The sequence below is a fragment of the Coenobita brevimanus genome, chromosome 79 (assembly GCF_032717465.1).
Source record: "Coenobita brevimanus isolate Jiangsu-jjx chromosome 79, ASM3271746v2, whole genome shotgun sequence".
NCBI lineage: Eukaryota > Metazoa > Arthropoda > Malacostraca > Decapoda > Coenobitidae > Coenobita > Coenobita brevimanus.
In genome coordinates, this window is record NC_137032.1 from 31784372 (window position 1) to 31856460 (window position 72089).

A 72089-nucleotide genomic window follows, 5' to 3' on the forward strand; every position below is an offset into this window, starting at 1 on the left:
CGCTAGCACACATCGATCTGGGAACTGCGTGGTGTTATGAGACCTCGAGGTGTTGGTTGAACTCACAAATGTCTTTGGTCGAGCTGATTCATTGAATCACTTCAACGAGATTAGATAACCTCCGTGTTTGAACTACACTCTCATATGACTTTATTTTCACTAATACAGCCACAACAGCACATCAGTACGGTTAATTACCATATATTATCAGCGATAAACACCTCAAGGAGCGTTAAAAAAAACAACCTCTGTTCTGGATCTTGCTGCTGAAATTATGAAGCTAGAATTGGCAGTCTTTGGCATCCATGTTGGGCCAGGGAGACAAACGCAACACAGAAATTACAGGAGTGATATCTTTGCGATTTCTTTCATTTAAGAGATAATTTTGTCCTATTCCTTGTATACGCAAAGAGCCCAGTCTATACCATCTTTAGACGGAATACCAGCCTCTAGAATGACCTAATAATGATATAAGAGACAGCCATTAAACTTACATCAGCGAATTAGTTACTTGCAAGGGTTTCTCTTCTTAGTGTTACAACTTGACACTCTCACCAGCAGCACCCTAAAAATGACGTCAGAATTAAAATAATTTTACCTTAGCACCGTTGATCTATTTTATAATATTATTATCAACTTATGTGACTGAGAAACTTGCCAATTTGGGTGTAGTTATGTAGTGAAGTTAAGCCAGACATCAAGTGCACATTAGCACCACATTAAGTGACGTGACTAATTAAGTTCTAACAAAATATGACGTAATATTCATAAAATTTCTCGACCTTTACCTGTGTACAGGAGCCTTTTATTTTCACTCATTTATCCCCCAAACACTTCACCACCAACCTAGGATGAATATTTAGCTGGAAATACCTCCATACAAACCGATTTCTGATACCGATTTACTTCCGTAAAGGAAAATTTATCGTAAGAAATGGTTAAGATCATTTACGAATACGGTGCTACAGCCATCGCACCCTCTCAGCACCCCACACAGTTGCCAGATCACAGGGTGTCTCCGGAATTTGCATGTCATAAATTCAGTTAGCAGAGAGACACGAATATCTCACAGAATGGTTTTGAATTATGACCACTGAGACAGCAAGGACGAAATATGTAAGAGAAAATAGCAGTCTTTATAATATCCCTTTAATCTCGAACCGAAATCAGAGGCCAAGGATACTTTTACTGTTGGTAACATTGGTATGCACATCATTTTAGCTTTAAATACAATTATTCGACTATACAGGCGAGAACTAAGCTATGTCGGTATTGTAATATCGGTACACCCACCCGTCTGCACCAAGGAAACAGTCCTAAACGATAAAATAGTGGAAATATTGTCATTTTTATGTTGGCCACCGAGGCTAGAGGATGGGTTTGAAGTAGCTCCAGTGGACGGCGAAACAAATGGTCTCCATGACAACGGAGACGCTGGACTGTAGTATTGCTATACATTTCTATAGCGACTTGTTGTGCACATCACACTCCAGCATTTGCTTGTATGATGTCGATACAAAATTTTTCAGTATCAAAATTAAATGTTATTAATGTCATAGAAGAGGATACTGAGTTGCAATACGAGAAATATATTGCTAAGGAAGGCGCGCTAGGGAAGAGGGTGGGTGTTAGTGGGTGTAGGTGGGAGTGGATAGGTGTAGGGTTTTTTAAGACTGGATTACGTGTTGACCAAGTTTGGATTTTAGCTCGAGGATAAGAAGAAAATAAAGGAGATACACCATAGGAAATACAATTACTTCTAATGTTAACACCATACAAACCATTACTTTATTACAGACTAGATAGTAAAGCCGTTTTTATTTGTCTTAGAGTGTAACTGGGATGGTACGTTTCCTCCTTATATTGGCAATACTTAAAGAATATTATTTTTGGCTTAAATAACGTTGTTCAGGTACACAAGGCGATACATAAGTGATCCAGTGTTGTAAAAACCAAATACACAACCGCCTGTACATAAAACACACAGCTGGGAGGTGAATTTATAGAAATATCGCCATTTTTATGCTGGTCACCGCGGAGTGAGGATGAGCGACGTCGCTCGTGTGAGGGGGAAGATCAGTGGTATCCATGGCAACGCAGACTCACCCTCGTATTCTTAGTGATTCGTAATACGTCTTCCGTAGCGATTTAGTCTACACATTACACTTCAGTAGTATCCCTTATGTTATTGACGCGACCTATATCTACACAAAAATGACAAATAGGATGTACTACTATGTTTAGTTCTAATGTTTCGTAACGTTTTCTCGGTGGCGATTTACTCTGCTCATTTTGCCTCATTATCTTGTCATGTTAATACAAGCATTGATATCAAAAGAGATAAATTTACATAAAAAAGAAGGCTATGATGTAGTACTGGAATAAGTCGCTGTGAAAAATGTTACGAAACCTAAGGGAAGACCTGCCCCAGTAACAAGTAAAGTCGTTTGAAGTTAGCAAGAGTAAAATGAATGCTACGTTATAGTAATGCTTGGATTATTTATTTTTATTGATATAAGCTTAGAGCAGCCTGTGTTGGACTCCCGTGACACTGTATATTAGGTGGCCTCTATCTCCTCGCATGTCTCTTTTTGTCTTTATCTGTGTCTACATCTATCTGTGTCTAATTATCTATCTGTATCGCTACACGCTGGATTTCCGTCAGGGTTGGCCACAAACGCATTATCCTCTGCCGTCTTACTGACCTCTCTCCAGCTCACATATCCCCTTCTCGTCTGTATCCCATCCCTCCGTCTCATCCTCGGTCTCCCCTTCCCTGTCCCTCCCTTGTCACCTTACTTACTCCTAGTCAGTGTCTTTTTCTTCTCCATCCTCTCCACTTGACCAAAGCATCTCAAAATCTATCTTTTCATGTGCTTACCACCTCCACATCAAGACCCCTACGCTCCTTCACTTCTCAGTCGTCTCTCTCACGTAATGGTGCTCACCGATATTTTGTTATTGCTATTTCCCTGATTTATTTAGTTTAGGACAGACATTCGGTACTGAAGGAGTGGTATACAGTCTGCATCATCCCTTTTGCTAATCAAAGACTCCTTAAACTGTGTGCTGGTAGGACGAGTCAGGTAACAAAATACATGATGAGGTATAAACAGTATGCAATAGGATGATAAGGTGTGTGTTTGTGTGTGTGTGTGTGTGTGTGTGTGTGTGTGTGTGTGTGTGTGTGTGTGTGTGTGTGTAATTAATAGGTATTTAATTTACTATTGCCTCATTTCAGCACCCGCACTGCCACACCCACGCCCGCATCAGCAGACTGAACCGCCCTGGAACACAAGACACGTCTAGGTGAGTTGCCTCCTTCCTCCTCGGTGCCAACCTCCAAATCCTATTCCTACCCACTCTCAGTGCCAACCTCCTCCTCATCCTGATCCTACTAGTGTCAACCTCCTAATCCTTATCCTTCCTCCACTTAATGTCAACCTCCTCCTTATCCTACTCCCCTCAGTGCCAACCTCCTCCTAATCCTACCCCCCTCTCAGTGCCAACCTCCTCCTCCTAATCCTACCCCCCTCTCAGTGCCAACCTCCTCCTCCTCCTCCTAATCCTACCCACCCTGTCAGACCTTAGTGCCAGCCTCCCAATCCAACCCCCCTCTCAGTGCCACCCTCTTCCTCCTCCTCCTAATTTTACCTCCCCCTCAGTGCCAACCTCCTCCTCCTCCTAATCCTAATCCTACCCCCCCCACAGTGCCAACCTCCTCCTCCTAATCCTACCCCCCCTCAGTGCCAGCCTCCTCCTAATCCTACCCTCCTTTCGGTGCCAACCACCTTATCCTAATCCTGATCCTTCTCAGTGCCAGTTTCTTCCTCCTCCTCCTCCTCCTCCTCCTCCTTCTCCTGTCCCTTAGTTCCAGCCTCCACCCCCTCCTCTCCCACAGTGCCAACCTCCTCCTCTCCCTCAGTGCCAACCTCCTCCTCCTCCTCCTCCTTCTCCTCCTCTTCCTCAGTGTCAACCTTCCTCTTCCTCCTCCTCCTCCTCCTCCTCTCCCTCGGTGCCAACCTTCCTCCTCCTCCTCTCCCTCAGTGCCAACCTTCCTCCTCCTCCTCCTCCTCCTCTCCCTCAGTGCCAACCTCCTTTTCCTCCTCTCCCTCAGTGCCAACCTTCCTCCTCCTCCTCCTCCTCCTCCTCCTCCTCTCCCTCAGTGCCAACCTCCTTTTCCTCCTCTCCCTCAGTGCCAACCTTCCTCCTCCTCCTCCTCCTCCTCTCCCTCAGTGCCAACCTATTTCTCCTCCCTCAGTGCCAACCTCTTCCCTTCCTCCTCCTCCTCCTTCTCTCCCTTAGTGCCAGCCTCCTCCTCTCCCTCAGTGCCAACCTCCTCCTCCTCCTCTCCCTCAGTGCCAACCTCCTCCTCCTCTCTCTTAGTGCCACCCTCCTCCTCCTCTCTCTTAGTGCCACCCTCCTCCTCCTCTCCCTCAGTGCCAACCTCCTCCTCCTCTCTCTTAGTGCCACCCTCCTCCTCCTCTCCCTCAGTGCCACCCTCCTCCTCCTCTCTCTTAGTGCCACCCTCCTCCTCCTCTCCCTCAGTGCCACCCTCCTCCTCCTCTCCCTCAGTGCCACCCTCCTCCCCCTCTCCCTCAGTACCAACCTCCTCCTCCTCTCCCTCAGTGCCAACCTCCTCCTCCTCTCCCTCAGTGCCAACCTCCTCCTCCTCTCCCTCAGTGCCAACCTCCTCCTCCTCTCCCTCAGTGCCACCCTCCTCCTCCTCTCCCTCAGTGCCAACCTCCTCCTCCTCTCCCTCAGTGCCAACCTCCTCCCCCTCTCCCTCAGTGCCAACCTCCTCCCCCTCTCCCTCAGTGCCAACCTCCTGCTCCTCTCCCTCAGTGCCAACCTCCTCCTCCTCTCCCTCAGTGCCAACCTTCCTCTTCCTCCATCTCTGAGTGCCAACTTCCCCCCTTTTCCCCTCCTCGTCTTCCCCCCTCCCCATCTCCGCCTCCTCGTCCTCCTTCCCCCTTCTCCTCATCTCACCTTTTCCTCAGTGCCAGCCTCCTCCTCCTCCTCCACCAGTGCGAGCCTCCTCGTCGTCCCCTCCTCCTCCTCCTCCGCCTCCTCCTCCTCCTCCTCATCATCATCATCATCATCATCATCACCCTCTCCGTCTCTTCTTTCCCCTTCTTCCCTCTTATCCACCTTGTCATCATACTCCCCCCCCTCCTTCCCTCCCCCACCCCCCTCATCCTCCTCTTTCCCCACCCCCTCATCCTTCTCTTCCCCCACCCCCATCCTCCTCTTCCCCCACCCCCATCCTCCTCTTCCCCCAACCCCATCCTTCTCTTCCCCCACCCCCTCATCCTCCTCTTCCCCCACCCCCATCCTTCTCTTCCCCCACTCCCCTCATCCTCCTCTTCCCCCACCCCCCTCATCCTCCTCTTCCCCCACCCCCATCCTCCTCTTCCCCCACCCCCATCCTTCTCTTCCCCCACCCCCCTCATCCTCCTCTTCCCTCCCCTCATCATTCTCTTCCCCCACTCCCCTCATCCTCCTTTTCCCCCACTCCCCTCATCCTCCTCTTCCCCCACCCCCCTCATCCTCCTCTTCCCCCACTCCCTCATTCTCCTCTCCCCCACCCCCCTCATCCTCCTCTCCCCCACCCCCCTCATCCTCCTCTCCCCATCTCCCATATCTTCATCGTCTTCCCCACCCCCTCTTCCTTATCCTCCTCCTCTCCCGCACCCCCTTCATCCTCATCCTCTCCCCCACCCCTCTCATCCTCATCCTCTCCCCCACCCCCTCATCCTCATCCTCTCCCCCACCCCCCTCACTCTCATCCTCCTCTTCCCCCCACCCCCCCGCATCATCATCCTCTCCCCCACCCCCTTTCTCCTCATCATCCCCATCCCACCTCGTCCTCAACCTCTCCCCTACCCCCTCGTTCTTATCCTCCTCTTTCCTCCACCTCCTCATCCTCTCCCCCACCCCGTTCATCTTCCTCCTCTTCCCCCCACCCCCTCATCGTTACCATCCTCTTCCCCCACCCCCTCATTATCATCCTCTCCCCCACCCCCCTCTTCCTCATCCTCCACCTCTCCCCTCGTAATTATCCTCTCCCTCACCCCCCTCATCCTTATCTTCCCCCACCTCCCTCATCCTCTCGCCCACCCCCCTCATCCTCTCCCCCACCCCCTCATCCTCTCGCCCACCCCCCTCATCCTCTCCCCCACCCCCTCATCCTCTCGCCCACCCCCCTCATCCTCTCCCCCACCCCCTCATCCTCTCTCCCATCCTCCCTCATCCTCATCCTCTCCCCCGTCCCCTCATCCTCCTCCCCACTTCCCTCATCCTCCTCACCCCCACTACCCTCAACCTCTTCATCCTCCCCTTCTGCCCCTCGTCCCCCTTCCTCTTCCACCCCTAAAACCCCTCCCTTTCATCCTCTTCCCGTCTCCTCCCCCTCCTTCTCGTCCCTTCCTCCTCCCCCTCCTTCTCGTCCCTTCCTCCTCCTCCCCTCTCCTCCCCCTCCTCCTCATCCCCTCTCCGTCTCCTCCTCATCCCCTCTCCTCTTCCTCCTCATCTATCTGTCCCCTTTTCCTCCCCCTCATCCCCACTCCTTATCCCCCCTCCTCCTTCTCGTCCCTTCTCTTCCCCCTCACTGTCCGCTCATCCTCCTTCCCTTCGTCCCCCCTCATCCTCGTAACCCCTCCTAATCCTCGTCCCCCTCCTAATCCTTGCCCCTTCCTAATTCTCTTCCCCCTCCTAATCCCTGCCCCCTCCTAATCCTCGTCCCCCTCCTAATCCTCTTCCCCCTCCTAATCTTCGTCTTCCTAATCCTTGTCCCCCTCCTGTTCGTCCCACCTCTTCCTCGTCTCCTCCTCTTCCTCCTTGTCCACATCATCGGCCTGAAGAGCCGCTTTTCCATGCGGTTTTATTTATTTTTTTTTTTTTATGTAGTCTTTATTCAATAATATTTTCGCTTGTGCAAATAAAGTCGTCTTCTGTGTGTTTTAATTCCAAAATATGGGAGAGCGAAAAAAAAATTTGGTGAGCTCCGGGATTTAGCAATAGGGAATCATAAGGCCCGGGTGTTCAGCAGTGGTACAAGCGAAAAAAAAATTTGGTGAGCTCCGGGATTTAGCAATAGGGAATCATAAGGCCCGGGTGTTCAGCAGTGGTACAAGCTTCTAAATTTTCCCTCCAGATGGCAGCACCAGTCTTCTCAGGAACAGGAAAACATAAGACCCCTTCCCTGTGCAACCAATAATAGTTCAAAGAATGACCAGTAGATGGCAGCACTAACAATGTCTGGTGCTGCCATCTATTGGTCATCCTTTGAATTATTTTTGGTTCCACAGGGAAGGGGGCTTATGTTTTCCTGTTCCTGAGAAGACTGGTGCTGCCATCTGGTGGGAAAAATTGGAAGCTTGTACCGCTGCTGAACACCCGGGCCTTATGATTCCCTATTGATGGCCCCCCCCTGATTTTTAGCCTGGTAGATGGCGCCACCGTCGCCTATCGGATTCGACGGTGGCGCCATCTGTTGGCAAATATGTGAACTAATTTTACCAGTGCTGCCATCTGGTAGAAAATATGTGAACTAATTTTACCACTGCTGAACACCAAGGCCTCATTCCCCCCCTGTTCATCCACGGGCCTGGTAAGTACTGTCTTCTGCACTACTACAAAGGATACAGGAAACAGGGTAGGTAGTATTTCCACCACTTTATTTTGTACTCCAGTGTTCAACACGTCTGAGATTCAAGTTACATTGTATGTGAAGTTCATGGCTATGAAAAAGGATGCAAATAATGAAGGGAGAGAAATGGTAATGGAGAGAGAGTCACATGAGGGGGGGGGGGTTGTTTTCTCAATTCATGACTCAAAAAATCAAAGATACTTTCTGTAGACTCAACCACTCATTAAAAAGACACAATACTGAATGGTTTTAGTAGTAGTTGTAGTAGTTCTAGCCACAAGTTCATCTGATATGTGAACCCAGTGGGCCAAAGGCTGAAATTATTGTGTAACTGATTATTTTCCAAATCAATCTCGGTATTGATAAAGGGATGACATTATGGGTAGGAGAGTGAGGGAGGGGGTGGGAGGGCAAGATAATGACAGTATGACGGGGGTATGGGATATGGGGAGGAAGTCTGAGACAATTTAGTGATAAATTACTGGCGATTGGTGGGAAAATAATAATCAGCATTACACATTAATTCCAGCCTGCAGTCCACTGGGTTCACATTTCAGATGAACTACTACTACTACTACTACTACTACTACTACTACTACTGCTGCTGCTGCTGCTATTACTATACTACTACTACTAAACCTTCCAGTATTATATCTTTATATGGTGTGGGTGAATGCACGGAAAGCATTTTGTATTTTTTCTGGGCCATAAATTGAGGAAAGACTCCTCCCCCCTCACCTGTAACACACTCCCTCTCTCTCTCTCTGACATCCCATCTTCCCTTATCACACCTGTCTCCCCCTTAATACTCTCTCTCTCTCTCCCCCCCCTAATATGAACCCCCCTCCTCTCTCTTTCTCTACCCCCCCCTCACATTTATGTACCCTCTCTCTCTCACCTCATCTCCCCTTATAAGTACCCTCCCCTCTCTCTCTTTTTCACATCCCATCTCCCCTTATATGTACCCCCCCCCTCTCTCTCTCATATTCCTTTATCATACACCTCCCCCTTCACACAAACACACACACATACCATTTCCCCTTGTTATTTGTACCCTTCTCTCTCTCTCTCACACACACACATACCATTTCCCCTTGTTATTTGTACCCATCTGTCTCCTCTCTCTCTCTCTCACACACACACACACACACACACACAATCCCATCCAATTTACCCTGCCTCTCTCTTCTGCATAAGACATAAGAGGTAAACTTTTAACACAGGGTAAAGGTCCAACAGTGTGGGGTAGCTATATACTGTACAGTATCTACAGTTTGTAATACTAAAGCTCCCACTACAATATACTGGTAATTATTTGGACTCAAAATATATATACATTCTTAAGTATAAAATCGATAAGTTTTGACGTCTTTCAATATGCTGTCGTTACTATTATTTTGCCACCAGCTTGAGTAGTGGCAACTTCAGTGTTACATTATAAACTAATACGTGCATTATACAGTGATACAGAAGAATGGTATAACTGATTGACAATACCAGCATCACAAATGGCTGTACTCCAAACAGTACTTAGCACAAGAACAGAAGACCGAAAGAAATTTGGACCAAGTTAAGGTAAAAGAGGTATAGACAGGCAACTGAAACAAGATTTTTTAAAAGTACATATAGTTTATTTTTACAAAGTACCATTCATTTACTATACATATATGGTACATGGCTATACTCTCGTCACCTTAACTTGCCCCAATTATCATAATTTTGTAGCTTTATTTCTCGAAGTTCAATGCCAGAAACACATTATTTTCATAGCACCTCCTCATGATTAGCACAATATTCTAGGTAATCTCGTTACAACAACTGTACAGTGAAAATGGATGCGTTGCTACTTTTTGGCCAAGTTAAAGTAAAAATAGTTTAGTAATATTAGTTGTGCATTGAGACAAACTATTATTCTGACATTCTTTGAAGCCTTTATGAATCTGTTTTACACTAACTTATTCAGGCCATCACAAGAAACTAATGGGAAACTGGCTGGCTTTTGCAGTGCTGTCTCTGAATGCAAATATTTTACGTCCCACACTGAATGGCTTCGGTAAAAATTCAATGTGAGGTGCTTAAAAGCTACTTTAATTTTTTGCCTGCACATACCAATGTCTTAGTATGAATTAACCACTAGTAATAGCTTTAGAAAACTGTCTTCCTGATGCAAAAGTTAATAGAAATTGACATAATGGACCATTTAGAAAAAGATCCACAGCTATACTCACATCTGTCTAAGAAACATGCTGAGCATTAAGTACATTTGTTCTTTATTTATGTATTACAGCTCTAACCTAGGATTTATATAAAAAACAAAACAAAAAAAATGCAACATTGATAGTCTCCCCACACACAAAACCTTCAATGTAAAAATGTCCTGTACATAATTATTATTGTCCAGTTCAATTTATATACAACCATTTATATGTACAGAACACACCTACAGTACAGTAGATGCATGAACATCTTCTACCTATGGTCAGTAAATAAAACTTCGGCAAGTGATATGACGGATGATGGAAGCTGTGAGTTGCAGGGCTTGGACAACAGGAAGAGTGGATTGCTGCAGCCTGGTAGGGAGAGACTAGTGATAGTGGATTGCTGTATCCTGGTAGGGAGAGAGAAACTGTCACTAGGGAGAGTGGATTGCTGCATCCTGGTAGGGAGAGAGAAACTCACTTGGGAGACTGGATTGCTGCATCCTGGTAGGGAGAGAAAAACTGTTACTAGGGAGAGTAGATTGTTGCATCCTGGTAGAGAGAGAAAAGCTATGTTACTTGGGATAGTGGATTGCTGCAGCCTGGTAGGGGGAGAGAAACTGTTACTGAGTATTAAGCAGAATAACTGCTTAGGAAGATATACGGTACTAGGAAGTTTCCACAACTGATGACAATGTGGGCTGTAGTTTTTTGCCCCAATCCAATCCTACATCACACCCAACTATATACAGATAGATAGATAGATATATAGGTATATATAATAAGATATAGGTAGACATAGATACAGATAGATATCAGCACAATAAGAAATATCACAGTAGGTGGGAGTGCTCACCATCCACTCACTCGATGCAGTGCTGCTCTAGGGTGCCTGCCCATTTGTCTTTTCCTTCCTTCCTTGTCTGTCTTTCTTTCCTTTTCCTTCTGTTTATGGGTGACTCTGCACTGAGTGACAAGTCACATAGTTTCCTGTACGCCAGGAAACCATGTACTATGGTGGGTGGTAACCATATAACCAGATTATGGCACCTGGTGGTTTAATGGGTAATTAAGGTGCTCCAGCTGGATTTGAGCCTGTGCAGGTTTATATCCAAGAGATGGTTGGGGCTTATTGCCCATGTAATGCCACTCGGGGATGAGTGAGGCTGGTCACTCGCATCTTAAATATCAGGACCGACTTGCCTAGCCCTGGGCTCCTATGCTCCTCATGGGGCAACACTGGGTTAGATGATGATGACCACGATATTCATCATCTTTACTTATTTGTTTTTCCTCCTGTCGGAGTCCCAGGGTCCTCTGAAAGTGAACCTGTGAACTATAAGCTGTTATCCTGCTGTCAATCCTCCTCCTTTCAGGGGATAACAAGACTGGGTACATGGTTATATCAGTGCCACTGCATGAAGGCATCCCTCCATAGCATCTTGATACAACAAAATCCTACTTATATGCTTTCTCTTTCTGTTTCTGGATCCTACCTAACCCAATCTTTTAGTGGAGTTAGGGTAGTAAGGATGATTATTTAAAAAAACAATCCTCCATCCATCATCCAATCCTATGTTGCCCTGTGAGGAACATAGGAGCCCAGGGCTTGACAAGTTGGTCCTGACATTTAAGATGAGAGTGACCAGTCTCGCTCATCTCTGAGTAGCATTACAAGAACAATAAACCCCAACCACTCCTTGGATATAAACCTGCACAGGCTCAATCCAATTGGAGTGCCTTAATTACTCACTAAACCACCAGGCACCATTATTTGGCTATATGGTTACCACCCAGCATAGTAAATGGTTTCCTGGTGTACTGGAAACCATCTGGCTTGCTACTCAGTGTAGAGTCACCCATAGGCAGAAAGAAGTGGAAAGCATGAAGGAAAGAAAGACTTTGGATAAACGGTAGGATTGGTGGGGAGGGGGGTGACTAAGGACCACGTTCTCATCAGTTAAAGAAATTCCTTAGTGTCTTTCCTAAGTGATAATTCATACTGATAGTAACCGGCCCTATCCAAAAATAATTACGTAAGGAAAAGATGCTAGGCAGCTTCCTTAACTTTTGAGAATATGGACCCAAGAGTTATGATAATACAGCATCAAATGCTATTTTGTGTCCTATTACACAGGCAGCTGGAGCTACTCAGTGTCAACGAGGCAACGGTTACCAGCCTCACTTCCCCACCCCTCAGATGAACCATTACAGTCTCCATCCAGCTGGAGCACCTTAAATCCACTAAACCACCACCCAGCATAGCAAAAGACATGGCATATTGCAAACTATTTCACTTGTCACTCAGGGTCACTACATGAGAGACAGAGAGAGAGACTACATCAAGGAGTCAGGAGGGGATGGGGACAACAACAAGCAGAGAGAGGGGGGATGGGGACTACATAAAATAAAGAGGGGGGGGATGGGGGACTACATCAAGCAGAGAAGTGGGGGGAAGGATGGGGATTACATCAGGCAGAGAGAGGGGAGAGGAAGAATGGGGACTACATCAAAAGGGGGAGGGGGAACTACATCAAGCAGAGCAGAGATGAGACACTGAGTTAGAGAAAAGAGGGGGTCACTATCAAGTGGGAGAGGGGGGGGGGAAGGGAGTGGACAGAGAAAAAGGGGGAAGGGAGAGGATGACTGCACCCCCACCTTTCACTATTATTATAATTATTATTATGAGTGGGGGTGGGTGGAAGGGACTATGCTGAGTGAGGGAAGAGACAAAAGGGAGAGAGAATGACTGCTCCTCCTCCTTCCACCATTATTATAATAATAATCCATCCATCCATCATCCAATCCTATGTTGCCCCATGAGGAGCGTTGGAGCCTGGGGCTAGGCAAGTAGGTCCTGACATTTAAGATGAGAGTGACCAGCCTCATTCATCTCCGAGTGGCATTATGTGAGCAATAACCCTGACCACCCCTTGGATATAAACTTCATCGGCTCAATCCGATTGGAGCACCACAATTATCCACTAAACCACCAGGCACCATAATTTGGTTATATGGTTAACACCCAACATAGTAAATGGTTTCCTGGTGTACAGGAAACCATTCGGCTTGTCACTCAGTGTAGTCACCCATAGGCAGAAGGAACAGGAAAGAATGAAGGAAAAAAAGACAAAACAGGAAGTGTAAAGTCACCGGTAGACAGATGGACAAGGAAAGATTGAAGTAAAGAAAGACAGGAGAGGAAGGAAGGAAAGGAGGGATGAGAGGAAAGGGCAGACATCCGAGAGCAGCACTACAGCAAGTGAGTGGATGGTGAGCACCCCCACCTACGACATAATTATTATTACCTTGAGTAGGGATGGGCGGGGGTGGGGGGGACAACACTGAGTGGGGGAAGAGATCGGCAAAAGGGAGAGAGGGTGATTGCTCCCCTACCTTCCACTATTATATTACAATTATAAGTATTATTTTTATTATTATAAAAACAACCACCATTACTACGAATTTTGCAACTTTCACAAACAAGACAAATGATAAAGAAGGAATAAGATAGTTTTTAATCAAGTGGACATTAAATGTAGTTTACTTAAAATAAAAACAACTGTAAACTTTAATACATAAATTACCTTGGGTATTAATGGGTGTAGGAAGATCAAGAAGGGGGACTATGAAGGCACACGTAGGTGTCATCTGGCTGTCCGTCTCACCCTTAAGGTAGCTGATCACTTGCCCTCGCACCTATGTTGTGAATGGGATCAATAACTCTTGACTGGTAAGATAACTTTTGGAACAAAACTGGTTAAAAAAGGATAATAAAATTGTTAAAAATTGCTCTTCCATTCATTATACAAACCTTCAGAGCCCCATGAAGGGGCATAGGTGCCTGGGTCTACACTACTTAGTCCAGGCTGGATTATGAGGCAAGTGACCAGTTGCTCCTTCTTCAGTAAGGAAAATGTTGGCAGTGAGGGGATGAAGGGAGAAGGAAGAGGCCGGAACTGAGAGAGATGACGAGAACAAAGAGGAGATGGAGGAAGATGTTGGCACTATGAGAAAGGGGGGTTGGATGGGAAGTGTAATTGAGAGAGGAGAATGGAGGAGGAAGGGAATTGTAATGTGACAGAAGGAAATGAGGAGCAGTACAAAGCTGCCACACACACAGAATGGAGGAGAAAGAAGCTGGAACAACTGAGATGCAGAGGAGGAGAAAGAGAAAGAGGCTGACACTGAGATGGAAAGGAGAATGAATACGGAGCTGGCACAAAGGGAGAGAGAGAGAAGGGTAAGCACTGAGAAACGAGAGGAAGGAGGAGTAGTAGGCTACAAATGAGAAAGTGGGGGAGGAAGGAGTAAGAGAAGGGCACTGGGAAAGGAGGAGGAGAAGGCTGCAAATGAGAGAGAGTGTGTGTGGGGGGGGGGGGAGAAGGTTCTGTGATAAAGAGAGGGTGGTGGTGGTGGGGAGAAAGGGGCTGGCAACCTGGTACTGAGAGAAATGGGGAGGAGATGGATAATACTAACATTGCAGGAAGCGAGAAAGGAGGAGGATGAAGAGGCTGGCACTGAGAGAGGATGAGTAATGAAAACTGTGTTTCCTGGAAAGTTACCAGCAATGAAGTTTCAATCCTAAGATTGACTGGCAAAAATATTTCATTATGTGGGTTTTCTACCAATAAAATATTATACCTGACTGCTTCATTATGTGGGTAGCCTACCATTAAATATTATACATGACCAGTTCAATATGATGTCTTTAAAATATTTATTTTAATTATTCACACAATTTACATTTACCATATTTTACTTTGACAAGAGTATTAACAGCATCTTGGCTATAAGAAGTTTGTCTTAGTTTGATGAAATTGTCAGAAGAAATGTAACAAATAAATTCAAAAATACACCATTATCAACATACTCAAAGGTTTAGGTCCAAAACACAAAACATTATCCACTGACAATTTAAATTCACTGTATTTTTAAGAGTACAGTACTAGCATCTTGGCTGTAGGTGGTTTGTCAAAATTTGATAAAATTGTTAGAAGAGTGAATTTTAAAAATATAAATCATCATACTGGAAGGTTTAATGGGTCCAAAGCACTAAAGGTTAAACTTTAGTAGTTTCTTTAAATATACGCTCACTGCTGCAAGATTATTTACTTCAGCATTATATGAACCTCTGCTGATAAGGTGTCTTAAAGCTATATTTAAAAACATCTCGATATTTTGGCTGGAGGTAAAAAAGAAAAATAAATAAATAAATATAAACCAATCAGATAGGTAAATGTGATGCTACAGAATGTGGTGAATGTTTTTTGGCCTATCTGATGAAGCCAGCATTCTGTGGGCTTGAATGATGAGTGAATGGACGCGTGGCCCAATGAAGTGGGCAAACTTAGGCTGTCTGAACGTTGCTACTCCCCACCCTGCCCCACGGTGGGAAAGGAGGTCCGGATGATGATGATGATATCATATCCTTTCCTTTTCCTCATTAAATGACCCTTGTTAGATTTGTATGAAATGCTTGTTTGGCATAGTCTAGGAGGTCATTCTATCCAAAGTTCAGGTTTTCAGGGTTAGGTATAACAAAGGTTTACTATATCTACAGTGCCTGAGAGGGATTCATACAGTGGTATAAATATGACCAGGCTGCTCTGCTCTCTGCTTACATAAACATCCTTCAAATCCCTCTCTAACCCCTGAAAAAAGGATGATGAACTGCAGAATGAAGGTAACTTCAGCCTGTAATCCACTGGGTTCACATACACAAGAGACTAGAGTTGCAATTAAGTGCAACGACTACTACTACTACTACTATTACTACTACCACTACCACTACTACTACCACCATCACTACCACTACCATTACTACTACTACTACTACTACAGTTCTACTATGGTACTGTACCTGTGTTCACGATGGTGCCACTTGCAATGATGAGTCTGTAGGCTGATATTCAGTAGTCATCACCTCCCCAATTGGACTAGCTTGAGTAAAGAGCACTGGAATGTTCTCTAAGTTCGGGTTGGTGTTCTGCAGCAAACGGATCCACGATAACAGTGAGTCTCGGCTGGATGTCCCTAGGGAAGAACATCATCATCATCGTCAATGTCGTCATTGTCACCACCACCATCACCCAGAACACTGTACTTACACTCTTATAAATCTAACTCACTTTCCTGATGCCTAGATTATTGTACTGTTTGCAGACAGCTGGCTACGATCAACCAAGGATGACATTAAAATAACAGTTCAATGTACTGTAGTTAAACGTTTAGTAACCAGGCCTATTCTCTTTCCCCTATTAACTTGCCCTTAAAATTATCATCTCTCTTTCTTAAAAACTAAACTCCAAGAACAGTCAAACACTAGAAAATTATCTATCTATATCTATCTATTGCCAGACGCCTCCATCCCGTTTGGGGTGGCCACAAACAAATCACCTCCAAGTCGCCCTGTCCCCCGCCATTTCACTGCCCTGCTCCCAACTCACACCCCCCTCTCTCATATACCTCTCCACCCCATCCCTCCATCTCATCCTCGGCCTCCCCCTCCCTCTTCCCCCCTCCACCTCACTCACATACACTCTCTTCGTCAGTCTTTCACCCTCCATCCTCTCCACATGGCCAAACCACCTCAGTGTGTTCCTCATAACGCTTCCTATCACATCCACATCCACACCACAACGCTCCTTTATATCCTCATTCGTCAGCCTGTCTCTCCATGTGACTCCACAGGCTCCTCTTAAATAACTCATTTCCACTGCTCTCACTCTTGACTTGTGTCCTTCCAACAACGTCCAAACCTCACTTCCATACGTCAGAGTTGGTATCACAATACTGCCATGTAGTAACTTTTTTCACTTATTACACTTGTCATAAAGGAAAGCTATGGGAAGAATGCTGAACCACAGGAGACTTTTTTTCTGTTGCTAAGATATGTAAAATAGGTGGCAAAGAAGCCAACATCTGGGCCAAGTTAAAGTAAATAGAATAACAGCCACAAAAATCGTCACTTTTGCAGGAAATTGAGCAATAAATAACATTCAAAGTTTGCAATAAGACTCAACGGCCAAGTTCAAATCCTCTATATAACTATCTATCACCAGACACCTTAATCCCATTCGGGGTGGCCACAAACAAATCGCCTCCATGTCACCATGTCTCCCACCATTTCACTGCCCTCCCCCCTGATCACATACCCCCTCTCTCATATACCTCTGCACTCCGTCCCTTCATCTCATCCTTGGTCTCCCCCTCCCTCTCCCCCCCTCCACCTCACTCACACTCTTCACATTAGTCTTTCACTCTCCATCATCTCCACACTATATTACAATCCAATGAATTTTTTTCTTTTTCAACAGTTCCAGCAGTGGAGTCATTTGCCAACCTCATACGAGAATTTCTTTGACCTGTAAGTCCAACAACACAGCCCTCCATTTAATTCTAGGTGTCTACAGACAGTTCTGTCCAACACATGAGAGATTTTCTAAACTGGAAGATGTAGCCTTCATCTACACCTTCGTTAATAGAGGTCTTGAATAATAATATCTTTAAAAGTTATTCATTAACCCCACACTCATCTATTAGTCCCACACTCATCCACTCACCCCACAATCATCCACTCACAACATTCATTCACTCAAGACTCTCATTCATTCACCACACTCTCATTCCCTCACCAAACACACTCATTCATTCATTCATTCATCACACTTTCAATTCACTCACCTGTAGCACATATGGCCATAATGGTGCCATCATCCTGTTCATGAACACTCAATGGCTGTCCCACCCTGGTTTCCTCGTCTGGCTCAACCTCACCAGTGAACCAAAACTTCAGGGAACCAACATCTGAAGTATAAATAAATAAATAAGACCTTGAGGGGAGGCATGACATGGGCTCCATGGGCATGGTTTTTGGGCCGGAATGGGATGGGACCCATATCTATGCCAAAGGATACAGGGCACTGTGGTTCCCAGGCTGTTGTTTTCATTTAACTGAGAGGTCCTGAACCTGGGAGTAGCACTGCATGAAGCTGCCCTATCTATGAATGCATAATGGTGGCACAGTACAGTGCCAAAGCATCCTCAGAGGGTGTTCATGTAGCTGTCCTGGCAGGGTGCCCTCAGGCCACTGCCTCAGCCACTGGCCAAGGCTAGTGGGCTATGGGTCCCTAGTCCCCTACCTGGACTTGGGGCTTTGCATGTGGAGGGGTAACATTACTGATGTGCCTTCGAAACTAAGCACTAAAAAGTAAGGCATGGCAGCTCAGTGATAGAGTGTTGTCTTGGTCCGATATCAAACCATATGAAATAAACCACTAAACGGCAAAAATCTCAGTGGAGTCAGTGTATATTACAAAGAGTACACTGCTACTACTGTACTCACCATCCACTTGTTCCCTCTTAACTGGCTGGGGCTGTGGGGTGGCCTCAGCACGCAGGATGAAGTACCCAACGCATCTGTCTCGCAGGAAGATTCTGAATGGACCTTCCACCTGAAAACAATTTACAAATTTTAAAGCTATGCCAATCAGAAGTTATACGAAGTGCAGCTATAGATCATCATCATCATAATCATCAACATCCAGACCTCTTTTCCAACTTAACCCATTAACTGTGACATGCAGCCACTGCTGTTCCAAGGTGCACTGTGATGTAAAGCTCAAGCCATATTTTTACCTAATTCCCACCTTCAGAATAAAAAAAAATATTCAAGCTCTTTATGGTGATGATGATGGTGCTGGCAGCTGTTCAGAAATGGCTCTATTTGAGCATGTGCCACAAAGCACCCGCTCCAAAGCAAAGTGTAGTTCAGAACCTGCTCTCTTTTGGACAAATGCTTTGTGGCCCAGTTGGGCTGTGAGATGCCTGTACCACCTATAAGCTAGGGTCAGTCCAACAACTATCACTTCACTGGGAAAGAACAGAGTAGCCAAATCCTTGTCATACACTCCTCTATACATAATGCTTTCAACCAAACTGATCAACTATCAGTTTCTTTTTGCCTTATTATCCTCTTCACTTGGCCAAACCATCTCAAGCAACTTCTGCTAATGAATCCATCTTACCTTAAAAGGCTGGTCTGTGGGGTGCTCCTTAATCAGTCTCTGCTGGGTGGGACTCTGACCACTCACTACCCATGTGTCATCGATGGCATCTTCTACATCACTGGTCTGTCACAATATACAGAAAATTCATACATTAAGAACCACACAAAAATTTACATGTATACAAACATATATGGTATAAAAACAAATCCCTGCACAGGTTTGACCATGGTGCAGCTGTTTTTCTATGGACTGGGAATTAAACAAAGCATCAACACCAGTTGATTACTACCTAAACCCTGCCAAAAGTTGTGGGGAAGAAAGGAATCTAAATGTGAATGATTCATATTGGAATGTTACTCTACTTTCTGGCAAGTGTTCAAAACCTACCACCATCATCATCATCATCCAGACCTCCTTTTCTACCCTAAGGCAAGGTGATGAGAAGCAACGTCCAGACAGCCCAAGTTTGCTCAATTCAATGGGCCACGTTTTCATTCACTCATCATTCATGTTCTTGGAATCCTGGCTCTGATACGCCAAAAACATTCACCACATTTTGTAGCTTCACATAAACTTATCCAATAAAGTCAATCTGGACACTGTCACACTAAAAATGGGTGCCAAATCCCTAATCAAGCACTTCTTCTCACAACATTCATTCAGCCAGCTCGATCTTTTGTCCATCCCCAGGCCTCACCGACTTCCATACCCCTCTTCCTCACACTGTCATCCACTATATCTCTCCACCTTCTCCTTGGCCTAACTCACCTCATCCCTCCTTTAAATTCACTCAAATATACCTTCTTCACCACTCTATTGTTATCCATTCTCTCCACATGACCATACCATCTCAGTACACTCTTTTCGATTCTGGTGTCCACAGACTTCTTCGCTCCACATCTTTCATGAATCACATTATTTCATATCCTATCCATTCTCTGTACTCCACATACATTCCTCAGCAGTCCCATCACCACTGCTCTCACTCTTGACTTCATTTCATGCCACACCACAGTCTCACACCAGTAAATTAAAGCTGGCACTAAAACTCCTTCATGTAAGCCTTGTGCAGCTGCAACACTCAAACACTATTTCTTATCAAAGCCTTCATAGCACCAGCTACTTTTCTTCCTTGTGTCACTCTACTTTCCACTTCTTTTGCACATTTTCCTCTCTTTTCTATCACTGTACCCAGGCATTTGAACTCTCTCACCAATTCCAGTCTCTCTCCATTCACTGTAGCATCACACTGGGAGTCACCTCTCTCTCAATAACCATCACTTTACTCTTTCCTACATTTACTCTCAAGGCACGACATTCACAGACATCAGCAAAACTCAGCACTAGTCTACCAAGTTCTTGTTCAGTATTTGCAAGTAATGCTGCATCATCAGCATACAACAAATTTGAGATATTCCATCCATCACCATTCATTACCAATGCCATCCCTCTCTCCATTACTCGTGGTTTTACCTCTCTCATCACCCCATCCATATACATATTGAACAACTATGGGGACAGAACACAATCTTGTCACATGCCCACACCAATCATGAACCACTCACTTAGATGCTCATTTACCCTGACACATGCTTCATTACCATCGTAAAAACTCCTGACAGCACCCTGCAGCATACCATCCACACCGTACATGCGTAAAACCTTCCACAATTCTTCTCTGTCCACTTTGCCATCCGCTTTTTCCAGGTCCATGAATGCCATAAACACCTTATAGTCTTTTTCACCAGCCTTTTCCACTGTCTGTCTCACTGCAAACACTTGATCGACACATCCTTTGCCACTCCTAAAGCCACCCTGTTCTTCACTCACTAGGACTTCTGATATCTTGCTAACTTTCTCTATAATTATTCTTCTATATACCTTCCCTACCACACTCAATAAACTTATGCCATAATAATTCTTGCACTCACTTCACTCACCTTTATTTTTGCACAGGGGTACAATCACAGCCTTTTTCCACTCCAACAAGCAGTTCATTCCACTCTCTTCACTACACTTAATCATCTCTATAAATCACCTCATCGACCTACCATCAACCTACAATCTACCATTTAGAAATAAATAAGTAAATAATAATAATATCAACACTGCTGAGTTGACCAGTACTTAACGTGGCAAGTAAATCATGTTACAACAATATGGAATATTTTTTGGCAGGAAGAATGCTTGATAGATGAACAGTTAACACAGGGAGCTTTATGAACCTGAAATAAAAGTATGTGGACCCCAAAGCTTGTGATGGTGGATGCTGGGTCAACAGTACATTCGTGAGCCAAAGTGACCTGGGACGACTCAAAGGGATCACTTAGCAGACAGATACAATATTTAAAACATATAGTACATAGATAGAACAAACAGGGAGAGATAGGTAGATACCTGGAAGACAGTAATGGTGGATGCAGGGTCTACAGAACACATACGAGCCACTGCCAACTGGGCCAACTTGAAGGCATCACTTGGAATTACATTGGGAAGTGGCCACGGTGATGCATTCTACAATCCACACACAGGTTCAAAGTTTTGTCAGTTTAAACTGTAGTTTAATCATAATAGTTAATAATAACAATTACCAGTAATAATAAATCTGATCTTTTGTTTTTCAAATGCTCCAGTTCTTTCAAAGAAATTCAATAGTCTTCAAAACACACTTTCACTTTTACTCTTTAAAAAACTGTGACCCTACTCTATACAAATACAATGATGATCTGCAGTAATGCCAGCAATTAAACCCTACAATGAACACCTTTTCAAACCAGCTGACGTCCTTTCTAGTTTACTTTTACTGCTACCAGACAATCTTACTCTATTTTTGTAGAATCTGACAATTTAATCCCATAAGAGATGACCACAAATTGCATTCACGTCACCATCCTTTGTTATCTGGCTGTCCTCCCTCCAACTTATACCCATCTCTCATATGCCCCTCTACCCCATCTCTCCATCTCAACTCTGGTCTCCCCCTATCCTTCTCCCTCACTCACATACTTCTAGTCAGTCTCTTATTCTTCATTCTCTTCACAAGGCCAGCATTCTCATGCACCTCTTCACTCCCATGCTTCCATCACATCCTCAGTTACCTCACTCCCTCTTCCCCCTCCACATGACTCATACACTCTTCTAGTCAGTCTCTCTCCATTCTCTTCACATGCCCAGTGTTTCTCATACACCTCTCTATCCCATCCCTCCACCTTATCCTCTGTCTTCCCCTCCCACATGCCCTCCCCACTTCACTCTCACTCTTCTAGTCATCACTCCTCTCCACATCGCCATATTCTCTCATATATCTCTCTACCACATCCCTCCATCACAATCTTGGTCTCCCTCTACCATTCTCCCTCCCCACCTCACTGACATGCACTCTTCCTGTCAGTGTCTTATCTTCCATTCCCTCCATATGGGCAGTGTTTCTTATACACCTCTCCATCCCATCCCTCCATCTCATCCTCCCACCACCCACATACATTCATCTAGTCAGTCTATCTTTCTCCATTCTCTCCACATGACTAGTGTTAAAATCAGGTGTAAGGCATCCTCCTACCGGTACCTTAAACTTCGGCATCCAGTACATCATGCGGCCAAACTTGCGTACAGGATGACCCTGCTTGCCAAATGCATTCACCAGTATCTGCTCCATCTCTGTATCCGGTATCACTCCTGCAGTGTGATGAGGCATGGTCATAATGATGATGATACAGGTGGCATTAACCCTTTCAAATCTCAAATAGGTCCCAAGGTCACGTTTGAGAGACGCATTTTTTTGAAAAAAGTCAAGGTTTGCAAATTAAGAAAAATATCATATTCATGCACAAGAAAGTAATACACATCTGCCTATAAAACATTAGAGCTCTACCCACTATACAAGTGCTGCAAAAATTATGGGAAGTTGCGGAGCAAGTGGTGTGTGGTAGCGTATGAGTACTGCCGTCTCGGTGGGTAGGTGATATCTTGGCGCGAAGGCAACTTGATTGCATTGTTTGTTTCCATGTTTTTCCATAAAAAAACCGTGTACTAATATATGTACATTATATCTCACATGATTTGTGAATGATTCTTGAGATGTTTTCTTTACAAAAAACAAACTAAACAGTTACAAGATCCATATAAAACTATCATTTACTAGTTACTGCTGATTATTTTACTTTGCTCTTATTTTGCTTAGTACTATCAAAGGCTGTGGGGGTGAAGACATGGGGGTAAGCCTACGAGCTTGCCTTTTGTATGTCTATCTATCTATCTATTGCCAGACGCCTCAATCCCGTTTGGGGTGGCCACAAACAAATCGCCTCCAAGTCGCCCTGTCCCCCGCCATTTCACTGCCCTGCTCCCAACTCACACCCCCCCTCTCTCATATACCTCTCCACCCCATCCCTCCATCTCATCCTCGGCCTCCCCCTCCCTCTTCCCCCCTCCACCTCACTCACATACACTCTCTTCGTCAGTCTCTCACCCTCCATCCTCTCCACATGGCCAAACCACCTCAGTGTGTTCCTCATAACGCTTCCTATCACATCCACATCCACACCACAACGCTCCTTTATATCCTCATTCGTCAGCCTGTCTCTCCACGTGACTCCACAGGCTCCTCTTAAATAACTCATTTCCACTGCTCTCACTCTTGACTTGTGTCCTTCCAACAATGTCCAAGCTTCACTTCCGTACGTTAGAGTTGGTATCACAATACTGTCATGTAGTAACTTTTTCACTTCCATGCTCACTTCCCTGTTTCTTATCACTGCTTTCAAGGAACCAGCAACCTTTCTTCCCTGCTGTACCCTTTCAAGCACTTCACCCTCAAACCTCCATCCTTACTCATCACACTACCCAAATACTTAAACGTACTCACATTTTCCAATTCCTCACCATCTAACCTCGCTGTACATTCACTAACTTCACCTCTCTCAAAGACCATCACTTTACTCTTCCCTACATTCACCTTTAGGTTCCGTTTCTTACACACTCTCTCAAACTCATCCACCAAGCCTTGCAGCTCCCCTTCGTCTTCACTCAACAACACAGTATCATCTGCAAACAACAGTACAGGTAGTTTCCAAACACTATCCTCTCTCACCAGGGCCACTCCAACATCCACTACCCTACCTTGTACCTCTTTTATTACCCCATCCATGTACAGATTGAACAACCATGGAGACATGACACATCCCTGTTTCAAACCAACTTTCAAAGAGAAAAATTCACTTAGTTCACCATCCACACGCACTGCAGCCTTCGCACCATCGTACATACTCTTCACAGCATTCAACAACTTCCCATCTACTCCATATATTCTTAACACTTTCCACAATCCTTGTCTATCCACCCTGTCATATGCTTTCTCCAAATCCATGAAAGCCGCATACAACTTCTTTCCCTTCTCTAGAAACTTTTCCACTAAAGATCTAAGAATGAATATCTGATCTACACAACCTCTTCCCTTCCTAAAGCCTCCCTGTTCTTCTCCAACTAATTTCTCTGTTCTTTCTCTAACTCTGTCTATAAGTATCCTACCATACACTTTTCCTATTATACTAAGAAGACAAATGCCCCTATGATTACCACACACTTCTTTTTCCCCTTTTCCTTTGTACAAGGGAATAATTATACCTGACTTCCAATCCTCCGGGACTCTACCTTCCTCCCAGGCCAATCTGCACATCTTCCACATCCATTCTACTACTATCTCTCCCCCATGCTTCAGCATTTCACCACACACTCCATCAATTCCTGGGGCTTTCCCTGATTTAACTTTCTTCATTGCTTCCACAACTTCTATCCTACTGATTTCTTCCTGTCTTCTCACCTCCCTCCTTCTCCCAGCCATTCCCCAGCCACTTATACTCACATTACTTCCATCCTCTACGTTCAACAATTCCTTAAAGTGTTCTCTCCATCTGCTCACTTTTTCTCCCTTCTCCACTAGTAATCTACCATTTTTATCTTTCACTCCCCTGCTAACTTCACTTCCACCCTGTCTTACTCTTTTCACTTCTCTCCAGAACATTTTCTTACAGTCCCTCCACTTTACACTCAAATTCCTTCCAAATTCCTCATCCACTCTCTTCTTACTCTCTCTTACTAATCTTTTCACCTCTCTCTTCCTTTCCACATATAACTCTCTCTTCCGCCTCTCAACTTCTTCCACGCCCCTATTTCTCACCCATTCATTGTATGCTTTCTTCTTTTGTGCCACAGCCTAAAATTCACCTCTTCAGTCCACCACGCTGTTCCTTGCACCCCCCTCCGCCTTCTCTTCCTTCCACACACCACATCACATGCTGCACATATTTCTTCTGTAAATATCTTACACACACCTTCCACGTCTCCCATCTGCTCCAATACATATTTGCCCAATCGTTCCTCCACTTCTCTTTTATACTCTGCCTTTATCTCATCCTCTTGTAACCTTTCCACTCTCCTTGCAACTACTCCTTCCTCTCGTCTTTCCCTTCTTCTATTCCTCCATCTCACTTGCATCCTAATTCTGGCCACCACCAAGTAGTGGTCAGAAAGTCCACTCCCCCAACCTCTATACACTCTTGCATCCTTTACACATCTTCGCATCCTTTCATCCACACACACATAATCAATCATTGCCTTCCTTTCATTCAGTTCACCACCCACCCTTCTCATCACTCGCCATGTATACCTGTGTATCATTTTATGCCTGAAGAGGGTATTGGCTATCACCAACCCCCTCCCAGCACAAATGTCCACTAACGCACTCCCATTCTCATCTATCTCGGCAGGCACACCCCACTCACCAACTATTCCATCCACCTTCATATTACCAACTTTACCATTCATATCACCAATCAAAAACACTCTCTCATTCCTTCCAAACTTTTCCATGCACACTTCCACATTTGTCCAGAACTCTTCTCTCACTCTTCTAGCACGATCTTGCGTTGGCGCATACACACACACAATCGCCCACATTTGTATATATGTTTATTTTATTGTTGCTAACTCTATCATCCTGTGTACTTACAGGCAGCAGTAGAGACAGTGAAAAAATATTGATTATTTCTCAAACTTGACAGTGTTATAAGTATAACCAGGAAATGTGAGAATCTCATGAAATATAAATCAGAAAAAAGTATAGAAACACTAACAATCATTTGTCAATGAAAAAGGCAACACTCGCTGCACGTGTGTCCGCCTGGTAACAAATAAATGCATGGCGCGTGTATAAATGGCTACAGAAACAACCTTAGAAACCTAAAATCATAAGTCTGTAATTATTTTCCCTCAATCAGACACTCTAACACCCAGGAAATGAATAAATATTGAGACATACAACGCGGAAATCTCTTGCTTGCCTGTGATGCGCCAGCTATGTGCGTAGGCTGGAGGCAGGGGGTGGAGGATTGGAGGGAGGGTGGAGGGTGGAGGGTGGGAGGTAGAGGGGTGGGGGATTGGTGGGAGGTAGGAGGGTGGAGAAAGTAGGGGGTGGGGGATTGGAGGGTGGGAGGTAGAGAGGTGGGGAATCGGTGGGAGGTAGGGGGGTGGAGTAATGGGGATATGAAAGGGAGGAGGGAGGTGAGAGCTATGTATCCTCCAGAGCAGTAAAAATATATTGCAAACAAAATTCTTTTGCTAAATGAACTGTCTGATAACAAAATAGTAAAAAAATATTGCCAGATCAACAGTATAATAAAACCAATATGTGCAACTCAACCCCCCACCATGATTATCTCTTCCCAGATGGTTTAAACTAAAATATTGTGATCTGCGCATGCCTGGTAGAAGCAGAGGGGTCTGGGGAGCAGCTCATATCCTTATTTCATTCACCAGTCTCATGCAACAGTTTTCATTCATGCCTAAATATGCTGCCAGGGGAGTGGTTAGGAGACCCCTACCGAGAAAGCCACTATAGTGGCCAGGAGACCTCAAAGGGTTAATAATAATAATTATAATAATAATAATAATAGTACAGGGGTAATAATAATAATAATAATAAAATAATAATAAAAATAATAATTATAATAATAATTAATTAACAATAATAACTAAGAAATAATCATCATCATCATCATATAATAAATAATAAATAATAATAATAATAATAATAAATCTAAGCACAATGTCTATCTATAGCCAGACACTTTAATCCCCTAAAAGGTGGCCACAAATAGGTTCTATAGTGCCCTGTTTATCATCATCATCATCATTCAGACCTCCATTCCTACCACAGAGCTGGGTGAGGTAGGGTCAAGAAAGCAAGAAAAAAGGCTGGCTGAAGGAGAACAAAGATAAGGTGGAGGGATGGAATGAAGAGGGGGGGGTGTAAGTTGGGGGGAGGGCAGCAAAATGGCAAGGGACTGGGCGACATGGAGGTGATTTCTTTATGGCCACCCCTACTGGGATTAAGGTGTCTGGCAATAGATAGACATGGAGAAACAAGCCAAAGTCTGCCCAAATGAATGAGCCGCAGTCCCATTCACTCATCATTCAATCTTTCAAAATCCTGACTCCATCCGACAGGCATAAACATCCCCACATGAACAGAATGTGCCTGACCTACCATTCATCTCCATCTGCTCCAGACAGTCTATGGCACACTGCTGCTGTTTGGGGTAGTGCATGAACTCAACTTGGAAGATATTTGTTGGGATCATCTTTCCTTTTGGCATCAGTTCCAGCAACTTTTTGTATACCTGAAACATTAAACAGCACCTGAGCATCAGGGAGGGAGATGTTCTTTTTAAAGCCCCTTTTTTTTTTTTTTTTTTTTTTTTTTCTTTTTTTAATAGAAGGAATCAAAGGCCAAGAGCCCACAAACTGTTCCTTCCAAGCAAAAACAAAAACAATAAAAAAGAGTGCCAAATTCAAGATCCATTCATTTCAAGATGCCTGGACACACTGCATTTGAAAGGTGACATTAGCAGTGCTGACTATTCTTGGACACCGGCAGTACTGATAGATGATACAAGCCACCACTTGAAAGCCCGGGAGAATTCAAAATAACACAGAATCGCAAAAGTGACCCCCCGCGGTACAATCCATTGCACCTGAGCGTCACAAAAGTGACGCACCGCAGTTAAGGGGTTAATAAGCCAGCGTCTGGATTGACTCTATCGGATATGTTTACATGAAGCTACAGAACGCGGTGAATGATTTTGGTGTATCAGATAGAGCCAGGATTCTGGGGGCTTGAATGAGTGAATGGAAGTGTGGCCCATTCAACTGGGCAAATCTGGGCAGTCTGGAAGTTGCTACTCCTCACCCTGCCCTAGGGTGGGAAAGGAGGTCTGGATGATAATGATGAATGATAATTATAATAATAATAATAATTCATCATTCATTCATTGCCAGACGCCATGTATCCCAAACGGGGTGGCCAAGGGCTCAGAGGTAATTGTTTTACAGGGAGGGACACTAATCATCCACCAACCCCACTCGACGTAGGGAGAATAATAATAATAATAACAATAATAATAATAATAATACCAATAATAAAAACAAAAATCATCACAAACATACTAACAATGACACCACCACATAATGCCTCACCTCCAGATCCTTATGCACCCCAAACTCCTCCATGTTCTTCAGTGCGGCATAAATAAACTCGACATGGCCACGCAGGTGAGGTCCTTTGTCCCGAAACACATCACAGGCCACCATAAATGCGTCTTTGTTGCGCTCCTTCCCACTGAAGTAACCTTGGATGGTTACTGAGGTTTTGGCATCATCACTCCCTCGATTCCTGAATAAGTTGTTGTTGTTGGTGGTGGTGGTGGTGGTGGTGGTGGTGGTGGTGGACAGAACGTTTGTGTTCGGTGCATGTTCTCCCATTTTTAGGTAAATTTCGTCACTAATACAATTTTTTAAGCTGATTCCAAATTTGAACTTATTTGCTGGGAGAAATTATTATTTAAAAAGTTAGGTTAGATTAGGTTAGTTAATAATAATAATTAGAAATAGTTAATAATAATAACACTGTAATATTTAAGTATAACATTCATCTCCTTGCTCCATGCACAGATAAATACAGCTATGGTAGATAACAGAAGTGTGCCATCCTCAAACCAAGTTCCTTTCCTGACAGAAATCCACTTGTTACAGCAGCGTTTAGAGCAGATCCACTACAAATGCTTATGTTCATTGAATGCTTACAGCAGCATAACTTAGATACTGGATATTTTGTGTGTATACTTATATATTATAATTTACCCTCCCTCTTCTGTCCTTCTTTCCTTGATTCTTTCCTCTTCCTTCTGCCTGTGGGTGACTCTACACTGAGTGACAAGCCAAATGGTTTCCTGTACACCAGGACACCATTTACTATGCTGGGTGGTAACCATATAACCGAATTATGGTGCCTGGTGGTTTAGTGAGTAATTAAGGCACTCCAACTGGATTCAGCCTGTGTAGGTTTATATCCAAGGGATGGTTGGGGCTTACTGCTCACATAAATGTCACTCAGGGATGAGTGAGACTGGTCACTCTTATCTTAAATGTCAGGATCAACTTGCCTAGCCCCGGGTTCCAATGCTCCTCGTGGGCTATCGACATAGGATTGGATGATGGATAGATGACTTATTAACTAACCTAATTATTATTATGGCAGTAACTAAACTAACCTAACCTAACTTGTAAAAATAATTTCTCCCAAAAAAATAAGTTAAAATTTGGAATCAGATTAAAAAACTGCATTAATAATGAAATTTACACAATAACGGGAGAACATGCACCAAACACAAGAGATCCAGGAAGACAAGGAGTACAAGTAGGAGGAGGAGGAAGAAAAAAAGGAAGAGGAAGACAAGAGGGTGGAGGACAACTTCCACATGACTGAGGAATAACTTTACACATTCAATAAAACCTAATACAGTAAGACTTTTACAAGTGAATACCCGGTACCTTTCTCAACTATAAGGTACCATACTACCATTCATGTCAGTGACAACAAAATCTCTGAATCATGCTAGCTGTAATGGTAGTACTTATTGCAACCAAAGCTAATCTGAATGTGAACCCAGTGAACAGCATGCCAAAAAACTGCCTTTCTCCTTCAGCCCATCATCCACCTTTCAGAGAGATAGGGAGGGACCTGAGGGACATTTCAGTAACTGGGCAACTTCCACCCAGTCATGCTGGTGTCATCACAAGAAGGCATCTCTCTACAGCACCCCTACATTGTCCATTACAAACCTAATAAATACATATATCAGACTTCACAAAGCTCATTATTAGCTGCACATTCCAACTTTTAAGAGACACTTTATGTACAAACCTGGCAGCAGTGGCAGTGAGAGAAGTGAATAGAAGTCTGGTTTGGTGGGACTGGTGAGCAACTATGGTACTGATGGTGCCAGGAAACAATAACCTCAAGCCTCGAATACACTCACGAAGGCTTCCACTACCCAATAAACTTCCTGGTAATACCATACTGAAGTACAAATATCTGAAAATACAATGTCTTGATTTACTTGACATATCCAGTTATCTATCTATATCTATCTATCTTTCTAAGAATATATGAACTTAAGGAGAGGATAACTGCAGTAGGCCAGTTGGCTCAGGCTAGGTAGTTCCTACAAGTGACTAAACAGTTACTGTAATATTCGGATGTCCTGTACTTCGATCTGCCAATTTCAATGTATTTCTCCTGAAGTTATATTGGTCCAGTGATCAAGAAAATAATATAATTTTGTTGTACAATTTATACTTTTAATATTTACTGTATTTAAGTGAAGTTCAGTTCTGTTGTTTTTTAACAGTACTTTGGGTAGCTTTTGTTTTGAGGGAAATTGTTCTGAAAACCCAGTTCTAGGGCATTTCCTCTAGAAAAACTCCAAAAATTAATCACTCAAATTAAGGCCAAAAACAGTGAGAGAGAGAGAGAGAAACTTTGAAAATACCTGTAGTGGTAGAGTAGATCCGAAGTTACCGAAATAGCGTTTGGTTTAGGATATCGGCTCTGCAGAAAACCTGCTAAACACTGTACTTGCTTTCTTCAGTTTTTCTTGCTTCTTGCCCTTAAGATTATTCTTATGCAGCTGCATAATTTTTCAACTTATAACCCTTCCCTGACCCATCTCTACTCACCCTAGACAAATTTAGATGAGGATTTGAGGCAGAGAAATAATGGGGTATTACACAGGCTATATGGAGAATAAGTTGTAATTTTCAGGGGGGAGGGGGGGTTTGTGTCAATCTTTATAGCTGATTTCTGTATTGTTGGCAATTTTCTATTTTCATTCATCAAGGTAATTTGTGGTGCAGTGTTTTTCTAATGCAATGCTATTCACTCTAGCCACATAAATCATTGGCATTTTACTGTAGTGAAATCCTCACCCCATCCCACTTAGCTATAATGAGTGAGATGTGGGAATTCATAGTTTTGAAGTGGGGAAGAAAATGCTGTGTTTACAGTTGAAATGAAAGTGAAAACTGATAGAAATACAACAGAAGTCAAAATGCACACTGCCCAGATGATTTATTCACAATGATAAATTCATAAAGCCAAATCAAACCAAAATAACCAAACCTAATTTTGTCAAATGTGGATCTAACCAAGCCCATTCATATTAACAAAAAATTAGAGTATGGCAAGGATAGCACAGAAGACATATACATTTAAGGAATAACCGTTGACACACACAACCATATACCTGTCAGATACTCCACAGCCTATATTACTACCTTTCCGATAGAATACCGAAATGAAAACACTGGTCACTGTTCTCACTGTGTTCAAGGTTAGTGGAGTTTAATATTCAACTTTTGGTATTCCGCCCATAAAATATATCACCAAATACATGCTAGGCATAATGAATCGCATATTCTTACCTAGTTTTCCCATAAACGCTAAATAAAATTTTTTAGATGATATCCCGGCCTTTGTTATGTATCGGGTTATCGTGCCGACGTGCCGTCTGCAATGGTTGGGGGTTAATTTTCTGAAAATTTTATTTTGGATATTACCTGAGAATGATATTTTATACCATTTATAGTACATAACAGAATATTAGCGTGATATTTAAGATGTGCTAGGTAGGATACAACCCTTCGCCATTTCCGTTTCACAACCTTGCCCGTCTTGGGATTTAAGCGCAAAAGCTTAACAGGATATAGTAAAACTAGAGCTTTATTGTTCATCAGTAAGTGCACACTTTGATTATGCAATGCAGCTGTCCATATTATGGACTGGATAAAATATCCTTAGAAAATGTGCAGAGAAGAATGACAATGTTATGTGACGAATTTTTCACATGTGCAGGGAAGAATGACAATGTTATGTGACGAATTTTTCACTTGAAAGCAGGCCGAAAAGATTCAACCTGCACTCACTAACGCACATAGCAAGGGGTGATTTAGCTGTGATGTTTCAGTGAATGACTGCCATAAATGAGGTATTGGTCTTTGGGTGGAGTTACACGCCGAACGAACGTAAACAAACATGAGCGGACGCTGAAGAGCCCATGGATGACAATAATTCCTGTACATGCAACTGCCTTCTTTTCCTTTGACATTTTATTGGTTAAGTGACTGCAGTGCGGGATACAGAAACCTACCTTTATTACGGAGGTCACGGGACATGAACGGATGCTCGCGGGTGCGTATGTGATTTTCTGCATAAACGTTCGCGAACTCTTGGTCTCGTTTGTTCGCCAGGTGTGACCACAACACCCTTAAGAATGAGCAGGCAAGTCAAACCATAATCTGTGGTTTCAGACTAGAAAAAGTCCATATATTTGTGGAACTAAATGAGAACTGGTTTGCTTACAAAGTAACAGATGGAAGGAATAAGCTAGCCAATCCTGTAGTCCTGTTTTGGACGGTGTTCCTTCCAATGGATTTCAAGAAGACTGCTGACACCTATGTCCCAGATGGGATGGCTACATACGAATCTCCCATACAATGTTTTGTCTTCCATCATTAGCCTACCCTCACTCCAATTCACTCCTCCAACCTAAGGCTGCCCTTTCTCAAACTCGCATACCCTCTCTCTCGTATATCTCTTCATCTCGTTCTCAATTAGCCTACCCACCCCACCTCCACCTAACTCTCATGCCATATTCAGTTATCTACTTCCGCTCCACTTCACTCGCATGCCGTACTCCATAATCTACTCCCCCTCCACCTCACTGTAGTGCTTTCCCCCCAAGACAGTCACTTATTCTTCATCCTCTCTACATGACCATACCATGTCAAATGCTGCTGATGCTTTTGACACAACAGATCTGTAGCCAGACTTTCAATGGGGGGGAGGGGTCTTTCCTGCTGAATCTGGACTTCCATAGCAACTGGCTGGACAAAGGTCTGCCGCATGCTTGTAATGGGGGTCCAGGTGTATGCATAAGCGACACTGAGAAGCGGCACAAAACTTCCGAACAACGGTGTGACTCCGCATATTAAAAAAGCAGACCATAAGAAAGTGACCCTTTAGATAGGTGGGGAGGGGTCATCCAACCCTCTTGACCCCCCTACTGGCTGTGGGCCTGCATAAGCATATGACGGGTAAAAATTGGAATTTTCTTCTTCACTAGTTTATTGTTGCGTGCAAGAGATGGAATGAGAATATACGATTGTATGGATCCATCGGCTCAAGGATTACATGGGTAAGATTGAAAATTGGACTACAAATGCGGGTGATTGTGTGTGTATATGTGTTAATGCAAGATCGTGCAAGTCGAGTGAAAGAAGAGTTCTGGACAAATGAGGCAATGTGCAAGGAAAAGTTTGAATGGAATGATAGAGTGTTTTTGACTGGGGATATGATTGGAAAAGTAGGGAATGTGATGTGGATGGAATAGTTGGTGAATGGGGTGTGCCTGCTGAAGTGAACGAAAACGGCAGTGCTCTAGTGGACATTTGTGCATGGAGAGGGTTGGCGATAGCCAATACCCTGTTTAGACACAAAATGATCCACAGGTATACCAGTACATGTCAAGTGATGAGAAGGGAGGGTGGTGAACTGAATGAATGGAAGGCAATGATTGATTGTGTGTGTGGATGACAGAATGAGGTGTGTAATGGATGCAGGAGCACACAGAGGTTGGGGAAGTGGACTTCCTGACCACCACTTGGTGAAAGTCAAGATTCAAATGAAATAGAGGAGGAGGAGAAGGGAAGGAAAGGAGGTAGTAGTCCATCCAAGGAGGGTAGTAAGGTTGCAAGAGGATGGAAAAAAAAAAAAAAAGGCAGAATATAAGAGAAAAATGGGAGAAATGGAGTTCCCCCGAGCTAAGCCCTGTATTGGACTATATAGCCCCGCTAGGATTACAGGAGCGAGCTACCACTCCCAGCACGGCAGCCCGGGCGAGGCTCGAACTCGCAATCCCCCGATTACGAGTCCAGCACGCTACCACTGTGCTACCGCGCCCCCCGAGAAAAATGGGGGAGCGAGTGGGTAAATATGATTTGGAGCAGAGGGGGGGGACTTGGAAGATGTGTGCAAGATATTCAAAGAAATCTGTGCAGCATGTGAGGTGATGTGTGGGGTGAAGAGAAAATGAAAGGGAGTGCAAGGAACAGCATGGTGGAACGAGAGGTGAGACAGGCTGCGGCATAAAAGAAACAATAAAGCATGTAGTGAGTGGACGAGAAACAGGGGCATGGAGGAAGTTGGGAAAGAGATCAGAGAATTATATGTAGAGGGGAAGAGAGAGGTGAAAAAATTAGTAAGAGAGAGTAAGAAGTGGTTGGATGAGGAATTTGGAAGGAATCTGAGTGTAACATGGAGGGAATGTAAGAAAATGTTCTGGAAAGAGGCAGAGTTAGACAGGGTGGTAATGATGTAAGCCTGGGAGTGCATGATAAAAATGGTACAGTATATTGCTAGTGGAGAAGGGAGAAAGTGAGCAGATGGAGAGAACACTAAGGAATTGCTGAACACAGATAATGAAAGTAATGTGAGTATAAGTGGCTGGGGAATGGCTGGGAGGAGGGAGGTGAGAAGACAGGTAGGAATCAGTAGGATGGAAGTAGTGAGAGCAATGAAGAAAGTCAAAATGGGGAAAGTCCCAGGAATTCATGGAGTTTGTGGTGAAATGCTGATGTAGGCTATGGGGGAGAGATAGTAGTAGAATGAATGTGGAAGGTGTGCAGATTGGCCTGGGAGGAAGGTAAAGTCCTGGAGGATTGGAAGTCAGGCATAATTTTTCCCCTGTACGAAGGAAAAGGGCAAAAAGAAATGTGTGGTAATCATAGGGGCATTTGTCTTCTTAGTGTATTAGGAAAAATATATGGTAGGATACTTATTGACAGACTTAGGTAAACAACAGAGGAATTAGTTGGATGAGAACAGGGAGGTTGTAGGAAGGGAAGAAGTTGTGTAGATCAAATAGGGTATTCATCCTTAGGTCTTTAGTGGAAAAGTTTCTAGAGATGGGAAAGAAGTTGTATGCAGCCTTCATGGACTTGGAGAAAGTATTTGACAGGGTGAATAGATAAGGAATGTGGAAGGTATTAAGGATATACGGAGTAAATGTAAAGCTGTTCAATGCCGTGAAGAGGGTGTCTGGGGGTGCTAATTCTGCAGTGCATGTGGATAGTGAAGTGAGTGAATTTTTCCATCTGAATGTTGGATTGAAACAGGATTGTGTTATGTCCCCATGGCTGTTCAGTCTGTATGTGGATGAGGTTATAAAATAGATACAAGGTTGGGCAGTGGATGGGAGTGACCCTAATAAGAGAGGACAGTGTCGAAAACTCCTTGTACTGTTGTTTGCAGACAAAACTGTACTGTTAAGTGAAAACGAAGGGGGACTGCAAGGCTTGGTGAATGAGTTTCGGTGTGTGTGTAAGCAACGGAATTTAAAGGTGAGTGTAGGGAAGAGTAAAGTTATGGTTTTTTAGAGAAGTGAAGTCACTGAATGTACAGTGTGGCTGGATGAGGAGGAAATGGAATACCCGGTATATGAGTGCATTTAAGTACTTGGGTAGTGTGATGAGTAAGGATGGAAGTTTAGGGAACCAAGTACTTGAAAGGGTACAACAGGGAAGAAAGGTTGCTGGTTCTTTGAAAGCAGTGATAAGAAACAGGAGAGCATGGGAGTGAAAAAGTCACAGCATGACAGTATTATGATACCAACTCTAACGAATGGAAGTGAAGCTTGGACCTTGCTGGAAGGGTACAAGTCAAGAATGAGAGCAATGGAAATGAGTTATTTGAGAAGATCATGTAAAGTTACATGGAGACAGACTGAAAATTGGGGAAGTGAAGGAGCGCTATGGTGTGGATGTGAGTCTGATATAACGCGTTAGGAGAAATACGCTGAGGTGGTTTGGGCATGCGGAGAGGATGGAGAGCGAAAAACTACCAAGGAAAGTGTATATGAGTGAGGTGGAGGCAAGGAGAGGGAGGGGGAGGCCTCGGACGAGATGGGGGGATGGAGTGGAGAGATATATGAGAAGGGAGGTGTGAGCCGGGAGCAAGGCAGTGAAGTGGCAATGGATAGGACGACATGGTGACTTGTCTGTGGCCAACCTTTACAGGATTAAGGCATCTGGCAACAGACAGATAGACTAGTTTATTCAACAGACCTTTCTCTCCATGTTCCACTGCAGTAATACATTTTTCCTTTTGTATTTTCCTATAAAATTTCCATTGTTTTTTTCCACATTGCTTGGCGAGTTGGAAGGCAGCCTGGAGACAGAGAACATAGTGAAATAGAGATAACTTATACTGGGCCACCTACCCCATGATTAAGGTGTATGGCTGTAGATAGACATAAATACTGAAGGAGTAACAGAGACAGCAGCCAGTCTTTTAGTGTAAGAGACCATCACTAAGCTGAATAAAATCTGACAACAGAATGCTGTATAATGAAGAAGTCATCATACCAGCCACAGCAATAGTCTGTCTATCTATAACCATAATGCCACAAAGGGTGGCTGTTTGTCTTTGAGTTACTTGTTTTATGGGGAGGGCACTAACCCTCTGCCAACCCACTTTTGACACGTAGGGAACATGTATAGGTTAATTGTCAGGTTACCACCAAGTGTAGTAAATGGTTTCCTTAATACAGGAAACCATTTGGCTTGTCACTCAATATAATGCCACCTGAAAAGGATGGATAAGTAATAAAAAGTGTTAGGAAATATGAGAGAAATAGGAAGCAAGGAGGAGAGACAAAAAAAGAACGATAAAGGTGAAGGAAGTCGGCAACACTGCATCATGTGATGGATGATGGTCACCACCACCTACCACTAGCAGCAGTATTAGTATTAGAATTACTGTAGTATTAGCATAGTATTAGTAGTAGTTGTGGTAGTGGTGGTGGTGGTAGCAGTACAGAAGTTGTAGTTGTAGTAGTAGTAGTACAGTGGTGGTGGTGGTGGTGGTGGTGGTGGTGGTAGTAGTAGTAGTAGTAGTAGTAGTAGTAGTTGTATTAGTTGTAGTAGTAGTAGTTGTATTAGTAGTAGTTGTAGTAGTAGTAGTTGTAGTAGCAGTAGTAGTAGTAGTAGTACCTGTAGCAACAATCCCAGCTTCATCTGGACATAAACCTGGTAGACTACAGGCTGAAGCTGCCATCTTCCTGAAATCAACCAGCCTCCTTTCAGCAGACAGGAAGGGAACTGAGGGATATTTGTACATAACTGGGGAGCTCCACCAGCCAGACTCATCAGTGCCACCACTTGAAGGTTTCCCTCTCCAGTACCTGTCATCATAGTAAAGGGGTTATATGAGGTTAAATGGCAATTGTATTCACACTGATTGGAAGGTAAGAAATAAAAGAGAAAAGTCAATTAAAAAACTATTTTATTGTTCATCCTAAAGAAAGAGTTCTCATACCAAAGAGGCCGTCTAGGGGATATGCCATAAGACATACACACGCTGCCAATGGAGGCCTCAGTCCTTAACCCTTCACCTGCATTACTGTAACTCCACACCAAGTTATTCAACATACAGTAAGGGACCCAATGCAGATGCAATATTTTTAAATATGCGAATGAGTACTGTAATGTACAGTACTGTACTGGAATGACATTTTCTTCCGGCTCACTTCTGGCAATTTTACTCGTCAAACAGTTAAAAACTCTATAATCCTTTTTCTTGCCCTCAAGAAGTTCTGTTGTTTTATTCATTAATTTTAGAAATTATTTAAAACTTCTGTTTCCATTATTTATTTAAAATATTTTTATATGTATAACTCACAGTTTTATTCAAAACAAAAACTTCATACAGTGAGTGTTCAGTCTCTTCAATGCTTTCAGTGCAATGGCAAGTCCTTGTTTGCTCCTGGTTATTATATTCAGTACATGTAGTTACACAATTAAAAACAGTCTCTAACTCTATGCCTCTCATATTTGATTCTCATTAACTGCTATCGGATACATTTAGGTGAAGCTACAGAACGTGGTGAATGTTTTTGGCATATCAGATAGAGCCAGGACTCCGGGGGTTTGAATGATGAGTGAATGGAAGCGTGGCCCATTGGACTGGGCAAACTTGGGCTGTCTGGATACTGTTACTCCTCACCTGCCCTAGGTTGGGAAAGGAGGTCCAGATGATGATGACAACAAATTCCTCATGGGGGAGGGAGTCAAAGGGATTATGAATCTCGATAACCCTATGGCTGCCATATTCGAAACTAAATACTTTATTCTCATTAACTAGACAATATGATAACCTCAAACTTTGGTACACCCTATATGACAAATATGACAACAATCCAACACCCATTTTCTGTAGTGCAAGTTTTGATACCCTCATGATATGCAGTTGAAAGCCCATTTTCTGCCAAGCTCAAATGACTACAGAACATAAAAAAATCTGATTACAGGCAATGGAAAAAAAAAAATAGTCTGAAGTGCTGACATTCCTTAATCTAAACATCTGATTACAGGCAATGAAAAAACACAAACACCCATCTTGCTAAGCAGTGACGTCACAAGAGTAGCAAATTTTTGTCACCTGACGGAACTCACGTATATTTCCAAATAAACAGTATACAGTAAATTCTGTAGTTGCATCTTCAATAACTTCTCTCACATCATGCATAAATGCCCATGCAGGTGCCTGTACCCCATTTCATTTAACTGAAAAATTCTTGCCCCACATCTAAAAACGCTGCAAGTACCCTGAACTGAGACTAACTTCCTGCAGCTGATGATCAGCTAAGAGTCTCTCTGACCCTCAGACTGCTTTTTACTTCACTCTGGAAAACTCCTACAATTTTATGCAGGAACATTTTCATCTGTTAAACTATTTTTTTTTTTCAACAGAAACCCCTACACAACAGGTTAAAAATGGTCTCTATAACCCCTGGACTGCAATGGTGGTGTCTGGTTATCTTAATTTAGGTACAATTGGCAAAAAGAGTTCTGGTATCTCTCCTGTTTTTCTTTCCACGGACTCAGAAAATTAATCTGGTAAATCCGAAGATCTGCCTCTACCAACACTGCCTCTATGGATGAAGAGAGTGGGACAATACACTGGTGTAAGAGAAGGACGAGAATGAAGTGAGTCTGAGAGTGGCTGAGGTGAGTGATGTTAGCCTGGATGTGCTTGTCATGACCATGACCATTCATTGTTCAGGGGTTCCCTGAAGGGAGGGAGGAAGGCATCGGATATGTAGATGATGATGATGATGATATTGAAATCTGAAGAAAATGACACTGACAACACAGGTTTATAAATGTTGGCTGCTGTGGATTCCTAAGGCTGATTCTGCCTGTCAAGGTCCATGGAAAGAGAAGCAGAGGTGAGAACTTCTGTTTCTGACTGTCAAGTCTTCATTCTATGCTACTGATGCATTACAATTTATTTTATTTTATTTTTTTCTATATACAAGTGGTGCTGCAAGTTTAGGGAAACTGGCAAATCAGTTTATAGATAGTAACAGAACTTTGACAGGTGACTTTTAAGGGGAAAAAATAAAAAAAAAATCCTTCAGAGTGCAGGGGCATGAGGCTAGGCTACCATTACTCCAGTGCATTTAAGGGTGAGATATCAATCTACACCCGTGGTACTTGCTTAAATGCCAGAAAAATCTCTGGCCACCTCTTGGACTCAAAAGTACCACAGACCGTAGTGCATTCCAACCTAAGCACTCTACCAACTGCACCACAGAACAAAGAACATCAAATAGCTAATATGTAGCTAGAATTCTCTGTACATGTACTATATCTGTGGCCCACACCTAACTTCCTCACCAGTACGCAGCTGAAAGGTTAAGGCTGGACAGGACAAAAACTCTTAACACTACTACTATCACAAATAAACCTCTGTGGGGGAAGGGGGATTTATTATTATTGATTTGTCTTGCTCTTAACCCTAAATGCACTCACAGGCATTTTGATGATTCATGATAAAAGGGGGACAGTATCAGAATTACTCACTAATCACGAAAGACCTCTAAAGTTAATAAAGTACCTATAGTCCGTTTTAAGCCTCTTGGCAAATGTGCCCCACCCCCCTGCATTTGACTGGCTCATATAACAGTGGGAATGGTAATGCTATGGCTCTTTCTCATTATATGATAATTCTCTGGCCAAATGCATGAAGGCCCAATGCCCACAAAGACAAATTATGAGTTTGGTCCAGGGAACACTGTTTAAAGTGACATACTTTTCTGTGGGGAAACAGACAATCTCTATCCTCATTATTTTCACTAAAGATAACTTTTACAGAATTCTTTTTTAGATGATGAATGTTATTATACAAGGAATATGAGCTACCGATTATCGTAACACTGAATAAACCCTATACCAATGATCCCATCATACAAGTATGAGTTAGTAATTGCTATAAATGTATATATCAAATATCCCAATGTACAAAGAATACAAGTTACTGAATAAGCTACTGTTATAAAAGTTCTACTGTACTATGTAAATCCAATACTGTATTGTAAATGAAAATGAGATTATTTGGACTTTATATAAAAAAAAAAAAAAAAGTTCTGAATATACTGACACTGAAAATATTTAAATCTACACTACATAATTAAGCTGTAATGAAAAAAGTATATCTAAAATTTCATTCTAGAAAAATGATTTACAAAATATCCTGATAGTGATGGGTTAGGGTGATGGTGATGATGATATACAATTATGGACAGTAATATAAGTACAACATTTCACAATCAACCAATTACAAGTATTTTATATCTTCTGATAAGGTAGAACCAGGATTCTGGGTCCTGAACACTGAGTGAATGGGAGTCTCTCTTTCAAGTTTTTTTTTTTTTTTTTTTTTTTTTCCCTCACCCCAAAGTCTGGATAATGATGATGATGATGATGATTAATGATGATGACGTTGATGACGATGATTCTTAGAAGTCTTTTACGCTCCAAAGATAACAATATTATGCTTAAAAATTTGCTGCTTGCTGACTTGTTCTTTAAGGCAATGTGAATCAACAAGTAATTATGAGGCTGATTTTGGAAGGTGTGACTATGAAGTGGAGCCAGTATTCCAGGGGTATAAATGGTGGGTGAATTAATATCTGGTTCATTTCACTAGGCGTGTTGTTGATTGATCTTCCAGTATCATCATTTTTTTTTTTTTCCCCTTGCTTTCAATTAATCTGCCACCTAACACTCCCCCCTCCCCCCTTTTCCTTGCTTCCTGGACCTACCTCTCCCCAGCTGTGGATGGAAAAGTACAGCAGGCTGATACTGATGAAATGAATCAATATTTATGTCTACAACAGTACACATCTACAGTCCTTCCAGGTTAACTTAATCACAGCTCAGCATTCTAGGCAGGGGTGGGGCAAATTCAACCGTTAACTCTTTGACTACAATGATGGATTTTTCATTTTATTCCTGCTGTTGTCATGCGATTTTGTCAAGCTTAGGAGAGAATTTTTGGACTGGATGGGTTCGATATAACCCTCCACAACACATTCAACATGGGAGATTTTTTCTAAGAACAGATTATTCAATTTAATTTGGTGGAAAGCTCCAACCTTTTGCACCTCAACAATAAGACAACACTACACCTCTATAGTCTTACCATACCACTTCTCTGTGACTAACACTGCATTCCAGAGTTAATCTCGTTATAGCTTAGCATTGAAGATGGAAAGACGGCAAATTTACACCCTGTTAAACTGGAGAGGGAGACTGTGAAATTTTACACCTACTTAAAGTTAACAGAATATAGAACAGAAATTACTGGAGATTGCATTAGAAATACAAATGATATTCTTGAGCTGAAGGCTTCACCTCCTTCAGTCTAATGGTGTTTTTATAATTCTGTCCAACTTTCAAAGAGGCAATTTTATTCAGCCAAAAGGACTCCACAGCTGTAGTAGTAATTGCAATCCTAAGTTGCTCTTCTTCTGCAGTCCATTACCTTTCTCTCAGGGGATAGAACAGAGACTGAGGGACACTTTTATAACCAAGCAGTACCACTATCCAATCATTAGTGCCACTTCTTGAGGGCATCCCTATCAACCCCCCCCCCTCCCTCTCTAGCTATAAAGGACTCAATGAAGGCCCAGTCTAACCTCTCCCATTCAAAAACTCTACCCTAAAGTGAAGTAAAACATACAGCAGCAACAACAACAATAATACAAAAATCCATCACCATACCAAAGGGGTTTGAATCAATGGACTACAAACCATCATAGGTATTATAACCCTTGAATTCCAGTGACACATTTTGGTTAAATCTCACTGCTACCCAATCATTTCACACAACACTGGGGAAACTTCTCATAAGGATGGATTTAATGGTTTTAAACCTAACTCCTCCAGTTTGAAAAGTCTGCTGCAGGTTGAATTTAATCGGCATTTCCTGACACTCTGATGCAGCTTAGGACAGTCTTTCTAACCTGGGGAGGTTAGACATAGCCTTGATAAACCTCTTAAAAGACCAACAGAAATAGGGGATAAAAAAATAGTACAAGATTAGAAAAAAAAAAAAAAAAAAGACAGAGGAAGTGGATGGAGAACTAAAAGACCGACAGAAGAAAAGAGGGGGACATGAAAGATGGGAGGGAAACTAAAAGAAATGAGGATAAGACCTGGAGAGGTCAGACACAGCCAAGGAATAAAAGAAAGAATGACACAAAAGAGAAGAATCGGAAAGATGATGAGGGTGAAACTAGACAAGATTTACATTCAGAACTGAGAGTATTGTTTTTTTAACTGAAGAGGTTAGTCCATCCATCCATCATCCAATTCTACGTTGCCCCATGAGGAGCATAGGAGCCCGGGGCTAGGCAGTTGGTCCTGACATTTAAGATGAGAGCGACCAAACTCATCCCTGAGTGGCATTACGTGAGCAATAAACCCCAACCACCCCTTGGATATAAACCTTCACCGGCTCAATCCGATTGGAACACCTTTATTACCCACTAAACCACCAGGTGCCAAAATTTGGTTATATGGTTACCACCCAGTGTAGTAAATGGTTTCCTGGTGTACAGGAAACCATTTGGCTTGTCACTCAGTGTAGAGTCACCCACAGGCAGAAGAAAGAGGAAAGAATGAAGGAATGAAAGACAGAGGAGGGAGTGTAAAGTCACCCGTGGGCAGAAGGACGAGGAAAGAATGAAGGAAAGATAGAAGATGGAAGAAAAGAAGGATGGAGGAGAGGACAGGGCAGACACCCGAGAGCAGCACTACATTGAGTGAGTGGATGGTTAGACACAGCCTTAATGAGAAAAAAAAAGTGGAGAGAGAGAGAGAGAAGGAATGAGTATTATGAAAGAATAACAAGGGGGAACAGGAAAGGCGTGGTTAGATACAGCCTTAATACACCCCTCAAAATATGAAGAACCTTCCCAAACAAAATAAAATATTGGGTACCACTTAGAATATGCCAAAATGTGCCTCTTGGTCTCAATGGGGTAATGGACGCACAGAGCCTCAAAGCACGAACTGTAAACATTGAGAACGCGGAGAAGTAACAAAGATTCAGTATAAAGTTGGTATAAACAATCCCTTTGCTTCCTTGCATCTCACTGCTGGCTTGCTTTTGTGTGTGTGTGTGTGTGTGTGTGTGTGTGTGTGTGTGTGTGTGTGTGTGTGTGTGTGTGTGTGTGTGTGTGTGTGTGTGTGTGTGTGTGTGTGTAATTATATATATACAGAACATATATATATATATATATATATATATATATATAATATATATACATACAGTAAAACCTCGATATAACGGACTTCGATAGACCGGAATTTGCTTTTAATGGAATCAAAGAGCTACCGGACTAAATTCCTATATGTAGGAAAACGTCCGATAAAGCCCAAAGCAGTCCGGACTGCCTGACCACTTTAACTATGTTCACCACAATTAGGTAAATAAAAGACATGTTTATCAGTGTACAATACAGTATTATTATATATATTATACCATTTGATTATTGTAGTGGAGGTATAATACAGTACAGTACTGCAATGGTAGTGAAAACAGTTTAAAAACTGTTGGTGCAATCCGGCCTAATGTCTGATATATCGGAAAAAGTCCGGGTTAGCAGGGGGAAGTCCAGATGTTGCTTTTATCGGAATTTTGTTTTTTCGGAATGGCTTGAGCCCCAATTAGTCCGTTATAGTGAGGTCTTACTATATATATACAGTATATCTCATCTCATCTCATCAGTCGTTTCGAGTGTCCACTGCAGGACCGGCCTATCCCGACTGAAGTGGGGACGATACAGGCAATGTATCTCTACCAAGTGGCTTAGGCTGTATAGTAGAGATTGTATGTAGGGTGAGAGATGCTTGTAACTGTAGTGTTGGAGTAGCTTTGGATGTGTGTGTAGTCTGTGAACCAAGTGTAATCGGCCCGCGCAAGCCGACTGGGTGCAAGCATACTAAACAGTATGCGACACTGGTTCAACCACAGCACCCATTATGTCCGCCAATGCAGTACATGGCCAGAAGAACACTCCCAAAGTTTATTACCTTGGCGGGGCGCGAACCCTCATTCTTCAGTGTACGAAAACGCACTTTACCACTACCACAGAGGCTCCATACCTATATATATATATATATATATATATATACTGTATATATATTGTGTGTGTGTGTGTGTGTGTGTGTGTGTGTGTGTGTGTGTGTGTGTGTGTGTGTGTGTGTGTGTGTGTGTGTGTGTGTCTACATGTGATCCCGGTTTATCTTAGTAGTGCCTTGATCTCATCCTTCTCGGCAGCATCCAAGTAGCTGGTTCCATCGGGGGCCGTACCATTCTTGTCTGCACCCTGGGAATATCGATCACTCCATAAAGTTCTTGCACACGCATCTGCTGCACATAAACAACAATAATGCCTACACACACCCTGAACAGTAACATCTTCACTAGGATGGAGACTTAACCCTTTCAATATGATGATTTATTTGTTCATTTTATTTTTGTTAACTTCACAATTTCTTTGGCTTGGCACAAGCTTTTCAAACTGGAAGAGACTGATATAGCTTTCATTTACTCTCCACTTCGATAAGTTTCTCCTATGGTAAAAAGGTTGTCTAGAGAAAGCAAGAATAAAATGGAGTCAATGTCATTTAATTGAAATGACTAAAGATTTGTTTTTTACTACAGCCACATGATTTTTGTCAGTTTAGTAAAAATCTCCATTGTGAAGAGCTAAATGAAATCTTTTAATTCTTCTAGTACCGAATAAATTTTTCACAACATTTCAGTTTCTCCCAGATTAATTATTTTTATTTAGTTTAGGACAGCCTTGGCTGTGAGGAGGTTAAATGAGGACGTCTAACATGGAACAATCAGTGCTATTAAAACTGTGGTATAAGGAGGAGACCACAGTTTGCAGATAACAAAAACTTGCGTATCTTGAAACATAGCTTCCTCTCATCATTTATATGCACTTCACTTATATGGATAATTTCAGGATGCACTTCTTTATTACAATTATATCCTTCCAGAGTGGAGGCTACACCAAGGCAATAAGACAGACATTGTGGATAGCAAACCACTTCCCTCACTACCAAATTACCACATCGCTTGCCATGCCAGCCAATTTAACAAGTATGATTTTATCAACAAATAATATCTATGTATGACCTCTAAAAAGTACAACTTTGATAACAGCATCCAGTATACATTACTTCTACTGGCAGGTGATAATGCATTCTGTTGAGATCACTGGGCTGGGGGTTTCCAAACTTTCATTGTTTCAGTATCAGTCTATGAAACAACAACGAAACACTTGGAAGAGGAACTCTGAATCCTCCTTTCTTTTTAATTTCAATATAATGTGGGTCAGAAATGCATTTGAGAATCTAGTTAAGCCTAAGAAAACCAAAACATTAAATTGTATAGTAGAAGCAGTGTCTCTGATGCATGTAACCATGTGTTACCTTATGCAAAACTTTGTGATGCACATATCTTTCACTTTTCCTATGAGAGAGAAAAAATCACTTTTGTAGTGCAATATAGGTAAGTGTGACGAGAAGGGATGGAAGTTTTGAGGGTGAAGTACTTGAGAGGGTACAACAAGGAAGAAAGGTTGCTGGTTCTTTGAAACCAGTGATCAGAAACAGGAAGTGAGCATGGAAATGAAAAAGTTACTGCATGACAGTATTGTGATACCAACTTTAACATACAGAAGTGAAGCTTGGACTTTGTTGGAGGGACACAAGTCAAGAGTGAGAGTAGTTGAAATGAGTAATTTGAGAGGAGCATGTGGAGTCACATGGGAAGACAGACTGACCAAGGAAGTGAAGGAGCAGTGTGGTGTGGATGTGGATGTGACAGGAAGCGTTAGGAGGAACTCACTGAGGTGGTTTGGCCATGTGGAGAGGATGGAGAGCAAGAGACTGACAAGGAGAGTGTATGTGAGTGAGGTGGAGGGGAAGAGAGGGAGGGGGAGGCCAAGGATGAGATGGAGTGATGGAGTGGAGAGGTACTTGAGTGAGGGGTGTGTGAGCTGGGAGCAGGGCAGTGAAATGGCGGGGGACAGGGCGACACGGAGGCGATTTGTTTGTGGCCACCCCTTAAAGGATTGAGCAATCTGGCAACAGATAGATAGAGAGACAGAACATGGGCAACCTGAAAAAGTAGTAACCCCTACAGCCTGGGGGAATTATACCAAAGCTGCATAAAACTATCTATCTATTGCCAGACGCCTCAATCCCGTTTGGGGTGGCCACAAACAAATCGCCTCCAAGTTGTCCTGTCCCCCGCCATTTCACTGCCCTGCTCCCAACTCACACCCCCCTCTCTCATATACCTCTCCACCCCATCCCCAAAAGCTCCTGAAATTTGAAAGCAGGGTGGAAACCACTTAGCATGTGGTGTGTGGATGTTAGGTGGCAATGTACGCACCCTTTGTTTGTTAGTGAGTCAAGTGCCATTGTGCAGGGTAGATGCATTCTTTTCTTTCTTTTTTTTTTTTTAAATCATCGTTTGGGTTAGTTTGTGAATTTTGTGATCTCATAAATGGAGGATGTGAAAGTGCAACGTGTGTGCATCAAGTTTTGTGTGAAACTCAGGAAGAATGCAGCACAAACTCATAAAATATTAAAATAAGCATTTGGCGACAATGCATGGGAGGTTAAACAGAACTACGATTGGTTTAAGCATTTCAAAAACAGATGAATGTCACAAATGACAATGCACGTTCTGGTCACCCTTCCACCAGTTCAACTCCAGATAATGTGGCTAAAGTTCATGCAACCATCCTTGAAGATGACAGGAGGACAATCCACAATGTTTGTGACACTGTTGGCCTATCATATGGAACTTGCCAATGCATTTTGTCTGATGACATGAGGCAAAAATGTCCAGACAAGTGGCGCACAAACAAATGGGTGCTTCACCATGACAATGCACCCACGCACACAGCACTTGTTGTTCAGCAAATTTTGGCATAAAAAAACATGCCAGTTGTTCCCCACCCCCTATATTCACCTGATTTGCCCGTGATTTTTTTCCTCTTTCCGAAAATGAAAATCCAGCTGAAAGGACTAAGATTTGACTACACTGAGGAGATCCAGGAGTAAATCACTGATCCTCAAGGACTTCCAGAACACCTTCTGATTGAGGGAGAAGCACTGGGATTGATATCTGCATGCCCAAGGAGGCTACTATGAAGGGGACAGTGGTACTTAGGACTTGATCTAAGTTTTTTCCTTCTTTAGTCAAATTTCAGGACTATTGGGCAGGACCTCGTACAGAGACTGATGAGATGATTTCTAACCCTCAAAGCCTGGGTATGTTATCTACCTATCTATAGTCACACATGCATATGTGTGTGCACATGCATGCATGCACATGCACACACACACACACACACACACACACACTGTCAGCCAAAGTAAATGGACGTATCTCGACTGCTCCCAGCCACCGCTGCAAACCTTAAGTAGTTTTCAGGAACTATGCTTGTCCTGACTCCTATGGTCTTGCTTTAAGTTTAAAATACTGTAAGTTAATATAGACTACTAAAAATGAACAGATTTATTGGCAGAGAGTATACATGAATGTTGGTTGTATTTTTGGTACCAGTTGTTTTTGGTACTGTAACCAATCTCAAACATGGCCGATAATGTAAACATTGAGGGACTTGAATTTCCAGGATTTGATAGTTATACTAATGTCATGGATTTGGTTAAAACACTGATGAGGATTAGTGAACTTGAAAAGAAGGTGGAGAATTACTATACAGAGTCTGATCCAGTCCAATGAGACGGCGAACGAGGAGATCAGGAATTTGAAGCGAGAAAATATAAATTGAGGAGAAAAATAGAAGAGAGTAGTAACAAAACAGAGAAGGTGAGTAGTGTATTAGATGAGCATAAGGCAAAGTGGGCACATGTAGAAGAAGAACAGAAAGAAGTGGTCAACTTAAGGGAAATAATTCACGAAGAAAGGGAAATGAACAAGGAAAAAATGGAAGAAAATGTAGTGAAAATACTGAAGAAAAAAGAGAAAATAGTGAGAGGAACTGTTGAAAGGAACAGATGTGTGGTAATATTTGGAAATAAGGAGGAGGAAGAAAAGGTTAGATCCGTGAGACTCGAGAGAGACACGAACCTGGTGAGAAGAATATTAAACAAGATTGATCCCGAAGGAGACAAGTGGGAAAGAGAAATTGACGAAGTAAGGAGGATAGGGCCTTATAAGAAAGGGGAAACACGACCAATGAGAGTCAAGTTGTCATAAGAAAGTGACCAGGAAACTAAGCAAAGAGGCAAGGATGGAAAATATTATAATAAGAAAAGATTTGAATGAAGAACAAAAAAGTTTTAAAATCATTGAAGGAACAAGTAAAGGAAAAAAATAAGAGGACAGAGGAAGAATGTAAAACGTTTTTTTTGGAGAGTGATGGATATGAAAGTAAGGATATGGTATGTGAGGAAATAGAAGTGAAGGAAACTAAGGGGGATGGCTATGAAAGATCAGAAATTGAGAAAGTTGTACCGACAAATAGAAGGAGAGAAGAGGGTATAAAAAACATCAAAAATAATTTGAAGGTGGTATATACTAATGTTGATGGTTTAATATCGACAAGGCTTGAAATTAACGATTTCTTGAGGGAACATGAACCTGATGTCTTGTGCTTTGTAGAGACCAAGTTAAGAGAAGATATTGATGTTCATTTGGGAGATGGTAAACACAAACTGTGGAGAAGAGACAGAAAAGAAAAAACAGGAGGAGGAGTGATGACAGCATTAAGAACAACATAAATGTAGATACCGTGGAAATGGGAGAAGGCAGGGCTGAAGTGATATATATATGAAATTAGAAACTGGAGAGAATGGCAAGAAAGATATGGTGGAAGTGTATGTTCCCCCTAAGACAAGAGCATGGAATGATGATGAATACCAAGAAATGTTGTCAGATATGGCTAGTTATTTACAAAAAAATAATTGAGAAAAACAACAATATAATTTTGGTGGGTGACTTTAACTGTAAAGAGGTGAATTGGGAGGAATGGGACTCAGGAGGCAGCGAAGATTCGTGGGGCAGTATATTATTAAATATAATAATGAATAATGTGATGACGCAATGTGTCAAAGAAGAAACACGGTTCCAAGGTGAGGACACACCAGCAAAGTTTGACTTACTGTTTACCAAAGAACCCGATGTAATAGAATCACTGAAATATTTCTGTCCTATAGGAAAAAGTGATCATGTGGTCACTGAGTTCCAGATGATAATAGGGAACGTCGAGCCAAGAGACGAGCTTTATAGGCAAGGAAGATAAAATTTTGGGAAAGCAAATTTTACAGGATTGAGAAAATTTTTCAAAAATGCGGACTGGAGAAAATCAGAGAAACAAGAGCGATACAGAGGAAGTGGGATACCTCTCTAGACTTCTATAATTTGGGAGTGGAAAAATTTGTACCAAGAGTAAGGGGGAAAGATAACAGGAAAAAGGAGTGGTTTAATAGAAAGTGTATGATAGCAAAAAAAGAGAGAGATAAGGTGTGGAACAACTGGAGAAAGAGAGGTAACAACAGAACAAAGGAAGAATATAAAAGAACTAGAAATGAATACACAAGAATACGTAGAGAAGAAGAAAGAAATTTTGAAAAAGGTATTATAGACAAATGTAAGGATGAACCCAAACTGTTTTATAGATTTGTTAATAGCAAACTGAAACAAAAGGAATGAATCACCAAACTGAAAGTAAAGGGAGAGGTCTATAAAGATGCAGCAGTGCAAGCCGAAATAATGAACAAATGTTTCCAATCGGTCTTCACTATTGAAAAAAAGTTTGTGGAAGGGGAGAAAGTGATTAGAAATGTACCAGTGATAAAAGATATAAAAGTGGAGGTACAGGAAGTGCATAAATTACTGGAAACTCAAGATGTATGGAAAGCCCCAGGACCTGATGGAATTTCTAATTGGGTACTGAAGGAATGCAGAGAACAACTGGCGGATAAGATTCACAGTTTAATTGTGTGTTCTCTGGAAGAGGGGAAAGTGCCACAAGAATGGAACACGGCAAATGTGGTACCAATTTATAAGGGAGGAAACAGGGAAGAACCCGTGAATTATAGACCAGTGTCTCTAACCAGCATGGTCGCAAAATTGTGTGAGAGAATCCTGAAAGACAGATGGATAAAATATCTAGAAGAGATGAATATTTAGGCTGAATGTCAGTTTGGATTCAGAAGTGGAAGGTCATGTGTTTCAAACTTGTTGAGCTTTTACTCAAGAGCGATTGACGTAGTACAGGAGAGAGATGGTTGGGTGGACTGTGTGCACTTTGACTTAGAGAAGGCCTTCGACAAGTTACCTCATAAGAGGCTAATGTGGAAATTAGAGTATACAGGAGGACTGAAGGGGAAACTCCTGGAATGGATGAGAGACTTTTTGAGAGACAGACAAATGAGGACAGTAATAAAGGATAGGATATCTGGATGGAAGGAAGTAACAAGTGGAGTCCCTCAAGGCTCAGTGTTGGCACCAGTAATGTTCCTGATTTATGTAAATGATATGGTAGATGGAGTGAACAGTTATGCAAGTCTGTTTGCTGATGATGTTAAGATCTTGAGGAAGGTACAGGTTGAGGAGGATTGTAAAATGCTGCAGGAGGATCTGGATAGGATACATGATTGGAGCCAGATGTGGGAAATGAAATTTAACATAAAGAAATTTCAAATATTGGAAATGGGTAAAAGTACCAGGAGGCCATCACTGATTTATTTGTTGGGTAATGAATTAATCACAAAAACGAGAGAAGAGAAAGATTTGGGAGTGCTGGTCCAAGATAGTTTGTCACCTGAAAAACATATTAACAAGATAGTTAGAGAGACTTATAAACTCTTGACTAACATAAGAGTAGCATTTCATCACATGGATAAGATGATGAAAAAATTGATAGTGGCCATGATCCACCCCAGGTTAGAATATGCAGCAGTAGTGTGGTCCCCAAACAAAAAGAAAGATATAAACAAGACTGAAAGAATACAAAGAACAGCAACCAAGATGGTCCCCAGTCTGGCAGATCTGTCATACAGAGAGAGGCTGGAAAAGCTGGATTTGCCTTCCTTAGAGGAAAGAAGAAAGAGGGGAGACATGATTGCAGTGTTCAGGACCATGATAGGAGTACATAAAATTGACCAAGATCTGTTTGTATGGGAAAAGAGAGCAACAAGAGGACACAGAATGAAATTGAAGAAGTCAAGCTGCTTGAAGGATATCAAGAAATACAGTTTTCCTTTTAGAAATATAGACCTGTGGAATAGCCTGGACAAAGAGATCGTCCAGTCTAAAAACTTAAACGAGTTTAAAGCTAAATTTGACTTACTGAGAAACAGCGACGGGAACCCACAAGCATAGCATATCTCGTGTATATCACAATTAGGTATGTTAGGTAAATACATAAGTATTTGGAATGATTTAGACAAAGAGGTGATGAAGGCGAAAAACATTCATGTGCATAAAAGTAGACTAGATAAATGTGGATATGGAGACAGGACAACACAAGCATTGCTCAATTCCTGTATACAACAAATAGGTAAATACACACACACACACACACACACACACACACACACACACAATGCAAAACTCTGAAACAACAGGTGGTATACTCACAGCTTCCAGCAGTACTTTGACACACTGTGTGTGACCCTCCCAGATGGCTGCGAGCAGAGCTGTGATTCCATGCTTGTCTGTGGACTGTGATACACCAATACTGTAAGCATAATCATCTATTTATATATCTAACTGGAAACCAGATCACCTATGGGGAGGCAGCTTTATTATTAATAATTCTCAGTCAAGGGTCTTCCATGAAAATGTCAACCTACAGTGTCAATCTCACAATTTATCAAAAAGTAAAAATTATACATTACTTTAAAGCTTAAACACTGATTTTTATGAATCTGGACAGAAAAAGTTTCGAAACTGTCTACTGAAAGCAAGGCAATAAAGAATGTCGTACCATGTCACTGAAGAAAAATTCATGCTGAAATTAGTGATTTTCTTATTATCACTGACACGAGTATTTATTTGGAATGCTGTCATTGGTTTTTATTGAAATAGCATCTGTTTCAGTTGTAATTGTCACTACAATTGCTTACATATATTTTGCAGTAAGACTGGCATTACCCTGAAGTGGAAGTACTTCAGGAGTAACGTGTGTGATGTTTTTTTTAACATTTTTCACATACACAGCTTACAAACTAGAGAAAACTAACAAAACTTAATATTATACACAGGCATCCTAGTACATTACTACAGCAGCCCTGTGATATCTTGTAAGATACTCTGGTAGGCCATATGCTCCATAACACACATTCCATGCATAGCATGTGGAACACTACCAGAAAAATATGTAACGTTTCTCACACATGGCATTTAACAAGAAATCACTGCAGTTACACTGAATTCAGGGAGAGATGGGTGGGTATGGTGGGAGGGCTGAATGGGTTGATGTCATGGATGGCACTGTTGGGTGAGCAGGGTGAGTGGCATCTGTGGGTGGGGAGGGTGGGGTGACTGTGGTTGGTGGGCATGATGGCCTGGGTCGTCGGAATGTGTGGGTCACCAGGGTGGCTGTTAAGATTGTGTGGCTGCAGTGCTTTGCATGGGTGGTTGGGTTGGGTGAGTGGGTGCATTCAGGATGGACAGATGTGCTGGGTGGCACTGTTAGATGAGCTTGGTGGGGGGCATTCGTCAGTGGGCAGGGTGGATGGCCGAGATTGGTGTGCTTGGTGGGTCGCACAGGTGGCTGGGAAGGGTGAGTGTTGGATGGGTTGAGTGAGTTGGTGGATATGTGGATGGGTGGATATGTGGCTTCCAAAACGACAAGACAGGAGTGGGACATTTGGAGCTAATAACCATATAACTTCTATCTATTGCCAGACGCCATAATCCAGTACGGGGTGGCCATTTGACTCTGAGTTATTTGTTTTACAGGGAGGGGCACTAACCCTCCACCAACCCACTTGACACGTAGGGAGCACTGTCACTGATAATTAGATTTTAGTATAGTATAGCCATAAGATTAGCAACCTTCCAATCTGATGATAGTGTTGGAAGGGGAAAGCCTTCCTCTCTTCTATCCTCTTTAATGCATTAGTTAGATCTTTAGCAGAAATAGCTTTCTTTTCCAAAAGATAATCTCATTCTAGGCCAATTGGCCCCCCTGTTATAAATACTTCATTGTGTACTCTCATCATTCTAACCCTATTTCCCACGAATGACCAGCATGACCTACAATAACAAAAACTGTCTTTGTTCATGTACAATACAAACTGCATCTGCTCAAGTGGTAGGAATAAAAAATAATACCCGTAATAAAACTAAGGAATAACAAAACTCACCTCTACATTAGCACCCTTGGCCAGCAGGTATTTGATTATGTCCAGTTGTCCATAGTCTGAGGCCAAGCAGAGTGGCGGTCGACCCTCTATGGCTGTATTCACATCTGTCCCGTGCTGACCACAAACATGTCAATTATACTCTTCACTCTATCCATCCATCCTTCCACTATATGTCTGCATTCATCTATCTCTATCTACAGCCAGATACCTTAATCGACCCTCTACTGCTGCAGTCATATTAATTTGGCCTGAAATTACCATCTCATCCTACGAATGTAAATCTGTAACAAGAGATTTGCAATAATATGCCACCTATACTCTATTAACCATAACCTGGCCTAAAATTACCATTTCATGAAGGAAAACGAGCAGAAAACTTGACATCTTATGCAGCTAGAAATTGCAGGAATCATTTAAAAAAAAAAAAAAAAAAAAAAAAAAAATCCATCCTAACATGAATAATTTGGGGATGTTTCAGGATGAACTGACCCACTGCCCTGTAGGACTCCACCTCAAACATCATTAACCAAACCTCGTGCTCTTGGACATGTTATTTTCACAGAATTTGGGTGTCATAAATAAATTTGCAATTACTGTACATACGAAAAATAACCCGTCATAAAATTTTCATTTGTTAATGGGAGCTCTCCTGCAGTTTGTCCTAAAATCACCCTACCCCCCAAAAACATGTGCACCACTAAGGGGTTCATACACCCTACGTTAAAAACCATTGCTCATATTTGATGCGGCAACATAAATACAACTCAACCTTTAGCAATACATTCAGAAACTTGGATACCTAGACACACGTGACAAATCTTAATTGCTGTCTTACTCCTACTATCACAAGGTCATTTTACTCTGCCTAGGCGTGGCATCCCATCATCCAGAGAGTTAATGGGGAAATATGATAACACTAAAAATTAGTCATTGCTAGCAAGTGACAGGAGGGAGGGGGGGGGGTCAGTTATTTTTCTCTAAATTCCCCGCTAATTACTTTATGCAGTCTCACCTTCTCCACGGCTTCTATCACCTGGTCCAGATCACCATTTTTGAGACCCCACACGAAGTCATTCATGCCTTCTGGTGTCGTGGAAAAACGCGAAGGAAACTGAATGTGCTCCTGCCTGACTCACCACCTTCCTCAACACCTGATTGTCGTGGCTCGTGCACTGCCGGAGGAACGCCCAGTGATTTTAAAATTTTACTTATCGCCCAAAATACCTATAATTTACATGCTTAACTACAGTGTGATAATATCAACCAGTTATTTCTGGGTTTCTAAATATGTTTTTTTAAATATAAAAGCGTTCTAGGGCCAAAAATTATAGCTTTCTTAATCCTGAGTATTATTGGTACGCGAGGGAAGGATAGTACTTTTTAAATATCCTACTCGAAAAACTATGGTTGTTATATATAATTTATATAATGTTAGCCGGCAGATATTTTCCAGTAAAGAAAACATGAGCACTTAGCGTTTATAAGGAACGCTGTGATTTATCAAATGAGCCACTTCGACTTCCCTTGTCTTTCTATTGCATTCGTTTAGACTCTCTTCCACCTCCAGACCATTTTAATCTTCCACAGGACTCCGTATTCCTCCTAATTCCTCAGTTTTAGCATATATCGCTCAATACAAACGGAATAAAGAAAGACAAAAACAGATGGTGTTAATTATACTTGATTATAATAGTTGGTGCGGTAGTTTTTTTCCTTTAATACCTGAGACGACGTGACAGCTGTGGCCTCTTGTTTTGATTTCACTGACATATATATATATATATATATATATATATATATATATATATATATATATATATATATATATATATATATATATTATATATATATATATATATATATATATATATATATATATATATATATATATATATATATATGAATTACAAGGGGAAACGAGCCACTCTCAGCTTCCTTTATATTTTCTGTCTCACATGGCTTCACACCCTTTTCCCTCCATTCCCCACTTCTATCTCTCACAAGTTTCCCTCTCCCTTCCATTTTCCTTCAAGTGCTCTATCTTCTCATCTCCTTATCCTATTAAAAGGGATACATTCATGTGGTGGCACTGATATAATTGAGCTACTCCACTACTTGGATATGCAAAAATCACTTAGCTGTCTCCCCTTCCCCATTCAACGACAATGGTGAATTGCAGAGGACATTTGCAGCCTGCAGTTCATCAAATTCATGTTCACTAAACATGAAGTTCACAAAGGAGCAATCCCAAAACTTTTCCCCTGAACATGACATCCATCCATCATCCAATCCTATGTTGCCCCATGAGAAGCATAGGAGCCTGGGGCTGGGCAAGTTGGTCCTGACATTTAAGATGAGTGACCAGTCTCACTCATCACTGAGTGGCATTATGTGAGCAATAAACCCCAACCACCCCTTGAATATAAACCTGTACAGGCTCGATCCAATTGGAGTGCCTTAATTACCCACTAAACCACCAGGCACCATAGTTTAGTTATATGGCTGTCACCCAGCATAGTAAATGGTTTCCCGGTGTACAGGAAATCACTTGACTTGTCACTCAGTGTAGAGTCACCCATAGGCAGAAGGAGGAGAAAAGAATGAAGGAAAGAAAGACACAAGAGGGAGTGTAAAGTCACCCATAGGCAGAAGGAAGAGGAAAGAATGAAGAAAAGAGAGACAGAAGAGGAAGGAAGACGGAAGGGTAGACACCCAGAGCAACACTACATCATAAGTGGATGGTGAGCACCCCCACCAACCACCAGAATATGACATGCATCTGTCAATTACAAGTCCAAATCCCTAGTTCAATTTTAGGTGCAAAGAGAATGGGGTAAAGACCTTGGTCTTGGTATAATAGTCACCAGTCACCATTGGGTCAACAGGATGTGGCCTTTGAATCAGCACTCTCTTGGAGCATCTTGTCAAAATATGAAGAAAATGGGGAAAGGGGGTTTTGTGAGAGGGTTAAGAGAATATGGGTACTGTACAGTATTCTCACCCCTTCTCACTCACCCCACCCCCCTCCCCTATACTGTACGAGGCCTCATTAGCCAACCTTTTTCCACAAATTTTTTTACGTACTCAGCTGTTACTAAGTTCCACCCATTCGTCCTACTCAGACCTATCAAGAACAGTGCAAGTCTTACTTGACTCCACTCTATCATTTCCACCATTTCTCCTGTTTTCCTCTAAGTATGCCTTACAGGAAAATTACAGAATTCGTTCCCTAACTTCCTGCCTGCCCATGCCTTCTACATTCATAATGCATCATCACGCCATTTCTCACACCCACAGCACTCAACCATCATGCTCCCCACATGCTCCATCTTGTTCCCCACATTCCTTCTCTTTGCCATCTTTTCACACATTCTTATCCTTCACTTACCGTAAAATACACAGAAAGCAACCACTTAGCTGGCTTTCACCTCTTGGAATCCTTTCCCCGCCCCCCCCAAGATATCTTGTGAAAAATAGCTCAGCAGCTCCCACACACATCCTTCATTCTCCAACTGTATGTCAAAAGCTTTGTGGCTGCCCCATGGATTGAACCCAGGACCTCTCAGTTGCAGGGAATCTGACTGTACTTTCAAATGATGACATAGTGGCAGTAATGATAGTTGAAGTAGTTGCAAACCCATACTCATCTACACATGAACCTGGTGGACTGCAGACTGAAACTGCCCTCCACCTGCAATCCACAATCCTCCTGTCAGTGGGATAAAGAGCCGAGAAACATTGCATGGTCAAGCATTAGAACCTGTCAGGACTCCATATTATAATAATACAAATCATAACAGATAGCATGATAGATAGATGTAGGAACCTACAATATCATAATACAACTCATAATAGATAGCATGATAGATAGGAACTCCAGTCAAGCTAGGTGTGGGAAAAGGAAATGAGCTTGCAAAATTTTAGTGAAGGAATGCTAGAGGTGCACCAGAAGCACTACATACACACAGACATACAGGCTTCTACTGTAGAAACTTCACACACGACCATTACACGTGACACTAGCCCTTCTAGACAAGGAGGAGGAATCAGAGGTTAGAAGGAGGCTAGCTACAGGAGCAAGAGGTGGTAGAGAGAGGAAGAGACAAGAGGGGTCCAGCAAGACAATCTGGGAGGTAACAGCAGGACTCTGCTCTATACTTCACTCATGTGTGAGAGACTTTAGTTAATCTTTTCAAGACAATAAAATTATAAATAGTCCCATACTCATCTTTACCTCTCCTGTCATTGCATGACAAAGGGAACTAAGATTATCTACTTACAAACCTACTCATGTATAACTACAGCTCATCTACAAGTACAATACAATGTATGTATAACTGATCTACAAAACCCACTACAAGAAATTACGAAGTTCTTTCTACAAACCAACTGTTTTGATTATATTGATGCCATCTTGTGAAGGTGTCCCTCTCCAGCACCTAAATTATATAATTTAATTCCAGATACCTCCTGATGATTTTAATCAATTTTAGGATAGGTTTTTCAAGCTAAAGGTGCCAGATCCATCATCTTGACCATCATAATCATCATCATCAGCAGCAGCAGCAAGATCACCATTTCCCATCTAAGAATGGAGTGAGGTAGGGTTCCGAGGGTGAGCAAAGACTTAACAGGAGAAACTTGTCAAAGTCTTCCCAGTTAAATGGGTCATACTCTTATTCACTCACCATTCAAACCCCTAGAATCTTAAGTAAAACTTTCATGAATTAATGCGCTCAGTAAAACCGTCTGGCAGCAGCAGGACTACTGTACATGGGTTAGCAATTGTCTCTTTTCATTTTTGTGGTTATTTTCAAATTATGTACTTTTTCTTATAAGGGTACTATGGTATAAGGTTAATAATTGAACAGCATTATAACCTGATATATCATATATTTTGTATTTTATTCTTATGTGTCTTAAAATATTTTACCAGCCCTATTTTTTTGAATACTGTTTATTGAAATTGGGCAACTGGTTAATGAGTTACAGAGAAACAAATTTTTAACACTGTTTATCTCAAAGCACTGATTTGACGTGTTCATTGTTAAATGACTAAATGCCTCAAATAAAGTCAGAAATAAGGAAAGAACATAAACATCTGCAAGTAACTATGTGCTGCCTGGCAACCCCTGGCCAACCTTGGGGTGTATCTGGGAGCCTGTGCGGAGGGCCAACCAAAGTGTTAAGTGTGTGGAAGAGTTTTGTTACTAAGGAGGCATGATGTATGTGCAGGAGGTGTGGCTGGAGCTAGCTCTGTGGCAAGAGTAGGGAGTGGTTGGAAGAAGTTCAGGATGCTGTTACCCCTCCTGACACTGCAGGGCTCTCACTCCGTGCAAAGGGATCTTTGTATAGAGCATGCGTTAGGACAATAATGCTGTATGGTAGTGAGACCTGGGCACTACAGGAAGAGAATATCTGTAGGTTCAAATGTACAGAAATGAGAATGATTAGGTGGATGTGCAACACGTTCTTGGATGCGAGGGCTGGGGGGAAGGTGGGTTAGGTTTGCCATGGACTTGAGAGAAAGGATAAGACTACAGTGTATTGGTGTTGTGATGAGGGGTAGACTGAGATGGTCTGGGCATGTGGAGAGAGATGGGAGATGACAACTGGGTGCAGAAAGTGAGAAGTATGAACACTGGGAGTGGGGCTGCGAGAGGCAGACCAAAAAAGACCCGGATGAGATCATAGAGTGTGACCTCAGGGATAAGGGGCCAAATAAGGAGGCTGCCAGAGACTGAGCAGCATGAACAGCCACCATCAGGTGACCAAGGTTGACACGTATGCTGGGGCCTTTATAAATTAAACAAATGAAACAATATGGTGTAGTAGTAGTAGTAGTTGTTCCCTAAGCACTCTGGCTGAACAGCCCCGAGTCCCTAAGGAAGGCCATGGCCGAGACTGGGCTTTCCCACAGAGCTCTCAAGGAGAGTATATTGTGTTGTTGGCGTAGGTGATTGTGTGCAATATGGTGTTATGATCAAGGTCTCATGTTGCCCTGCATGTGAAGTGAGTATGTAGGAGTTTTTTCATTGCTAGTGCTGGAATATCTGGAGGTTGGATATTGTTGTAGAGGGTTTGATAATAACGTTTGAGTGGTAACTGTTTTATGTGCTTAGGTGTGGTGTATGTCTGTCATGTAATGACAGGGGTGCTACGTATTAGAAGAGTCTGCTGCATAGAGTTGTGTGCCCCTCATATCAATGTAGACTCTGACAGGGAAGACTTTAGTTTCAGAGTGTAAGTGAGCTGAGGGAGTGGTTTTGGTGTACCCAGTGGTGATGCATAGGCCATGTATGAGTCACAAGGTGTTGCAGTGGGTGTCGAATAGGATGGGTGCCCATGCTAGGAAAGCATAGCATATCACTGACTTATTGTATTGTTTGCAGAGAATAGAGAGTGCTTCTTTTCATTGCCCCAAATCCAGCTCTGTAGTCATCCTGAATACACTGAGCACGGGGGTACACCAACTCTCGATGTCTTATACACTCTCCCAAAAAAGTATCGGCACCGTTGGGTGCGATAATTGTGAAAATGAGCAACTTCTGCAGACACACATGAGTCTATAAATGTGGTGCCTCAAAACATATACCACCCAGTAAGTGAAACTTTTGGCAAGTTTGAGTTCTAGTAATTATGAAATATAATATCTGCACTAATAATTACAGGATGCCCCATATATCACAATGCTTCATCCATGTTTCAGAATGATATGTGTTGTAAAAGTGCCGATATTTTTTTGAGAGAGTGTACATGGTCCTTGAAGGTAAGCCCAGTGTCATATGTTGCTCCAAGGATCTTAGTGGTGGGTATGTGTGACATAGGTACACTGTTAATTATGATATGGAGGAAGTACCTGTTTTCATGTTTACTGCTGGTAATGAGTGTGGTAACAGATTTGGCTGAGGAGATTTTTCTGTGATACCAATATAAAACACACAACGAGAGTATATGAAGGAGGGATACTCCATGATTTTATCAGGGGGAATGAGAAATATGAAATGCAGGACACAATGCTAGAAGAGGAGTGATGGCAAACTTCTGCTCATGACTATGTATCTATGTATGTATGTGCACTTTATAATCTGTGTATGTTTATGTGTATACACACAAAACCCAAGCATACATAAAGCCTACAACCATCATGTACTAAACAGTCACACCAACATCCCCCAATATCTCTGACAGCCTGTGGAGACTGGCATGGAGTGCGTCCTGGGTGAAAGTCGGGGAGGAACGGTGAAGCAGCTGGAGAGCATTGATGTATTCCAACTCAGAGAACTGTTTTCCACGATTCATAATGCCATTTAGAATCTCCTGTTGAAAATGAAAAAATTATCACCATCATCAGCATTTACATCATATCATCATCATCAGCAGCAGCAGCTTTTACATCACATCATCATCATCATCACCACCATCAGTATCATCCAGCACTCTCTTCCCACCCAAGGATGGGGTGAGGTAGGGTCTACAGACCCAGTAAAAAAGCTGATAGAAGAACTATGAAATGCCTGCTCAAAGAGTGGGCTAACTCTCATTCACTCACTATTAAACCCTTGGAATCCTGACTGCACCTAACAGGCAGAAACATTCACACTTAAGCACTATGGTCAAACTGATGACCATAACATCACAGGGAAAAAAACTGGAGTGCCAAGCCCTATCATATGCTCTCTGTACAAAATTCTTCCAACCAGCTAATGATGATGATAGTACTAATACTTGCAGAAATGCTAGCAACAAAATAATGGTGGTAAGATCAATGTGGTACTTACATCCTGCAAGTGGCAAAGCTTTTCATAGTACATGGCACTGTTAGTAGTATCTATGTGGTACTTACACCAACTGCACAGAGTTCTGCAACACTCATCCCTCTGAGATAGGGATAAAGTTTTGAATGAATTTTTGCATTTTCCTACCTCTGAAATTCACAAATTAATGTCTGACTGGACTTGGTGACTCTCCTAGATCCACTGATACACGCTGTTTGCTTCAAGTCCTCAGTGCTCATGGAGAGCTCCTATCACAGAAGGGTGCATGTACACTCAAGGAAAGCTCCACGTTGTACACTCGCTCACCACGTCAAATAGTAATGTGAGATAAGTGGTAGTTAAGCAGTAACCAATGTTCATCTATCTGGTAACTGTGTGAGAAGGATGGGGATGGAAGAGGGAGGAGTAGGAACTATCAGCTCCCTCACCCTTCCTCCCTCCTTAACCTCTCCCCTCCCACACACTGGTACCAGACATTTGAGTGACTGGCTACTGCTTCATTTATGGTTGTCTCACACATGAAGGTCCGAACTGGCAGGCAGGTGTATAAGGTGGAACTTTCCTCGGGTGTACATTGTTTCCAGCCCTGTAAACCTGGTTTTTAAAGTGTTTTTGAGGAACTCCTTAGTCGTTCCCAGTTCTTGCTCAATTTGACCTGAAGGGGCATGTCACATGAGTAACAGGTCAGAGTCCTCACTTTACTAAAAGAAAATGTCCCTGTTAATGAACTTGCCAAACTAGTGCAACACTGTACTTAGAGGTAGCATTAACTGGCCTGCCAGCACATGCCAATAAACCCATGTTCTGGTTGACCACAAGACTTTTAAGGTCACAGATACTCTTCTGAGGCATGCAGTACTCATGACCCCTTGCATGACAATAGCAGCTTTACAATGAAACCACTCTGATATCCTAGGAAATGTACCACACCACATCATTCAATATCATCTCCAAAAATGGATGAACAGGCCTGTTCCCATGATGCAAAAAAAAAAAAAAAAAAAAAAAAAGAGCAAGGATCTCATCTTGAATTTGAGCACAAGTATTGCCCTCAGACATCAGAGCAGTGAGCATGTCATGTGGCATGCTGTGAGCTCATTCCAGTGTGCTAAACTGAGTGTAGCTAGGGGAAGACATCCAAGGAGTAAGCAGATATAACCATCAGTGCACCTGGAAAACTGAAACACCCAAACCATGTTATGATACGTAGGTCTTTGTTGTGGTGTTATGGGAAGAGGTAGCTTGTATTTCCTCCCACAGAATGTTACAGTGAACAGTGAAACCAGTATATGCTGGCATTAAAACAGCATTTGCATGAATTTTATGGCATTCATGGCTGCAACATCTTTAAGCAGGATGACGCACAATGTTACTGATCCAAAAAAGTGCTAAAAGTGCTTCAAGGATAACAATAATCACGATATGTATGGGCCACAGAATGACCAAGACCTGATTCCAATTGAAAATACTTGGTTATACATGAAACAGAACCTAAATTCTCAGAATACCTCATGTGTGCCCCACCTGACAAAAGCCATCAAGAAAATGTGGATACAAGACTAAAGCGGATTTTTTCAGAGTCTGTCTGATTCCATGCCAAATTGTCATACACAATAAAATCTAGACTCTCCAATAGTAACTGAGTGGTTAACAAAACAGTGCTCCCTCCTGTAATGCAGTATCCTATAACACGGATTTGTACTTACACAGTCACCTACAGTGTGACCCAAAAATATAAACTGTGGTCACAAACAGATATACTGCACCGAGCTGTCGTGCGTCGGAGCTCACACGGCCCACTGAAAGTCAAATGTCGCATGTGATGACGTCAGGCGAGGGATGCACAGTGATTTGTCACATGACGTCACATCTATATTTACCCCCATTGGCCACTGGGGGCGTCCTCCATTGTCGTTTGGTGGTCTCCTGCCTCGTGCACGCCTCTGAGGTAGCTACTTCCATGGTATAGAGCACTATTACCTTTGTCAGAGCCAATCAGGTTAGTGACCTAAACTTTTTTTTATTACAGTAATGTCTAGGAACCTTTCTTATGTATTTTTTAATAAATTCCTGTGTATGAGTACCAGAAGGAATGTCAGTAAGGTGTTTTTTGAAGGGTTTGGGAGGGATCTGGGATGAAAAGGGCAACTTTGGAAAACATCCAGTCTAGGTTAGCCATTAATAATGGAAACATATGGAACGTATAACACGGAAAAGTATACCGCGACTTGTGGTCAGTCTACTGTACATTACCCGCCTTATAGGAGGAGGCACAGTACCTTATAATTTTTTCACCACAAAATAATTGTCACAAAAAACAGGAGTACTGCAATACTTTTTGCATGTATATCCAGTGTGTGGTAGTACATTTCATGGTACTGTTATGTTTACATCCAGTGTGTACTACAGTACCTACATTTAATGTGGTACTTACATCAAGTGTGTAGTACAGGCATAGCCTGGTTTAACGATCCAATTGGTTAAGTAAAAACCCATTGCTAGGCAGGGTATTGTATCTCGGGGTAAATTTAACATGTAAAACATAGCGACGCATTTTTGAGCCTTGCATCTCCCTCCCAACCAAGTCCTAAACCCACCCAAATGAGTCAAAAAACAGATTTCTAGGTAACCTAAACCCCCAGATAACTTTAAAACAAGTTAAACTATGCCCAAACGCAGTTGCAGTTTATAACTCACCTAAACTCAAAAATAAAATCTGAAAATCATTAAAAATAAGTCTGGAAAATATCAAAGATAGTAAACTGTACCCCAAAACACCAATGTTTACCCCACCTATGACTAAAACACATTAATCTATGTCTAAAAACAGTTTATAAATCAACCTAACTACAAAATTTAAGTCTAAAGTATCATCAAAATCGGTAAAAAAAAAAAAAATTGTTATACCAGGGTTTGGCCATCGTTTTGCGGAGAAGGGTGGTATTTCTACCCCCATCACTAAGCCGGGGTATCGCATCAAGGGGTATTGTATCTCGGGGTCTGTCTGTACTACATCTAGCATGGTACTGTACTTACATCAGATGTATGGCTGAATGTCTCATAGTACAGTGCTAGTAACAATAATACTGTACTGCTAGGAATATCCCTATGGTACTTACATCAGGTGTGTGGTATAACATTTCATAGTACTGTCTAGCTTGGTCCAACGCCAATTCCCTGGTCATGGTGATGTTTGCAAGTTGCTGCTGTAGGCTGAAGATGTTGCCGCACATCTTTTTTATTCCGTTTTCATTGATACGGCGGATGTGAACCACCGATGTCATCAGGATGTTGGCTATTAGCGGGCCCAGACCTTCAAAGATGTACTAAGGGAAGGGTACAGGGTTATGATGATGATGATGATGATGATGATGATGATAATGACGATGATGATGATAATGACGATGATGATGATAATGACGATGATGATGATGATGATGATAATGACGATGATGATGATGATGATGATGATAATGACGATGATGATGATGATGACCAAGAAACAATATATCAATATATCACCCAGTACATACCAGTAGTGTAAACAATGTATAGTAAGTAACAAATTTTGACACTAAAGTATTTACAAAGAGACAGTGACATTAATATTTAGCTAATTTGTAAGATGTAAATTAAGTGCCTATGTTGTAAATTAGGCAAATATTTTACACTTTCAAGGTTAATGTGTACAGCATGTCTGAGTGTAAATCATAGTGTCATACTCTTGGCTCTTATGCAGGCACTTCATACTCTTTTCACCTTGATTTGGCCTAGATTTTCATCACTGTGCAACTCATTTTACATAGTTCTACAGTTGAAAAAGACATTACTACACTTGTATATCCTCTCCATTGCACTTCTTCATGCCTAACATTATATTCAAGTGTTAGTCTGTCATTACAACTCATTAATCAAAACAAAGGGATGTTAATTTTTGGCCAAGTTAGAGTAAAAAGAGTCCCATATACCATATTTATGAAGATTATAAGAATGTGCATCGTATCTTTACAAGAAGTGCAGAGCTTACATTACAAAGCTATAATGCATCTCTGTAAAAATGTATGAGTGCATACCATACATTTATAAATGCAGAGAGAGTGTCTGAGCAAGTGATTTGTTTTTACATGAGTGAGTGAATGTCTGAATGAATGCACGGGTGTTTGAGCCCATACCTTACACTTGCGAGGCTGTAGTGTGTTGGTGAGTGCGTCGTCTATGGTGGCAAGGTCCTTGATCAGTTTAAGCACCTGTGGGTCTGGTTCCTGAGAGTCCAGACCTGATACAACTACCCCCCCTCGAGCAACAGGCAACAGGTAAAAGAAGCAGTGCAGCCGAACCTGAGAACGTACATTACAGTATTATTATTATTATTTTGTCTTAATTATTATTGTCATCACTGGTTTTGGAGGCGTGCAGAGAGGGAATGCAATGGCAGGAAACGTGACACTCGCACTGGTGAAGAATGCTGTGAAGCGGCTGAAAAATGGGAATGCAGCTGGGGTTGATGAGGTGTATGCAAAGATGATAAAATGTAGTGGAGGAAGCGGAATGACGTGCTTGTTGGAGATATGTAAGAAGGTATGGATGAGTGAAACTGTGTCAGCAGAGTGGAAAAAGGCTGTGATTCTACCCCTGTACAAAAATATAGATGAGCAAAGTGAATGCACGAATTATCATGGCATAAGTTTATTGAGTGTGGTCGGGAAGGTACAGTATATGGAAGAATTATTACAGAGAAAGTAAGAGAGACATCAGAAGTCCTAGTGAGTGATGAACAGGATGGCTTTGGCAGTGGAAGAGGATGTGTGATCAAATATCTGCAGTAATGCAGATAGCAGAGAAGGCTTATGAGAAAGACTATAAGGTGTTTATGGCATTCATGGATCTGGAAAAAGTATTCGACAAAGAACACTGAGAAGGAATGTGGAAGGTTTTGCACATGTACGGTGTACTGTAGATGGTAAGCTGCTTGGTGCCATCAAGAGTTTTTATGATATTAATGAAGAATGTGTAAGGGAAAATGGACATCTAAGTGAATGGTTCACGATCGGAGTGGGTGTGCGACAAGGTTGTGTGATGTTCCCATGGTAGTTCAATACCGTATATATATGGATGGGATGATGAGAGAAGTAAAAACACAAGTAATGGAGAGAGGGATGGCATTGGTAATGAATGGTGGTGGATGGAATATCTCAAATTTGTTGAATGCTGATGAGGCAATATTACTTGCAAATACCATACAAGAACTTGGTAGACTAGTCCAGAGTTTTCCCGATGTCTGTGAGCGTCATGCCTTGAGAGTAAGTGTAGAAAAGAGTAATGTGACGGTTACTGAGAGAGAAGGTAACTCCCACTGTGATGTTACAGTGAATGGAAAGAAACTGGAATTGGTGAGAAAGTTCAAATACCTGGGGTCAGTGACAGAAAAGAGAGGAAAATGCACAAAAGATGTGGAAAGCAGAGTAATACAAGGAAGGAAAGTAGCTGGTGCAATAAAGGCCCTGATAAAAAACAGAGGTTGAGTGTCACAGCTGCACGAGGCTTACATGAAGGAGTGTTAGTGCCAACTTTAACATACGGATGTGAGACTATGGTGTGGCATGAAAATGAAAAGGCCAAGAGTGACAGCAATGGAGATGGGACTGCTGAAGAGTGTATGTGGAGTACACAGAAAGGACAGGATACAAAATAATGTGGTTCATGAAAGATGTGGAGTGAGGAAGTCTATGGACACCAGAATCAGAGAGAGTGTACTGAGATGGTATGGTCATATGAAGAAAATGGATAACAATGGAGTGGTGAAAAAAGTACATCTATGCAAATCTGAAGGAGGGAGGTGGTGCAGTAGGCCAAGGAGAAAGTGGAGGGATATGGTGGATGAGTGAGTGAGGAAGAGAGGTTTGGTTTGGAAGTTGGTGAGGCAAGGGGACTGACATGAGATCAGGCGAGCTGGATGAATATTGTGAGGTGAAGTGCATGATCAGGGATTTAGTATCCCTTTTTAACATGACAGAGTCTGGACTGACTATCGGATATGTTTATTTGAAGCTACAAAACGTGGTGAATGCTTTTGGTGTATCAGATAATGCCAGGATTCCGGAGGTTTGAATGGTTTGTGAATGGAAGCGTTCCCCATTGGATTGGGCAAATTTGGGCTGTCTGGACATTGTTACTCCTCACCCTGCCCTAGGGTGGGAAAGGAGGTCCGGATGATGATGACTGTCATCATTGTTGTTTTCAATACCATAATTAATATCGTAATCATCATCATCATCATCATCACCACCACCATGCTGCAGCAGCAGCAGCATGACCTTTTTATCTACCTATGGATTTGGTGAGGAGCATTCGTTATTATTATCATTATTATTATTCTGAAAGAACACCTGCTGTCCAAAGATACTCCTTTCAGTCCAGTGAGGTATTACCTATTTGATTCTTGCTCCTGCAAGATTATTTTCCTTAGGTTTGGAGAGACTACTTTTTAACTGAGATGGCAGATATACATTGTCTTCATCTATCCCCTCACTACTAACAGACTGTCTTAAATTGAAGAAAACAGTCTGTTTTTCTTTAATGCAAATATGAAAGACAAGCTAGAAGCCCTCAAAGCAGCTGTTTCCAAGGGGAAAAAAGGAGAAAGGAATTCAAGGATAAATTAATACATCAGGTGGTGGAATGAGGCTCTGCTAGACTATACGAGGAACAGTTTGTGATGACACCATTACTTATGCACTGCACAAAAGCTGGTATGGAATGCCTTCATTCAGTAGCAATGACACTGTCGGGTGGCTCCAATGCCTGGTTATACAATATTAATGCCCTTCAACTCCTTCCCTAATCCCTAAGGAAAGGATGGTGGACTGGAGAACATGGGAAACTCAATCTGCAGTCCACCAGGTTCAAATCCAAATGAGCCTGGGGTCACAACTGTTACTCATACTTGTACCATAATAGGGTGATGCTGAGCTTACTGTGGTGCTCCTGTTAAAAGGGTGGAGAGACGCAAAGGTGGCATCCATCAGGGAACCAAATCCCCACACTAATCCCCAAGCCTTGCTAAGGTGAGGCAGTGTTTGCCACAGGGTTGCATCACTTCACTGTACAGGATGGCCCTGTGGGGGCGGTTGTTTGTCTGCAGCGGATGGGTCTGCACATCCAGACAGACTGGGGTTACTCAACAACAACAACTACAAAACAATCCAACTTTCCAATTACCAACAACAGACGTTGTTTGATACAGAATTGGAAGGCTGGTTACATCTTCCTTTTAATCAGTGGTGGGATTAAAAGCAGACCATAAACCACTATATACTTCATGAATGTATGCTTGCTCCAAAAACTATTGTGCAGGAGGGAGGCACTGATACCCTGACTGATTAATATAGCTCATAATACCCCATGCAGATTAAGCTATTACCATATGAGTATTTGCACAACAGTAAATCTAGTTAGGAAATATCAGAAGCAAGCAATATAATGAATCCTCAGGAAAATATAATGAATCCTCAGAGAGTGTGTGAGTGAGTGTGTGGTGAATGAGAGTGAGTGAATGAGTGAGAGTGAATGAGTGAGAGTGAGTGAGTTTTTTTTTTTTGTGCGAAGAAGAAGGAACCAAAGGCTAAGAGCCCGCAATAACAGTTCCCTCCAAGAGAAAAACAAAATACAATAGACAGCCAAATTCAAGATCCGAGTGAGACTGGAAGGGGAAGGGGGCAGTAGAGCAGTTTGGCTTTGTATCCTTCCTTGTCCCCTCATCCTCCCCCACCCCCACTTGTCTCCCTCCCCCACCTCTGCTTGTCTCCCTCCCCATCCCTCTACCCTCCCCCACCTCCACTTGGCACACTGCCAGCTGCTGGCTGCCAGTATCAGTTGCCCCCTGATGCCTCTCAACACCACATGTACCACCACCCTACCCTCCTGCATGTGATGTTTGATGTGCCATTTTTAGCAATACCCTGTAGTACTGATTAGGAGGATAATAACATTACCTATGGTGTTTCTGTATCAGTCTCTATTGACTGAGTAAGGTATACGAGAGCTTGGGTTTGGGTCTGGAATGCATCTCTGGCTTTTCTTCAGTATCTTATGTGGAAAATTGCTTCGATATCTGACATACTCGCTGACCCAACACTCCCACTGGTACACAACACTGTCGGATATTGGGGTATGGGTGTATTGCAACTACCCTGTAGGGGCATCATGTCAATCGAAGTGGAGTTGGAAACTGAGTTGTGTAGTTGTGATAGACTACGTCCTTAAAAATGCCTCTATCGCCGCAATGCAGTGTTGCACAGACCAGCGTTCCATCACAACTGAACTCCAAAGCACACTGAAAGTAATGGCAGTTAGTACTACAGCGCCATGTGGTGGGTGACTTAACTAAATTTTGAAAACCATCAGGTGTTTCTGGCACACCCTATATATGTGTTGGCATTATGAAGCACACAACACAAGTGTAAGGATAACAAGTGTACTGTCTGTCATTCTGAGAGGAATGAGAAACAGGAATGACAGGACACAATGCCGAGATAGGACTGTCTGCAAAACTTTGCTAAATGCTGTATGTAAGGGAAGGCAGCTTTTAATGGCATAAGTAGATCAACGTTTACCTCAAGATGCAGAACGAGTAAACATGTGTGAGCCAACTCCTCAAAGTCCTTGGCCAGCGATGTCAGTGTCTGTACGGAGGCATCTGAGACCGGTGGGATCTCACTGGTGACTGTGATGCTGGAAGATGTTGATTTAACCGGCAGGGCAGTAGCCAAGGTAGTTATACATCCACCAAACCATTCCTGTGTACCAAAATAAAAAAAAATAGCTCCTTACTTTAACTTAGTTCAGATTCTTGTCCCTCTGCAATTAATTACCCACCTTTATGACTAACACCATATTTCTTTCATCTAACATTGGTGAAGGTTTTCATCATTTTATGGTTATTTCAGGTAGCTCAATGGAAGAATAAGGCAATACTATGACTCTGCATCTTTTCTATAGCACTTCTTTTTGACTAGCATTCAATATAGAGAGACAGCAATACAGTACTAGGCCAAGTCAAAGAGGAAAGACACAAACATATAAATACAGTAGTTAACATATTGTAATTGCTCTCTCTCTCATCCACCCACCAGACTCTCCTGCAGGTGTGCCAGTGTGCGCAGCTGTGAAGGGTCAGCCAAAATCTCATGTGGGGGAATCAACTGGTCTCCAAGATTACCTGTCAGAATTTCTGCTTCTTTGCGGTTGCGTTCACCAACCTGGGGACATAAAAACGCACAACTAAATACTGTACATATGAAATACCGTACAAATGGACATAGATACACATGCATATATGCATGCATGCTCACTTGTACACACTTATGTGCACATGCACACCACACACACACACACACACACACACACACATATACACACACACACATATACACACAAACACACACACACAGGACAGAGGATGTCGTCAGCGGTGGAGCTCCATGCAGATCATAAGAAAATAACAAAATCGGTGGTGAAAAAGATGCATGTCTATTGTGAATATGCAAATTGAATGTGTGAGTGGTGTTCTTGTCTCATTTGAGTGAAAATAAGCCGGAGATGTCGGTCAAATAAGAGTGAAACACAGAGACGGTTTTAAATTTTGTATGACTGCACCATGGCGGAGAGAAGCAGTCCATTGTTTACATCCAGTGATAGTGAGTTCAAGGGGTCCTCCAGTGAAGGCCAAAACAACTGAAGTATCAAAATGAACCAAACAAGAGTATCAAGTGTAGAGAGAATGGCTGAGAAGAATGCCTAGGAATTAAAACAGGTATGGGCAATAATTAGTGAGTTACAAGCACAAACCCCGGAACATGAAAGGGAGAAAAAAGAGTTAAGAAATAAGTTAGAGAGAGTCGGCTCATGCAATGCTGACCAGGAGAGAAAGGTGTCTGAGTTAAAAGCAAGTAATGAATCAGCCGCAAGTGAAGTAAAACAGCTTAAATGGGAAAATAAGAGGCTGGAGGAGGCAAGAGGCAAGATGAAATGTAAATTTGATAAGCATGAATTTAAAACTAAGATGCACAAGGAACATATTAAGAAATCCAAGAAAACCACAAGAGGTGGATGAAAGCTCAACAGGAAAATAAAATAGGTCTTAAGGAAATTTTAGAACAACAGAGAAAGGAAAACCAGGAAAAGGTGGAGTAGGAAGCAGTGAAGGTACTAAAATGTAAAGAATCACTTGTCAGAGATGGAGCACACAAGAAAAAATATGTGATTATCTTAGGCTTGAAAG

The 72089-nt window shown here is 42.3% G+C and overlaps 3 protein-coding genes across 3 annotated transcripts in view; all 3 read right to left on the bottom strand.

Annotated features, from left to right (window-relative positions):
* Positions 1-8900: 8900 nt before the first annotated feature.
* ECSIT (evolutionarily conserved signaling intermediate in Toll pathway, mitochondrial) lies at positions 8901-31701 on the bottom strand. Its single transcript, XM_080279654.1, has 12 exons — positions 31677-31701; positions 30118-30288; positions 28392-28587; positions 27403-27535; positions 22426-22535; positions 21258-21374; positions 18879-18983; positions 18197-18305; positions 17536-17658; positions 15713-15885; positions 13437-13548; positions 8901-10353 (listed from the first exon to the last, which is right to left on the bottom strand). The coding sequence occupies exons 2-10, from the start codon at positions 30270-30272 to the stop codon at positions 15719-15721; spliced, it is 1215 nt and encodes a 404-aa protein (XP_080135780.1). The 5' UTR covers positions 30273-30288; positions 31677-31701; the 3' UTR covers positions 8901-10353; positions 13437-13548; positions 15713-15718.
* A 13173-nt stretch (positions 31702-44874) lies between these two features.
* Positions 44875-55179, bottom strand: LOC145408942 (myotrophin-like). The gene is made up of 4 exons (XM_080279522.1): positions 55045-55179; positions 54033-54146; positions 52300-52383; positions 44875-44989 (listed from the first exon to the last, which is right to left on the bottom strand). The coding sequence occupies exons 1-4, from the start codon at positions 55108-55110 to the stop codon at positions 44903-44905; spliced, it is 351 nt and encodes a 116-aa protein (XP_080135648.1). The 5' UTR covers positions 55111-55179; the 3' UTR covers positions 44875-44902.
* A 5653-nt stretch (positions 55180-60832) lies between these two features.
* Positions 60833-72089, bottom strand: part of Sec8 (exocyst complex component secretory 8) — a 52391-nt gene continuing 41134 nt past the window's right edge. Inside the window, exons 16-20 of the mRNA XM_080279626.1 lie at positions 70939-71067; positions 70423-70605; positions 65983-66147; positions 64930-65136; positions 60833-61352 (exon numbers count right to left, since the gene is read on the bottom strand). Coding sequence (XP_080135752.1) covers positions 61185-61352; positions 64930-65136; positions 65983-66147; positions 70423-70605; positions 70939-71067 — 852 coding nt within the window. The 3' untranslated portion in view covers positions 60833-61184. The remainder of the gene's footprint in view (positions 61353-64929; positions 65137-65982; positions 66148-70422; positions 70606-70938; positions 71068-72089) is intronic.

Coding starts and splice junctions, on each gene's coding strand:
- ECSIT (XM_080279654.1), bottom strand. CDS start 30,272: ATGGTATTACCAGGAAGTTTATTGGGTAGTGGAAGCCTTCGTGAGTGT. Junction 28,588..30,117: donor CTCACTGCCACTGCTGCCAG/GTTTGTACATAA, acceptor CAACTTATTCAG/GAATCGAGGGAGTGATGATG. Junction 22,536..27,402: donor GGAGCAGATGGAGATGAATG/GTAGGTCAGGCA, acceptor ATCACACTGCAG/GAGTGATACCGGATACAGAG.
- LOC145408942 (XM_080279522.1), bottom strand. CDS start 55,110: ATGAATGACTTCGTGTGGGGTCTCAAAAATGGTGATCTGGACCAGGTG. Junction 54,147..55,044: donor TGATAGAAGCCGTGGAGAAG/GTGAGACTGCAT, acceptor GTTTGTGGTCAG/CACGGGACAGATGTGAATAC. Junction 44,990..52,299: donor TCAAAGTACTGCTGGAAGCT/GTGAGTATACCA, acceptor CGATATTCCCAG/GGTGCAGACAAGAATGGTAC.